Here is a 72089-nt window from a genome sequence, read left to right as displayed (position 1 = left end):
CAGCCATCCTCACTAGTTAAAATGACCAGGACTATGTATACTGATATACTTATATATATACTTATATATATATAATTCTGACTAGTTGTGTATCCACAGATACTTTTTGCTAGTAGAAACTGTAGAAATTCCAGATATCTAAGGGTAAGTAAATGTACACAGTATCAAAACCTTACATTTTCATACCCTGGTATACCCAACAACGATATACCGCTCCAACCCTAATCACTGGTGTCATTTTAGGCTAAAACGGCTGACCGTATTATGAGTGCTGTCTTGTAAAAACAGGAAAGAACTTTTTGAGATGTATGAGAATGAATAAACATTTTAATATTGAAGGAAAACTAATCAATAAAGGTTCTTCAGGTGGTTCTATCAGCGATGCCTTGGAAGAACCATCTGAAGATTTATTTGGAGAGAGAGTGTAGAGCAGTACTGACCGGTCCTGATCAGCTACACATGGTTTGTTAAGGGCACTTTGGGATCCAAACATAAGGACTTCACCACAGACCCTCTGCAGATGCCTCCACAGCAAGCAGCTCTGTTGGTGCATGTTTTGGAGTAGGTAGGGTGTCCAGCCAGGTGTTCGAAGTCAGCACAGCCCTGTATAGCCTCTTCTGTAGCCTTTGGCCTGTTTTGACCCTGGGGAACCCCTGTGTGTGCGTGTGTGTGCGTGTGTGTGCGTGTGTGTGCGTGTGTGTGTTGCAGTCATGGAGGATCCTGCTCTTCGGGGTGCTAAACGTGATTTGTACAGCCTGCCTGCTGATGTGGTGCAACTCCACGAACAGTATGGGTGAGTACGCAAGAACCGTACACAACGTTTAGTGTGAGTTACACAGATATTAAGAGTATTGTGTATCAGTTTGTGTTTTTTATGACATCAGTTAATCAATAAATCTTTATTTTTTAATCAGAAATACATTGAGGCTGATGCTCATCAGATTTATTTAGTAGAGATACGCAATATTTGGGGAGGGGTGATGTTGCAATATTTTTATATATAATATATAATATACAATATAATATATATATTGCAATATTTTTGAATACAGATTTCGCCAGATGTCAATAATTCGATATTTTATGATGTTAATAATGTCAATCTGTCAATCAGTCATGGAAAACGAGAACAGTGAGGGTTTTTCTTTTGTATCCAGCAGCAAAAAGTTGTCGAATGACTGGTTTGTTTTAATTTAAATGTCTTTGCAGTGACATTACTTGTCCTGCGACGTGAGAATTGTGCACCCGCACAATGCAAAGGCGATGCTCAAACGATATACTGTGTGTAAATTAATTTGTCAGTAATTAAAAATATAAATCATAATAAAATATCATAAAAAAAATGAAAGAGTAAAATTATAAAAAGTGAATTAAAAAAACGTAAGAAATGGCGGTACTCAAATGATACACTGTGCAGCCCTATTAATTTGTCAGTAAATAAAAATAAAAATCATAATAAAATATCATAAAAAAATGAGAGTTTAGAAATTAAAAGCTAAAATTATAAAAAAGTGAATTAAAAAAGTAAGAAAATTAAATCAATTAAATTATTAAATAGAAAGTAAGATTTAATAAAATAAAGAATTTAATTGACAAAAAATAATTTAAGATTAATCGTAATGAAATAACTAAAACAACTGAAATAATTGTATAAACATAGTAAAAACAATGAGACTGAATATGACTGCTTTTTTATTATTATTATTTTTTTTTATTGCATCAGAATTTTATGAAGAATGGACCGACAATAATTCTCCCATTATAACATTTAACTATTATACGTTGACTTCCATTGGAAGTTAGGAAGATGTGAGGATATGAGGTTTTGGGGTGGCGCTGACGATGTGTTAAAGTAAGGGTAAGTGTACAGTGTCATTAATGAGCTTTGTAAGCAGGCCTCTATTGCAGTTAAGCTGCAGGTACTCTGTAAGCAGTGGAAGTGAGAAGTGAGTATTTCTGTATGTCGCAAACGTCTCCAATTACTGTCCCAAATGAAGCGTGAGCGTTCTGCTGCGGAGGCGGGACTCGTAACCCCATCTTTGGTAGATTCCGTCTCTCTGTTTAGTCTCGCTTGATTGTTTAGAGTGATGATTGTGGGGGGATTCAGTAGTAAATCCATTCGGGTTAAATCTTCCTGCCTAACAGCTGTCAGAGAAAGGTGTGTGTGTGTTTTCTCGTGTGTGTGTGTGTGTGTGTGTGTGTGTGTGCGTGTGCAAGTAAATGCGTAAAATAAAGAGACTGCAGAAACCGCCACCGGTGTGTCATAGACAGGAAATGGAGGATGCTCATGTATCGAGCTGTCCGGCGAAAGGCGATCTCAATGTCAATACTTACAAGCCACGCTCCTTCCTGCAGACAGAGGACAAAAGATCCAGAGGACAGGAAAGTGTTGGTACACTTCCCATATGGTGTTTATCCACATCGAAATGAATCGCTAATATTTATGGCTTTGAGGGAAAGATACTCTTTCCCTCGTCCCGGACCCCGGCGCAGCAACAGGGCAGACAGACGCGACGTGTGGCTTTTACACCTGCTGCAGCTTTCCAGGGATGACCTCACGTTTCCAGCAGTGCACCTACATCCATCTGAGCTGTCCGTTAATTAACAGAGCATCTCAGGTGCACATTTTTTTGAGCATAATTATCTAACCCCATCATTTCCAACGTCATGAAGTTCTTATCAATATTCTTGTTTTTATTCAGACGTGGGAGAACCATAGTCCCAATAGGAACATAACGGGGTGGTAGGTTTCATCCTAAAATGATGTACAGTACCGAACTTCTCAGCACTAATCAGTCAATTTTAGGTAATTTTCTTCGCAGCAATAGTGTAAAATAAATATTAATTATTAATTCATTAATTTCATTAAAGTTGTGCGGCATGATGGCTCGGTTGACTCTGGGAGCTTGTCGAAAAATAGAAAAAGCAAACAAATTAGCAATGTAAACCATGTCAGAGCTTGCCTTTTTGATCTTTTCAGTTTCTGGCTACTCCTAAAGGCTCACATTGTCTTTTCCTTTCTTTTTGATGTCATTTAAAGCGACAGTACAGTATTTATAGACAAAACAATACAGAAAAAAAAGTTAATGTGACGGGGTGGTAACTGTTGTTTTCCCCCCTAAACTGAGGGAAAATGGTGTGTTACGCTTTAGGAGGTGGTGTTTTCTCGTGTGTAATGTTAAGAACAACACTTAAATGAATAGATTGACTCATTGGAAACACTTTGGCACATGTTATTTATTTATTTACATTTTTTTAACTTATTGTGTCTTATCGAATGACATGTTCCCATTTCGTAGAATGACTCTCCCACTAACTAGTGCTTATTAGATATTTATGTCAGGTAAGTGCAGAGATCACAGCACGGGTACTGCCACGACTGTTGCTTTTTTGAATGTCGTCGAATGCAGTGCAAGTAGGCAGAGTACCAGAACCGTGTGTTTCAGTCTGGGAGTTCTGGTGCTTGTGGGGCTGCGTGTGCCTTCAGTGTGGTTCTAGCACAGCCGTGGCATTACTAGTGCGCCTGTGTGGCAGCCGGGCAAATTAGATCTCTTCCACGTCTCTGGAGGTTTTCCAGGCATTGCATAAAAGGCCCCGATGCTCTACACTGCTGCACATTGAAGTTCTGCCTCATTTGGCCCTATGCTGCCTCGCCTGCACCAATCCACAGCTCACACACACATACACACACACACACACACACACACACCCATAACCAGTCCAAACAAAGATCACAAAACAGCTTAGTGGCCCAGGTGTGAATCATGTGTGTTTTGTAATGCCGTACATTTGCAGTCCAACTTAGAGCTGGGCGATATAATGATACTTTACCGTATCGTGATACATGTTGTTATTGCGTAAGTCGAGTAGCCACTCCCATCTCATTACGTTTATCGTGAATGGCCCAAGGTTTCAAGTGGTAAACCCTCAAATCCATCGGCCTGTAGCCTACTTACATAGATATGCACAGCTCATTTTTTCAGCCTAGAATTTCATGATGACTAGATCGATAGATTTACTATATTAATAGATTTATGCCGAGATTTCTTATCCCATTCAAATCGATCATACATTTTACAGACGTCCCATAGTAGAATGGCATTACCGCACCACCTCCCATGGTGGCACCACCTATCCCGTAGGAATAGGCCGATAGACGTGGTGGTGCACTGTTCTACTGATCTGAATGCAAAACCCATTAGAATAAGGCCTTACTAGTGAAAAATCTAGAATTTTCTGTAAATATTATTATTATTATTATTTTATTTTAAAGAAACGAGTGCTTTGCATTGATGAAGAGTGGGAATCTTGACTCCAGGGCTTCTACAGCAGGACAGTACCTCCATATTCACCAGAAGCTATTTCAAGAAAAGCAAGAAAGGGCCTTGTTGAATGATCCAGTATAATTAAAAATGATCATTTATCATTAAAAAGTAATAGTTCAGTAGCGTGGGGTTTTCTATGGGTGGTGGGGGGGGGGGTTTACTTTTTTTTACTACAGAAATCATCAAAATGTGTCTGTTAGAATCCATAAACGTCTGTACATCAGATTTGATCTTATTTATTTCCAGCACGGCCTGGCAGTAGGTGCTTAAAACCTTGGGTTTTAGCTTAATTCATGTTAATTTTACCCATTAATGATCATTACAATCATTACAATTCAGTAATATCATGACCTGTATGGACATTTTTGGTATACTGAGTATAATCCGAGTGCTGCCCAGCACTAGCCCTAATTCACCCCCTGTTCCACCTACAGAAGCCCAGTGAAGGGCACTGGCGATGCTCACAGTCATGCATATATGCATGCTGAATTGCTTCCCGTAGCATTATAGTGTCATCGTTTTTGGTGTGTGTAACTTCATGTAGTGTTAGAGGAAAGGCAGTTGACCTGGCACTCAACCGTAAAGGTCAGTTTAAGGCCGCCTGGACGCGCACAATGATCATTAGCAGAATTCCCCATCAGGGGAAAAAAAATCCAGCCCTGCCTCCGTTTCCTCTCCTCTCCTCCCCTCTCCTCTCCTTAAACCTGTTTTAGGGATTTAGGTATTAGCACTCCACTTTTTAGTGATAGCTCTCCACTATGGGATGCCCCGGCGTGCCGCTCTGTGCCCGTGTGTGTGTTTGTGAGTTTAGTAAGCGATCCCCAAGGCCCTTGGAAGACTGTAAAATGTAAAACAGATGAGTCTACAGGACGCTGCTTGCTTCAGTCAGCTCGCTCAGATCAAATTCTGCATCGGAAGACAGTATTAGGTTACAAGCTGTTGAAAATGTACGCACTTTAATCCGATATGCGCATTCTTCTTTTGTCAACACTTCTTTTAGCCAGATCGATGTGGCACAACAGGCCAGACGAAAGGGGCTGGATACTATAGGTCCTTGAAAGCGCAGAACTGCTACAGAACCCCCCCCCCCCCCCCCCCAGCTTTCCTTGAGGACAGTCTGTGCTGTGATGTACAGGCACCTCATTAAGACCCTATAATACCATAGACCCCTTTTGTCTGGTCCTTGATAGGGATGTACCGATCCGATATTAGGATTGGATATCGGCCCCGATGTTGACAAAATTAGCTGGATCGGGATCCATGGAACTGATCCTTTCGCTTTAATTTATTGGTGTGAGACTAAACTAAATGTGCGAATAGATAAATGACAAATGGCAGTTTAGTACATTTATATCTGTGTTAATTTATTATGTTATATAAAGTAATGTTTAAGTCAATCCTGATGCCTTAAGTCTCTCCCACATGCTGAGGTATACGGTTTATTAATTCAGTTCAACTCCGTGGTATCGGACTGGTATCGGGTATCGACCGATATGCAAAGTTTAAGTATCGGTATCTGTATCGGAGCTGAAAAAGCCAGATCAGTGCATCCCCAGTCCTTGAATGGCCGAAGGGTCTGATTTATTCCCATCGTTATCCCAGAAAATGAGGGCCGACAGCCCAAAGTCTGCATCGAGTGAAGGATGATGGAATCTACGGGCCGTCCCTATCTCTCAGTGCTACCAGTGCTGGGAGGTTGAAGGCTAGCATGTCCACTTCCACCCATGAAGTCCCATGAAGTCCCACTGCTTCTTTATAGAACTTAGTGGAGAGTTATTAGACAGCTGTACTGGTTTGGAGGACTGTCCAGTTCTGTTACAGCAACTAACAGACGACCACGCTGGCTAGGATTGTGAGCGTTTACCAACCCAGTGAGAGAGCAAAGCCAGGTAATGCTTTCTAGGATGTTTTCCAGGCGTGGGCGGCTGTGGCTTTATTGGAAATCGTCCTGGGTCCGTCTTTCAGTTGGACTCCACGTCAATAAACTTGCAACTGCGTTTTTTTTTTGTTTTGTTTTTGTTTTATATATATAAAAATATCTCACCTCAACAATTGGGTGAGCTCCCACAGCGCCCCCACCTGGTGGCTCTCTTAAATGCACATGGGGGATGAGCTTATTTGGCTGTGAATTAGATAGACATGCTGACAAATCTGACACATTGGGCTTATGAAATACCGTCAACGTTTTTTAAACACAGTGGTTTACGATCTTACCGCTCTATCGCCCACGCCTAGGGTCAAGACTTGGATGAGGCATTTTTACGGGGCTAGAAATTCAACTAAGGACAGACTTCTTGGCCAAATATGACAATAACATCTTGATTTCAGGTGGAGAACTTAAAAAGTACACTGATGTTGTGCACCTCTAAATGTTCATCATTGTTGTTGTTGAGCTTGGCAACCTTATACAGTCCTGTTTTAGGTTTTAGGCCCCTAATCACATTATTCTAAGTCATGTCTCTCAGCAGTGAGGGGGTTCTACTGTAGAAGCTCCAGATCTCATCAGAACAGATAAAGCAGGTGAACATAAATAAAAAAAAAAGTAGTGAGATCTTGTCTCACGGTGAGCTAGTCTGAAGAACAGAGCTCGGTTCCTCCAGGTTTCTCCTGGACGCCCCCCAGTCCAGCCAGCACAGCGTGGAGGATATGATCAACTTCATCAGCTCCATCAGCAGCAGCAGCAGCTCACCTGATTCACCATCATTAAGCCCTGATTTACCACCAAACCAGGTGTTGATCTGAGGAGAACTCTAAACAATACTAGACTCCATGAGGAGAACTTTGAGAGGAGATGTTCTAATGATGAACACAGTGATGGAGAACCACCACCACGTTCTGTAGGAGTGTTATAGTGTATCAATACTATCTGCCCAGTTTCTGAGGGGTTCTTGGTTTTAAGTGATGGTCATGGTGCCCCTCCATCTGAATTCTCTGCATTCCCCATGCCATGAATCTTTAAACAGCAGTTAGAGTAAGTGTTGCAGGCAGTGTGAGTGAATGTGGAGTAGGAGAGTAGGGCTCCCGGCACGTTGGCCCGTGTATCTGCTGTCTTTGTTTTTTTAGTAGAAAGCAGTGGCTGCCCCCAAAAGGCACTGGCCTAAAGAAGACGTGCGCTACAGCGTCGGGGAAGCCAAGCGAAAGGAGGTCAAGTGCCTGGTTTGAAGGCACCACAACACTCCTCTACTCCGCGTGCTGCTGCTGCTGCTGAGGGTGGTGTTCTTCTTTTCGGGGTGTGTGTTTAGATAGGCAGATGCCAGATTTCTCTTCCCAGCCATAGCATACCTTTCTTCAAACCCTCCACCAGTACGCCCAGTTTAATGTACTTTAACAGAAGCAGATAGGATGATAAAGCAGTGATGACCCCGGGCTTCGTTAAGGAGAGTTTTGGGAGTGGTTAAGAAGTATGACTGTTTGGCTTTGTTCATTACTGCCTACCTTCTGCTAGCAGATTCATGCTTACTGCTCAGATCCACAGACATACGAGGTCAAAATCCAGCCTGACCTGCCCCATTAACTGTCATTATGAGCCCGAGCCCGATTTAAACCCTTAAAACTGACCTTTTTGACCTTTTTAACTACAATTCCGATTTGTTTGAATGAGCGAAATCTGCTCAGACTGATGTTATTGAACAGTTATTTCAGATTGATGTTATTTTATTTATTTATTATTTTTTTTTATTTACGATCACAGTGAGATTAGTTACTTTGCCGTATTGTCATTATCTCGCCACAACTTTTTATAAAATAAAAAGTATCATAAAAAAATGTAGTGGTGGGAAATCTCGGCCTGGGTTCGGGTTGGGCATCGGCCTTGGGCTCGGGCAGAAAATCGAAGCTCTAATGCGAGGTGCCTATGTTATTTTCTTCCTCGTTGTTATGCAATGTTGGCGTTAACGAGAAACTGCTTTGGCTGCTTGGTCGGTCGGTCAGGGCTCTCGGGCTGTTCACATGAGTAATCTGACAGTATGTGGGGGTTAATTTAGAGCAGATTGAGCAGTGTGGGAACTTTGATGATTGACTGCGATCAAGGACAGGAAAATCGGTCATCGTTATGTGTGGGGTCTCATGATGTCAACGTCGGTTAGGATTTTAAAAGTCCTGAAGTGTGCTTGCAGTGATGCCCAAGTTTGGGTTGGGCATCGCCTTGGCCTCGGGCTTCGGGTGGAGAATCTCTAATATGCTCTAGTATGAGCTGCCCACGCTGTTTTTTTCCTCGTTGTTGTGCGATGTTGCCGTTCACGAGAAACTCCTGCAATGGTAGCCGTCGGTCGGTCAGGGCTCTCGGGCTGTTCACGTGAATAATCTGACAGTATGTGGGGTTGAATTTAGGGCAGATTGAGCAGTGTGGGGACTTTGATGATTGACCGCGATCAAAGACAGGAAAATCGGTAATCGTCCTGAAGTGTGGCCCGGCCTTCAGCCATAATCGTTCCAGCGCTCTTCCTGACCCTGTAGTTCCTGTATATACAGAGGTGTAGGTAGACTAGTCCAGTGATGGACACTTATGTCCATTAATTCTCTACTTATTTTCTTTAGGCTCATTTTATAAAACCGATCCTGGGTCTGATTTTTCAGCTCTCATGTTGGTGCCTGTTCTCTTTTCTTGGGACACCTCCGAGTTTTATTGTCTGGATTGAAACAGGGTGATGAATAAGTGGCTGTATTCTTGTGGAAGTGAGCTCTTGAGGGCGCAGGACATTGATATGAGCTCCTATGAGACTTGTCTGCTCTCCTCTATTCATTACTGACAACCTACTTAAAGTGTAGTGTTACGAGCTCCATCTGTGGCTTCGCATTACTCAAACCTATTAATTATTGTTTCAAACCAACCTCTTAAGCTCCTACCATTTCAGGGAAGTCTTCACCCTCCCCATTTATCAAGCGCCGCCATGCTTTGCTCACAGCGATGGCCTGCTGTGGTCACTTTCGCTGGTGATGGGAGAACTTGATGTTTGGGTTTTACAGGAAAACTGGAGACTGTTTATTTGGGCGGTGAGCTGGCGAGGGCCGGGCAGTTGTGATGGCTAGATGACTGGATCAGAACATCTCAAACATCAGGCAGGTCCTGTGGGGTGTTCCAGGTATGCAGTGGTCAGTACCTACCAAACGTGCTCCAGGGAAGCTCATCGATGCTCATGGAGGCCAACATCTTGCCGGCAGAGACCACGGGACGCCTTCAGCACAGGTGTGTTTTGGTGGTACCCAAGGCCCAAAGACCTATACAATATTGGGCCGAATCAAAGGTCAAACACCCCACAAGACCAGCTTGGTGTTTCGGAGATGTTCTGACCCAGTAGTCTAGGCACCAGAGCTTAGAATCCTCACATTCGTCAGCTTTCAAGCCATCCAACACCTCGCCTGACTGTTGTCCACCAGTTGACCGGTGCCATTGGAACCAGATCATCAATTTTATCCAACCCATATTTCAGATTATGTCTAATTAATGCAATTTGCTGATAATGATGCTAAATTACGTTGCTCTCTGTTGTAGATCTCTCATGCAGCATTGTGCTGCGGCATGCTTTCGTCCATTTGGCTCTTATCCCTCGCTCCAACAGCAGCAACAGCAGCATCTGCACCCAGCCGAGTCTCACTTTACCCCCTGAGCAGCTCGTGTCAGCAGGCACGGCCGGTCCCTTTCCACCCCACCCCCCTCTCCCTCCGGCTTCCTTCCACATTCTCCCATTTCCCTCGCCAGGTGTTGCCGTGTAGTCGGTCAATACGGCTTTTGGTTTACATATGGGCCGATCTATTGTTATTTTAATATGCCGCGTCGACAGACACCTGAGCTGCCCTCCGCTCGATACCGTGTTGCAGAACTCAATGACAGCTGAGTGCTGTAGTTTGCAAATCCTCCCTTACCGAAAGTACCCGGCCTGCTGCCCGCCGTGCGGTTTGAGAGACCGCTCAGTCCTCGGCCGAGAGAGGGGGCTGAAAGCGATACCCGCCCTGGGCCAGCGCTACTGACGGCTGGGTCCAGGCCTCCTTAACTTTATGCTTATGCTTTGAATAACCACGCAGCACTTAATGCCTTTTAATGGAGCTCCAGTCCTGTGGGGACGGAAGGGAGAGGGGCGCGAGGGCAGAGAGCAGGGCTGATTAGACGTGTTTTGGTGCTCGGGCCTGCAGACGTCTATTAAATATTCAGCTCCAGGGCCCGGCTTCGTTTACCACCGCTGCGCCTTCTCCTTTTATCTCCATTGATCAGGTCTGTAAACATACACAAGTGACCTTAATCTGCTCACAATATGCTACAAGGATTTGGTTCTCCTCCGGTGGGATTTGGCTCTCTGGCTATGACTGTTCGATGACTCTTAGCCCCCCCTAGCCCCCTCCCTCCCCATTATATGAGCGGAATAGTTGACTGTAACTGGAAAGTGTCTGTTTTTGGGATATCTGAGAAAGACGGATGGGATGTCTAATGGGGATGTGGCAGTCATTTCTTTTTTTAGTCAATAGTATTATTTATTTAGCATATACAGTGCTGTGCAAAAATCATAGCCCCCTGTAAAAACACTGGTATTAGAATAAACACTAATAATAACATTCCTACAGACAGTGGTGGAGGTTCTCCATCACACCAAAGTTCTCCTCTCTCATGGAGTCTAGTATTATTTAGAGTTCTCCTCAGATCAACACCTGGTTTGGTGGTAAATCAGGGCTTAATGATGGTGAATCAGGTGAGCTGCTGCTGCTGCTGCTGCTGCTGCTGCTGATGGAGGTGAACACATCCTCCACGCTGTGCTGGCTGGACTGGGGGGCGTCCAGGAGAAACCTGGAGGAACCAAGCTGTTCTTCAGACTAGCTCACCGACAAGATCTCACTACTTTCTTTCTTCAGAATGAGAAGCTCTTGTTTCTCCTTTTTACTGGATTCATGTTCAGCTGCTTTATCTGTTCTGATGAGATCTGGAGCTTCTACTGTAGAACCTCTCTCACTGCTGAGACATCACTTAGAATAATGTGATTAGGGGCCTGAACCGTCAACACAGTACTGTAAGTATTCAGTAAATACTATTGCAGTATGTTATTTTGCTCTGTTGGACCCCTGGCCATGGATGGCTGTGGCATCACAGAAAATCGTTACTCTGTTAACAGTTAAACTACAAGCTTTCCATGGTCTCCATTGGTTCCGGTCAGGGGTCAGTAGGCCTCTGACCTCTGTGGAGTAGGGTATCTGCCGTTGCCTTTTGGGGCCGTTCTACCATGCTGAGTAATGCGGAGCACGGCGGCCGGAGCTGCCAGCTCTAGGATTACATTTAGGGCATTTAGCTGGATTAAGTAATCACTGTTACTCCAGAAGACCCTCAGCTAGTTTCAATAGACTAAAAATTCAAAGATCCTCTAATCTTACATTCTACTAAACACAAGCCAATATGGAGACCATAGTACTCTTCTCTTCGCCTGAGTACTCTAAGGCGCGACTTACAGAAGAGCTTTACTGTCACTCAGAAAATACCCTTAGCTAGTTTGCATCGGCTAAAGTCCAAAAGACCCCTCTAATCTTAGACTAAACACTCAATATGTCAATATGGAGACCATAATACTCTACTCTCAGAAGAGGAGGGTCTTCAGTCTGGGTTTGAGGACAGTGAGCGTTGGACTCTGCTGTTCGGACACCCAGGGGAAGTTCGTTCCACCACTTCGGTGCAGGACAGAAAAAAGTCTGGACGCTCGTCTTCCGTGGATCTTAAAGGATGGCGGGTCGAGCCGAGCCGTACTTGAAGCTGGAAGGGCTCTCGGTGGCTTTGTAGGCCAGAGTCAGGGGTTTGAATCTGATGACATGCTGAACATGGCTGAACCTAAAAATGTTAAAGACACAATTAACTGCAGGGGTCAGATCTCATCTCATCTTATCTAATATATTCTCCATCTTATCTGGTTGCAGAGAGACCCTCAGCGTAGGTGTGGGCGATATGGCATTATAAAATCACAAAAGATATTTGTTGCAGCAAAGTTAGTCATTTAGATGAACCGACTAATTAATAAATTAGATAGATTAATTGATTAAAGAATGAGTTAAGTGGCAGCCCTAGTCACTTTTCATGATGACCCTTATGATCACATGATGCCAGAGGTGTCAAGTAATGAAGTACAGATACTTTGTTACTTTACTTAAGTAGAAATGTTGGTTATCTAAACTTTACTGGAGTAATTATTTATTCTTCAGACTTTTTAACTTCTACTTCTTACATTTTCACCCAATTATCTGAAGTTTCTACTTTTTCTTGTTACGCCTATTTCATAAAAAAAAAACCCTGTCCAGATAAATCTCTCCATCCGGAAAGTGTGAGTCTAATCGTGATTGGATGAGAAGTATAAACAGACACCATTCTGACTCCCTATTGGTTTATAAGCGATCCATCACACCTGCACACGTCCCGTCACTCTCCAGCAGCTCACAGCAGACTGTGTCTGTAGTCTAGTATGAAGACTGTGTCCGTGGCAGAGACTCAAGAGACCTGCAGTGAAACGTCCCGACTGAGCCCCACATTTACACTCCAATAAAGCTTATTGATCACACGCCTCTGAAGTCTGACTTTCTGCAGCTTTACAGAACTTCTAGACAACGACTCCTCATATTTTCCTCCATGAAGCTCATGTTGATGCTCAGTAGAGCACAGAGACGCTCCTTTAATAGAGCTGATATTACTGAAATGCTTCATTTTCAATGGGCAGATCTGCAGCTGAAACAGGAGCCTAGTGCAGCCCAACATTTTTAACATCAACATTTTAATAGATCATTCTCCTCATTATGACTTTTAGAGAAATGGGGTTTTTGGGGGGGTGCACTATAGACCCCTGTGGCGCGGCCTAAGCTTTCAGCCTTATTTCTCCTTCCATTACTTTTACTTTTCTACTTGAAGTCGTTCTGAAACCAGTACTTTTACACTTTTACTGGAGTAAAAAGCTTCAGTTGATACTTCAGCAGTCTGTTAAACCCTCGTATCTCCACTCACTTCATACTGGTCAGTTAGTCGTCAGGAAGAGCATCAGTACAGCTCTGTGTGAATGAATGATTGATTCTTGTTGTTTCTGTTTCAGCTTTAACAGCTTACACATACCTCACCATCTTCGACCTCTTCAGGTAATTGTGTTTAACTTCTCCACTCTGTTTATCCTGGTCTTTTGGGACTGATTTCTCACTTCTGTTCAAAGCCGTGTTCTGACAAGTTCCTCCTCCGTCTCCTACAGTTTGATCACCTGCCTGTTAAGCTCCTGGGTGACCATGAAGAAACCGAGTCAAGCCTTTTCCTTTGGGTAAGTAAAGGTTGACTTTCCAGGCCCTGCTTGATTTTTGGCTCAGGAGGATGGCCCTTATGGAGATCAACCTGTATCACTAGTTTTCTGTTTCATTTCATCTGTCTGGGTAAGTTGTGTGTGACACAGTGGATTCAGCAGGTCTTAGGTTCTGTGGGATGGCAGGATGGTTAATGAGGTTCTTTTGGGCTCTGGGATGTTTGAACGAGGCAGTGTAAAGACCACTGACTGAAGTAGTGTAGCCATGATATAAACACTTGACTGTGTGTAATTAAAAATAAATAAATAAATAAAAAGAATGTAAACAATAAAAAAAAAAATTATATAATAATATATATTAATATTATAATAATAATATATATATATGTATGTGTATGTATGTGTGTGTGTGTGTGTATGTGTATATATATATATATATATATATATATATATATATATATATATATATAGACTGTCTAATCAGTCTGATGCCAATATTCATTATCTGCCAATACCAATACATCTGTCATCCATTCATTTTTAAAATAATAATTAAAATATATTATATATTATATATATATTTTTTTTTATTGAACATATTGGCATCAGACTGATTAGACAGATATTTGAATCAAGTATTCTGTATTTCTAATAAATTGTCTTTGTTCACTGGTACACTCAGAATGTAGTTATCTGGTACTGCATTTGTCAGTAAAAGTACTGTATTTTTTAAAGGCTAATGAATCAGTTCGCCCCTCCTGGACAGCTGTACACGTGCATTTGTTGACCAGCTGAGGGTAGAGAAGCATGTGGACTGAGGCGGTAGAGTAACACTCCAGGACTTTACCCCAATATTACTCTATGGGTGACGCAGTGTTACACAGCCTGACAGTTCTGGAGAGAGGTTCTCCTAAAGCCCCCCCAATCATTGAGCTGTGGAGCAGTGATAGATCTGTGTTCTCGGGAACGATGGATGGTGGAGCTCCATCCAGTACTTTTGGATGGGATGAGTTGGGGAGCTGGGGATGAGGAGGTGTTGGGGTGGTGATAAATCATCCAACATCCTAAACCTCTCTAACGCTGCTGTTGTTGCTGAATGCAATCAAATCATCGTCCAAAATCTAGCAGAAAGCCTTCCAGCTAGTCTGTCCCAATACTTTTGTCCATATAGTGTTTATAGAGTCTGTTGTTATTATTGTGACGGGTCGGGTGGTGTCCGTGACACAGGTTTATGAGTATGGGCGTGGACGCGATCGGGTGTTGACCCCGTTCTGGCACAGTGGGCCGGCTTTGTTGACATGCGCCGAGGCCGGTGTTGACGGCGTAGCTTTGTACGAGACGCTGCGCTGCTCTCTGTTCAGCGGCCTCCTCTGACCTAAGGGTGTCGCAGCATGCTGATTGCATAGAAAGCTGCTTTTCAGCTTCATTTGGCCTTAATGTGCTCAGCAGGCCGGCACAACGGGTCAGCCAGGCCTCGCTCTTCTCCACACGCTTATCTCTTCTCCACTAGCGCGGGTGAGCGGGAGTCTCGCTTGCCGTCACAGGCCTTCTCCTCCTCTGCTGATCTCGTCCTGCTCTCTCACTTTACTCAGTCTCTCAGTTTACGCTCACGAGCCAGATACCCACGATTCAACCCCGCATTGGGCATTGGGCGTGCCAACTCAGGCGGGTTGTGTTCCTAAGCCTTTGTTTTGGCCAGGCACCGCCGCGGGGGGCTCTCTCCGCACACTGCTGGTAAACACATGCTGACCCTGCAGACTGCTCAGCGCGACAGCCTGACCACCCGGCATCACTCTTGTTGTCCAAACAAACCGTTTGGCTTTTTATCCCAAACGGCTGTCGAGTGGCCCAACGGGAACTGGGCGCTTCAGGAGAATGGGCGGGACCCCCGGCCGCGGCCTCGTTTTGTCATTGATTGTGTCTCCAGCCGGGGCGGCCAGACTGACACGCACTGCCCGCTAGGCCGGAATAGTGTTTCCATTTTAGCCGCTTCCATTTGTTGGTTGCCTGCGCTCCGAGCAGGGGAGCCGGGCTGTAGATGCTTTCACAGCAGGAATGGATGTCGGCAGCCTGTGGATACGACATGAACCTGGTCACCCCTACAGTGGGAACGTGGGCTGATTTACATACAGCCTAATTAAAGTTACTGCACTGTCCATTTTAATGAATCAAAAGTTTGTGGACACCTCTTCTAATGAATGCATTGCTGACACAGTACTGCCAGTAGAATGGGACTCTCTGGAGCAGATAGACCTGACCGTTGGGGCACTATGCTTCCTAATGGCAGGCCAGGCATGAGCTAGAGGGGTGTAAAGCCCCCCCCCAGCTATGTTCTCTGGAATGATGAATGGTGGAGCTCCATCCAGTACTTTTGGCTTGAGTTGGGGAGTCTGTGTCAATAGTTTGGTCTTTAGGTTGGCCTCTGTTGATTGGTCAGTGTCTCGGTAGGTCTCTGTTGATGGCTGTTGGTTGGTTGATCTCTCGCAGGTTGGTTGATCACTCTTGGCCTGTTGGTCATTTGGTCTATTAGTTAGCCGGTCAGCGTCTCTGTCTCTGTTTGTCAGTGGATCTCTCAGTCTGCGTCTCAGTCTTTCTCTGTCTGGTTGGTCAGTTGGTCTCTGTCCGGTGGTCTGCGCCTCTGTTGGTCGGCCTTTGGTGTCTTTGTTGACCGGTCGGGTCTTTTGGTTGGTCGATTGATCTCTCTGTCAGTGTCTTAGTCTGTCTCTTGGCCCGTTGGTCTTTCAGTTGGTCGGTCTCTCAGTTAGCGTCTCGGTCAGTCTGTCTCTGTTGGTTGGTCTCAGTCAGAAAGGCAGAATCTCAATCGTCTCTCTGTTGGTCGGTTGATCTCTTGACCAGTTTCTCGTCTGTCTCTTGGCCTGTTGCTTGGTTAGTCTCTTAGTTGACCGGTCGGGTCTTTTGGTTGGTCAGCCGGTCTTTCTGTTGGTTGGTTGATCTCTCTTTCAGTGTCATAGTCTGTCTCTTGGCCTATCGGTCTCTCTGTTGGTTGATCTAGCTCTTCAGTCCGTCTCTGTTTGTTGGTCTTTTGGTTGGTCTTGGCCGGTCTCTCTGTTGATCTCTTGGCCTGTTTGTAGGTTAACCTCTCAGTTGGCTGGTCTGGTCTAACGGTTGGTTTGGCTGGTCTCTGTCGGTCTGTAGTTTGGCCTCTGTCAGTTGGTTGGTGCCTTGACTGGTGTCCGGGGGGGGGGGGGGGACAGCTGCACTCATTGTAAGCATGTTTTAGCTCAGAGCTAACATCTTATGCTTGTTATCTAATGCAGTACTTTGATAAGTTAAGATAAAATTATAAAAGTGAATTCTGAATTAGTGAGTAATTACAGCCCTAATGTGTGTGTGTGTGTGTGTGTGTGTGTGTGTGCTCTCTCTCTCTGTACTTTCCCCCCTCAGCTTCGAGCGGTTCGAGGTGCTGGCGGTGTTCGCCTCCACGGTGCTGATTCAGCTGGGCGCTCTGTTTATTCTCAAGGAGAGGTGAGCTCCTCCATCTCTGCTCCTCTCAGATCTGCCTGTGCAGAATGGCACTCATGAATATTTCAGAGCTGTGGGAATGCTGATCAGAGCTCGGGTCCAGGCCGCCCAGAGCGAGGTTTACCTGCCGGTCACTACCCATTCACAGGCGGGGGAGGACCACCGCACGCTGCTTAGGGCAGGAATGCAGCGTTGAGTGTTGGGGAGAGAATGAGTGAGGGTAGCTTTAATCGGATAACTGCAGGCCCGTACGTTTATGGAAGTTGACGGTTTCACCCTGAAGCTCGGATATTTAGCCTAATTTTCACTTCCAAAGCTGTGCTGAAAAGGTAAGGGTTCAGGCTACTGACCATCTGTCCATCTGTTTCTCTGCAAACAGTGTTATCAGCCTCCTTTCACCCTAATCTTCGATGCTCAGGACCCCACAGGAGCAGGTGGCATTATTTGGGTGGTGCTGAGAATGACCCTCCACCTAAATACTAGCTGCTCTGTGGTGGTCAGTCCTGTGGGGTCCTGACCATTGAAGAAGAGGCTGAAACAAAGTCTGCAGAGAAGCAGATGGATACAGTCTGGACTTATGGACCTACATAGTGCCCCTGTATGGTCAGTGGAGCTGATATGGTGATGGACAAGGAGTGGAAGATCTGTTTATACAAGTTATAATTATGCAAATTTGACACAAGGGCTTATTACACCTGTTATTACACCCACTTAAATTTCTCAGGGTGTAATTGCTGGGTTATTGATTGCAGGGTTCTGGGTTGGGACCCAGGTCTTGGCCTCAGAGCAATGCCCTTAACCCTTTCTGTCCAGGGGTGCTGTAGCATGAATGGCCATGTGCTCTGACCCCGGCTTTCTAAACTGGGATATTTAAATAATGCTATTATTATTATTATATGGTTTTATAGGTCATACTGTATTGACTGTAGCATGATGCTCATGGCCATCATCTCTGTCTTGCAGTGTGGAACGCTTCATGGAGCAGCCGGAGGTGCACACGTAAGAATACATGACTTTACGTTGAGTTCCCGCACTTACACACATGACATGCATGCCCCAATTCTGACTGAGCAAACTCAATCTGGGCACCCCAGGGGACCTGGGCACGTTCACACACGGGCGGCACCTGCTCCAGCAGAACAGCCAGAGGACGACGGCAGCCTTAATGTTTCAGAGGAGTCCAGCTGGGCTCGTGTCCGTCTCCAGTGCTTAGCCTGGCCACCCCCAAAATGGGATTTCCAGCTAATCATGCACCGCATTCCACCAAATCAAAACATAGATTAATACTCCCATCAGCCAAGATGGACTTAGAGCCCACCCCCCATACCCTCCCCCATCCTCTACCCCACACCTTCTGTCTGATTACTTTTCTTACCCCGACATCGCGTACCTCCAGTCTGGACTGAAATTCCTCCACTAATGCATTTGTGCTAAGACCTGCGGTAATCATGTCATACATTCAGATGATGCCGCAGTGTTGCGGACCACCTACAATCTCTAATCCGTTGGACGTAATTCTCTCCCAAGCTGACCTTAAGTTCTCTGTGTGGTGAAGGGTGGTGGTGGTGCTGATGATGATGATAGGATAGTTTTGAGTGGATTAAATGTGTGGTGATATTTGCTGTGGGCTTATTTCAATCTTTTCTGTTGTGTTTGTTGTTGTCCTGCAGGGGGCGCCTTTTAGTCGGGACCTTTGTGGCTCTGTTTTTTAACCTGTTGACTCTGCTCTCGGTGAAGAACAAGCCGTTTGTCTACGTATCTGAAGGTACGTCGAACCGTCCGTTGGTTATTATGTTGTCATTCTGAGGTAAAAAAAAAGTGGACCGGACAGTTTATTAGGTACAGGTTGGTTAGTATGCTCGGTGGTTAAGAGCGATTGCTGATCCAAGATCAGCCAGGGCTGTGGGTTCAATATCCAGGTCTGCTAAGCTGCTATGCTGCTGGCTCTTGAGCCAGGGACATAACCCTCTCTGCTCCAGGAGTGCCTGGATCTTGGCTTTCTGAGCTGGGAGGGGATAAATTAGGGACACCTACACTCATTGGCTATTTTATCAAGGGCACCCACCATATAGGTGGTCTTTGAAGGGTTGCAAATACCGACTGTAGCTCATCTGTTGGAAAGTGAACACTATAGGACCAACACTGACTGTTAGTATCTGATTGGTGGGCAGGCTAGGACAGGTATCATCATTTCCAGGCCTGGAGGGTCCAGCAGGGTTTGGTGATGTTCGGATTAAGTGCACCTCGTTCAGTTGAGTTAATTACCAGACTCCAGCCCTCCAGAGCCAGATTTGAAGACCACCAACGGCCAGACATTATTTGCATGGTGGGCCTTTCTGACCACATGGTCATGGCTTGGTAGTAGAGGTACCACTTTTTTTAGCTTTGTGAGCAAGTGAAGGTTCTTCACACTCATATGGAACCTAAAGTGGTTCTTCTGTGGTGTCACTCAAAGTTTTAAGAGCATAGAAGGTGTTTAGGACATCTAGCCTGACCTCTCCTGCCATGCCACTACCATGTGGTATGAATGGTCCACCATAATGCAAATAATGTCTGCTCATCGGTGGTCCAGCGGTGGTCCCTTTGTCGGACAGAGGAGATGGAGAGCCACGGTATGTGATTGTAAACCTACACTGTCCATTTTTTTAGTAATGGGTAATGGTCATTCCCCTATTTATCCAGCAGAGGGCTGAAGGCACCAGTTCCCAGATGAATGCTATTGAGGGCTGATCCAGAATCCAGGTTAGATGGACGTAGATGGGCATTGAGAACTGATCCTAGATCAGCCCTCGTATTATAGAGTTCACAGTTTTTCACATATAGACTCTGACCTCACCCCACAGCCCGTCCTTCGTTTGGTGCCAGTGTTGTGTGTAAATCCGGCCTGCTGTAAGAGGGGCTCAGGCCTAATTGTCTGCCATAGACATCTAAATCCTTGTCTGCATCTGATGAGCCGCTGATTTCCTCTCCAATTATGCCAGTGCCCCCAGCGACAGCGGTGTCGGGATGTCGCCCCAGGATTTGTAATGGTGTTCCAGACTCGGTGGGAGTAGATTTTGGAGTCTGTCACTTGGCAGTAATGTATTTATTGCAGTATATCTGTAGTCTAACCTCAAGCTTATCCAGCCTTAATGATCCTACACACCACAAAATCACACACTGCTCATTCGGTGCGGTGTTAGTGACGATTACTCCCACCCCCCAACCCCCTTTTTATGCAGTCTTAGCTGGTCTGTGAGTGTGTGTCAGCATCAGCCAGTAGATAAAGTGGGTTGCTCTACTCTTGTCAGCTGTAGAACAGAGGTCAGAGGTGAAGGATTGGCGAAGGGGGTTAGCGCAGTGTGCCAGATTTGCCCTATTCATGCCTCTTTACACTGTAAACAGAGCTCTAGCGAGGAAGCAAACATTTGTAAATGTTTACATGGTGAACCTTTGCGAAGGCTGCACCCTGCTCTGAAGCCAAGCCTCACGTTGGACCGGTCCAGATGGGGCCGTTTGGCCCACAGCAGGTCTAAGAGGCACTAATTGGCTTTTGCCTCTTGTGCGATTAAGCTGTTTAGGAGAACTGTGGCCAGGTTACAACTTCCTTACTGTAGCATTACTTCTACAGCCTTTTTCTAGAGCTGCTTCCAATTCCAGTTACAAAAAAAAAGTATTTGGACACCTGCTTATTCACAGATATTGAAAAGTGCAACTGCTTTTGTTGGAGTAACTGTCTCTACTGTCCAGGGAATTTGGACTTTCTACTAGATTTTGAAGCGTTGAGCACTGATGTGAGGATTTGATTGCTTTGAGAGACAAGAGCAGCGTTAGTGAGGTCAGGATGCTGGAAGATGATGATCCTCACCTAAAGTACTGGATGGAGCACCACAATCCATCATTCCAGAGAACACAGTTCTTCCACTGCTCCACAGCTCAATGCAGGGGGGCTTTATACCCCTCTAGCCCACGCCTGGCCTGTCATTAGGAAGCATAGTGCCCAAAGGGTCATGTTTACTATCTGCTCCAGAGAGTTCTAGACAAGCTGTGTCAGCAATGGATACATTGTGAAGTAGCTAAATGCATGCCTTTTGAAGGGGTGTCCACAAACATTTGGACACCTAGTGTATTGTCCAACCATCCTCTTCACCGCAAAACCAAAAGGGAATGGACACTCCTCATAAACACGCATTAGCTTGTTCTTAGAGTCTTATTGTAAGCAAGTGGGCTAGTGGCAATCATCGGGGTCCAAGCACTTTGTGCCAGGAGAGCCCAAATAATCATGTCACTCTGTGTCACTCTGGGCTTTGAATGCCTCGTGTTCGACCCCAGACTGATCACATGGCAGAGCGGCTACTTTTATCTCAGTCAGTCTCTGTGACAGACCTGCTGGGGGCATCTGTTAGGTTCAGAAGATGGGGCTGATGGTGGCAGTTTTCTGAAAATGTTCCCCTTATCTCTTCTCTCCAACAGCTGCCAGCACCAGTTGGCTCCAGGAGCATGTAGCAGACCTGAGTCGAAGGTAAGATCCCCTTTCACTGACTCATCCTTCCCAATTGATCTTTATCTGTCAGGTCTGGATGGATGCCTGCAGCTTTTTGACTTGTCCGTTAGGGGATGGGAACATCTGGCAGTGGTGAAGGGGGAGGGGGGAGGGGGGAGGGGGGGGGGGGGGGGGGGGGGCAACGGTCCAAGACAGAAAAGACGCAAATAGCCTGGAGATGCAAATAAACACGACATAAGAAACATAGAGAGGCTGTCTGACGTATCGTCTGGAGAACGTAACGGATATATGAGTCAAGTCAGATTTATTTATATAGCTTTTACAACTGTTGTTGTCACAAAGCAGCTTTACATAATTAGTAATTAATAAAAGACAGAAAAAAAGAAGAAATATTATAAGACATGAAGGATCCAAGACCCCCAGTGAGCCCCTACAGCGACAGTGGCAAGGAGAACCTCCCTCAGAGCTGGAGGAAGAAACCTTGGGAGGAACCAAGACTCACAAGGGGGACCCGACCCGTCCTCCTCTGATCAGAACTATTTATTAATTATTGATAAAAAGGACCAAACCAGATACAGCAGATAGTTTATAGTGCTGATATTAATAGTATTTAGGTTTGAACATGGTCATTAAACAGGTAGCAGTGGTAGGAGGTTGTGCCGCTGGTCTGGTATGGGTGGTGGTGGGTGGGTGGTGGGTGGTGGGCGTGGGTCTGATGGTCGGATTGGTAGGTGGCAGCTGGTCTCACGCAGGTAGAGGGGACCTCAGTCCTGTGTGTTTATCAATATCAGCAGAATCTCACAGATTAGACGCAAATAGTTTATAACTAGTTTATAAGCAGTTTATTAAATGAAGCTCAAATTAAAATGTAACTTTATTTAAAAACCTTGTTAATTTGTCATCAGAACGTCTCAGTTTTGCTTGGAAATGTGTTGCGAGATAACAGAAAGAATTGGGCCTCATTTATCAAAATCTAAATATTCTCATAAATGTTATTGAAAAATCCTAACGAGGTCTACGTCAGATTCATGATGTGGGGCTTTGTGGGGTTTTTGACTTTGTTTTTATTTATTTATTTATTTATTTATTTATTTAAGACAATAATTATTTACATCTCTGCTCTTGCAACGATAGTTACTAGTCCTAGTAACTGATCAAATCAAATCTTACAAATATTAAAAGTGGAGGGTCTTCTAAAACTGCGTAGGTAGATTTTAAGAAGAAATTTGAATAAGGCCCATTGACTTTAGTAGTTTACAGTTCAAAAATGACATGTAGCCCATATATATCGCATGTATATCATCCTAAATCTAATTTGCATATTTAATATTTCACATTTTGAGATAATTGAGTAATGAGTAATGATTGAAACAAGAAAATACACCCATAAAATAACTTTAATTAGTTAGATGAAATGAGTTTTAGTGTTAAATAAAGACACGTCAATTTAATGTACATTTTTAAATATACTTACTAGAGTTTTTAGTATTGGACTTTTGGAGTTTTACATTAAATTATATGTGTTTTTGCAGGGTAATAATCTTTTGGGATTATTTAGAGGTTGGTAACCAGTTGCTCACCTCCAGGAAAGGTTGAACTAGCAAATTCGTGGCCAAATTCAGTGGTGTGGTTCACTTCCTAGCTTTACTTTAGACAAAAGTCATAATGAAGAATACAACCATATAATAATAATAATAATAATAATAATAATAATAATAATAATAATAATCGAGTATAAAACCTCTGGATTTTAGCTCTGTAAACGCTGGTGGCTTTGTTGGCTCCCGCGACGCATTGTCGACCTACAGGTGACACAGTTCACAGGTACAGCTCCAGTAAAGCCGTGTCTGTGATGGCCCAGCTGGTTGACCTTTGTGTGGTGTGTATCAGGTGGCCCATCTCGCCCTGAGGTGAGCTTTCCTGTCCTCTCCAGCAGCTTTAGAGGGAAACCGGTCCTGCGGCCACTCCAGAAGGCTATAGTGTGTGGACTCGCTCCCATTGGCGAGTCTGAATAATGAATGGGGAGGCATTGTGTTTTAGGCCAAAGTGTGAAGATCTCTTCATTTCAAATCCAGCAGCTGTTCGCATTCTCCACCACATACACACACACACACACACACACACACACACACACTAACGCATCTTCCCTTTCAGATCTTAGCAGAACGTTTGCGTCATGATTTGGAACGTTTCATAGCTCTGGTGATGAAAAGACTATGTAGACTATGTGTGGTTCTTCACTATGTTGTGGGGGCTGTTATTGGACTACTGTTGCTGAGTGTAATCAGACCCTTAAAGGTCTAAAGGACCATAATTTCATGTAAAAGTTCTTCACATCTGCACATCTGTTAAAAACAAGGTTCTTTATGGAACCAAAATTGGTTCTATGGTAACACTCTAAGAACCTTTTGAAGCCCCCTTTAAAAAACAAAACAAAACAAAAAAAACATGTAAATTCTTCTCCAAACCCGGTGCAGGTTCTGCTGAATGTGAACATCTGGCTTCTTTCAGAAAAGGATTATTTGGGTTCCTTCCACTCTTAAATATTAAGGTGCTACAAAGGGGTTATTTGTGTTCTGCAATAGAAGAACCATTTTGCTTCCATAAAGAACCTAAAGCTTTAAAGAAATTGGATGTAAAGGTTCTTCAAGCTCACATCTTTTACAAATATGGTTCTCCATGGATCCAAAAATGGTTCTTCAATGATTTTGGTCTTCAAATCTGGACCTTCAGTCCAAGTTTCTGGATGGATTTTGTTCTTGTTTGAGGTTAAGGGAACCTAACTGATTGACCTTATAGTGTCACCAAGCCCACCAATGATAACAGAATTCCAGAACTGGTCTGGACTGGATTCAGGGTCCAGATTTGAAGACCCTTGCTCTATGGCATTGCGCAAGGAATCCTTTGTAGAACCTCCAACAGGGTCAAATAAGGTCTTCCCCATTCACTGGCTCCTACAGTCTGTCCAGGAAAGCTTGGATTGAGATCCCACTGTAATGAAATGGTGATCTGATTGCTTGGCCTCCATCAAGGACAGGATGTACTCTCTTCTCATCTCTCCACGTTTGAAAAAGCTAAAATAATGATGTCATGCATGTGTCTCCACTTCATCGCCCACCTCATCTGGGGGCAAACACACATTATATAAACCGGGTGTGTGCTGCTGCTGCCGCCGCCGCCACCGCCGCTGCTGCCACTGCTGCCTGTGCTGGCTGGAGTGGATTGGGGTTTAGCGCCGGGCGAATAATATCCAGTATTTGTTTATCTTTGCCATAATCCTGCGTTTTCCATTCCAAACGCTCCAGGATTAAAACACAGTGGATGAGGCCCTGAAAACAAGAGGAAGCCCCACCCCACCCCCTTCCTCAAATACCCAGCCCCACCTGTCTGTGTTGACAAGCTCCAAAGGAATCACACTGCTCCGTTCATACTCAAATTATATCAGTGTACCAAGGAGATTATCAGATATTTGGGATTACCGAATCTGCCCACATCACAGCCCCGACTCTCCCCAAAATGTCTGTTTTCAAATTAGAATGGTGGAGTGAAATGAGGCATTTTGGAGGTATTGGGATTATGGAAAGTTTGTGGTGCATGTGCTTCTTGCTGGTCAGTGGGGTTTTTTTGATTACGTTATGAATGTGTGTTTAATCCCTAATCTCGTTTCACAAAGCTCTTACAGGCATTGCTTGTTGAGGTAATTCTGCGCTGTGCAGTGTGCTTTACTTGGAGGGGTTTAAGATGGGTTTAAGACTCGCACCTTTGGCCAGATTTTCGGACCTTCTGTCCCTTTAATCACCGTCCTTATTATTGTCCACCCAGCTTACAGATTAAATAGTACAATATTTATGGGCCTGGCGCTGCCACTATGGCCCAGGGGTCGAGAACTGCAGATCCCGAGCCATCAGCACTGAATGAGCACAGTCGGCGGGGTTGTTTTTGGGTGGGTAGATGGCTACCTCACTCTTAAAGTGATGCTGATCGGCACAGGTGTGGTGGAGCTGGGGACCCGGCGCTTTTCTCTGAGCGTGTCGGCTGCCACGTGATGCCATAGTGGTGGCAGTTAGCTAGTGACGGGAGCATTGCTAGTGCTAGTGGAGCTATGAGCGAGCTATGAATTTCATATATATAAATATATATATATTTAAATAGACCAAATTTACATTGAGGGTGTGTTTTCTCAGTCTTAAAGCAGCAGTATGTAGCCTTTTTTACATTAAAATACCTGCTTCAGGATGATTTGAAGCCCCACTGACACAGTAATCAGGAGACTAGCACATCTACCTTGCTACTCCGAGCTCAGAATGCTGCTAGCCGTGCTACTTAACTGGTGACGCTGGCAGGACCATCCTCGCACTGTGTAACCTTGGTCATATTAGTGTAAAATCCTGTAGTATTACTCTACCGCCTCAGCCCACATGCTTCTCCATCTTCAGCTGCTGCTTCTGGATCTCAGCTTGTTCCTTAGCCTAGCACAAATTCTTCTTCCTAACTGTAGGGGGAGCCCAGGAGCAAGAAATGCCTGTTCTCGCATAATGCTGCTTTAAAACCAGAGCCCACTAATGGCAGTAAACACAAACACACTGGGGGTGAAATCATGCACCCAGAGCGGAGAAATCTGGGGTAAGGTCCCCCTTATTCCACGAATGCCATTCCTGATGATCAAACAGTGACCCTTTAGTCCCAAACCCATTTCCCTAACATTTAGGCCCCCTACAGAGACTGCTGTGGCGCGGGGGCTTGTTAAGGTAGTCATGTTTACAGCAGACGTAGACATCATTATTTAGCCGTTAGCACACAATCTGTGACTAATGGATCCATCAACAGGCATCCCTAGTTCAAATAACAGTCCAGAGAAAGTCTGTTGGGCAGCACAGGGTGACCAGGGTGTGATTTCAGTGAGTATATGTAATACGTAGTGGTCTCTCGGGAAAGTCATTCAGCTGAAAGCACCCGTGGAGGAGAAGGTAACTTATGGTCAGTGGGGATAATCCGGAATGCAGAGAGCAGACAGAGCAATACAGCTATTGAACCTTTCAGGCCATTTTATCATTATTAGTGTCCATCGCTGGAGTGTTGGTGCAGCGAGCAGGTTTGTGTGATCACTACTGTGTGTGTGTTTGTGTTTGCAGTCTGTGTGGGATCATCCCAGCACTGAGCAGCTTTCTGTTGCCTCGAATGAATCCCTTTGTCCTCATCAACCTGGCTGGAGCGTTCGCTCTTGGAATCACTTACATGCTTATCGAGATCAAGTAAGAGCAGCTTCTTTCATATATATATATATATATATATATATATATATATATATATATATAATAAATACACACACACTATATGGACGAAAGTATTGGGACGCACTTCTTAATCAATCCACACATCAGTGAAAGAACGGGAGGTTCTGAAGAGCTCACTGAACTCCAGCGTGGTTCTGTATGTAATAGGAGACACCGCTGCACCAACAGCAACAAGTCAGCTGGTGAAATTTAGACCTTCCCTCCTAGATCTTCCTCCATCAGCTGTGAGTGGTGTTATTACTGAACAGTGGAAGAGTTCAGGAGGAACAGCTCACAGAGAGCAGCTCAGCCACCGAGTGTCTGTCAGACCACGTAAAGTTACAGAGCGGGGTCAGGGCCGAGTGCTGAGCTCAGAGCAGAGTGCAGAAAAGCCTCCAACTGACTCAGTAACTGCAGCAGAGCTCCAGACCTGCTGCTGCTGGTAGAGCTGAGAGCAAAGGAGGACCAGCTCCAGATTAATGCCTGTGAGTTTAGAATGGGGGGTCAGAAAAGCTCCTGTAGGTGGAATGTGTAGGTGTCCCGAAAATTTTGGCCGTGTAGTGCACTAAATTACATTTCTGTTCATTTATAGAATACCATAATCTCACATATTGATATAATATGTCCCGTGTGTTTTGCAGTAACTACAATGCAGTGGACACCGCCTCAGCAGTGGCGATCGCCCTGATGACCTTCGGTACCATGTACCCTATGAGTGTCTACAGCGGCAAGGTCCTTCTCCAGGTGCACATCAGTCTTTAGAGTCTTTAGAAGGTCTTGCTCCACCCTCTGAAAAATAAAGGTTCCTGTTTATTGTGCTGTTGGTTCTAGGAAGGAACCCTCAACTGGTACAGAACCGTTCTTTACACTTATCACGTCTACAAAGCTGGTTCTTCCACCGAAGCGGTTCTTTAGGGGGACAAAAGTTATCGTATGATTATCGTAGGACAATTGTTTTCATTGACTTAATCTTCTGTGCCCTGTAGACCACACCTTCCCATGTCATCGGTCAGCTGGACAAGCTCCTCCGAGAGGTACATTTCACAGTTGTTGAGAGAGGTTCTACAGTTTTGCAGTTCAGATGTGATTAATGATGAGTTTCCATTTAAACATGGATGTGTTGTGGCTCTTCTTTCAGGTCTCCACACTGGATGGAGTTTTAGAAGTGCGGAATGAACACTTCTGGACCATTGGCTTCGGCTCTTTGGTGTGTTTTCTTATTTGCCATTCGTCTATCCTCTTCTTTTATGATCTCCCACACATATTTAGCCTGGAAATCCACAATTCATTACTACTACATTCATTGACAAAAAAAGGTATGGTCTGATTAGACACTGGGTCTTCCCCCACTGCCCTATAAAAAAGGCTCTAAGAGGCCACTGGACGGAGCCAAACCATGGATCCAGCATCTAGAGCATTCCAGGACAGACCACGCGTCTCGGCTGAAGAGCGAGGCTCTTGGTGAGGGATCATTGGCTGCTAGACATCCCTCTACGATGCACTCGAAGACATTGGCACATTGTTGGACCGAGTGAAGCCGGATGGTTGTTTCGCCAAACTGCTCGCCACCTACGCCGCTCTGACCAAGCCCACCTGTCGCCTTCGCCTGCAGTGGTGCCGTGAACAAGAAAACTGGGCCGCTATTGAACTGTATTGTCTTAAGCCACGAATCCAGGTTCTGTTTGGGATGCGGCAACTGCCAAGTTCTAGGAGGAAGACCTCGTGGTGAGTGCATCATTCTTGCCTTTGCTGTGGAGCAACACACTGCCCCAACTGCTGGTGTGATGATCTGGGGAGCCCCTAGCGGTGATAAGAGGGACATGTTGCCTCTCACGGCAGGGCTTCAGCAGGATAATGCTCTCCAGCATACAGCAATGTCTCTCCGCCAGATTGCTACACTTCCTTGCCAATCAAGCATCTGTGAGACCAGCTGAGACGCTAGGTTCGGCAACCTTAGGTTTGCAGGATCTGCAGGCCCAGCTGCGGCATCTGTGGGCGAAGGTGCCTCCGCAGGATGCCTTACGGAACCTATAGGCAACCCCAACCGTGCCCAACAGTATCTCATCTTGCAGCCAAGCTAGAGACGGCCCAATAGGGTTCTAGAGCCTCCGTTTAATTGTACGGTTTCCCCCAGTGGACTTCTCATTGTTCTTAATTTCATTCATTTGATTTTTCACAGTTCTGTAGAGACTCTGGAGAGAAATCTAGCCTGTAGTGTAATCTTACAGGGTCTCCAAATGTTCTTGCTTTGTGGGGTTCCACCACAACACCCTAAGCTTTGGTTTACTGGATTAATAAAAAAGGAACTATCCCGTTGTCACTGAGCTTGCCCCAGTTTCAGCCGAGACGTGGGGTCTGTCCTGGAATGCTCTGGATGCTGGATCCATTGTTTGCTGGTCTCAAGGTGTGCGATTAAGCTGCTCTGCCTTCTAAACAGCCAAACCAGTGTATAACAGGGTGGAATGGGGACAACGCTGTGGTCCTGCTATCACCAGTTTAACCCTAAAATTAAAATGAAGTGGAACCAGCGAAGGCAAGAACCATTTGGCTGTTTGAAATAGTTGGCATATTTGGCACAGAACTGCAGATTTTGTTGACCTGAGGGGAATAGAGGGAGGCAGGCGCTTACTAACCGAACTCATTAACCCCCTGTCTCGTAAACCGTTTTTGTCTGCAGGCTGGCTCTGTCCATGTCCGCATTCGCCGGGACGCCAACGAGCAGATGGTCCTGGCCCACGTGACCAACCGACTCCACACGCTGGTCTCCACGCTGACCGTCCAGATCTTCAAAGACGATTGGACCCGGCCGGCCCTGGCGACTGGCCCTTTGCCAGCCGGCTCCATCAGTCTGTCGGATTACGGCGTCTCGTCTGGCTTCCTCCCCCCGTCCCTGTCCAAGCAAGCCGAAGAGCTGGACCCCCTCACCTCCACGCCGACCAAGCCGAGCAGCCCTCCGCCAGAGTTCTCCTTTAACACCCCCGGGAGGAACATCCAGCCTGTGGTGTTGCCAAGCGCCCATCAGCAGCACAGGCCCTACAGCTTGGGCGTCGGACCCTACGGAGCTTCGCCCTACGCCGGCATGCTCAACCAGGGCTTTGCCCAGCCGGCCACCAGCCTAGGGGTCGGGGTGGGGGTCGGCTTGGGGGTGGGAGCGAGACTGCCCTCAATGCAAGGCTACAGGACTTCATTCGGTGCGGCTCCACATAGATACGGAAGCAATCTGATGCCTTCACAGATGAACCAGTACAGACCTTGATTTCAGCACCAGAGCCATCGCCCTGTAATGCTGGGCTAGAAACAAGCTGACCTACAAGATGAGGACTAGTGTGACTGTAATGGAAATATATATATTTATTTAACAGGACCAAGGCCACACGTCTTATCCTTAATGGGTTTTCTAATTGTATGCTCCCTTTTTGTACTATTAAGCAGATCGCAGATATATTGGGTCGATACGGAACGTGGTGTTTTCCGCCGCCACTGTGCTGTAAGAGGGTTGCTATGAGGCCCGTAGTCTTTGTATTGTAACTTTTGACCTCCTTCTGAAAGTTAATCTACATTTGCGGCAGTAAGACGTGGACGTAGTCTAATCTGAACGTGGGGTCAGATGTTTGAACTCGTCGTCTGCCCTTAGCGTGCGAGACCCCATGTCAAAATCTCTTTTATTGTCAATGTAAAAACTCCATCCTTAACTAACTGATTCACTCAGTGGTGAATTGAAAGCATTGAATACACTCAGATTCTCCTGCATTAAAATAATGATGGGTAACCTAACTATGGCCTGGTGTAAGAGGATTATATCATTTCAGGAGCCACAGAAATCAGGATCTCGGCTACTCGAGCCATCATGGATGTTGCGGTGGCAGACCCACACTACTCCCACCTTTCTTCTCCCTGACTTTACTATTAGGATAGGACCAGAGCCAGGTTATGGACAGCCTGGTCACTTGCTCTTTACCTCAACTTTCATTTTAGAAGGTAGAATGATGTATTTCAGTCAATCAGACGGTTGGTGCTAGAGCTATGGCCAGTTACGATGCAGCTGCTTTGTTTGGCGGTAACTATAGCCAGAGGTTCACTGGCCAGCTAGCGCTATGCTAGTGTTTAATACGGCTTCCTTTGCAGTGTTAAACATGTCCATTATTATTATTGTTTATTCTAATAAAAAAAATAAAGCTTTATCACTTTTTTTCTGTGCCGGCTGCTGTAGAGCCGTTCATGCTCACAGACGTCTTCACTACAAGTGAGGCACATTTACTAAGCCTTATAACTGAAGCTGAAAAGCTTTAAAAGTCTCTCTGTTCTTGAGGAATTGAGGCTTTTTTGGTCTGGAAACCCATTCATTTTGATTTTGATGAATAACCCATTCATTTTAGATTCACTCTGTAGCGCCCTCTAGTGTTTGACCAACCTGGAAGACATACTCAAGTGGTAATTCTCCTCTATCAAGTTCTCTAAAGGAAGACTGGGCTGGGTATCAAGTCTGGAGTTCCAGTATTTTGCTGCTGTCCAATGTAAAACCTCTGTTTAGTTTTCTTCTTGGAGTTTGAACCCTGTAGCCGTTTCTGTCCACTGTGTGAATAGTTCTGGATGGATGGACTAATAGAAATGCTCTAAATTACCCAAATAATAAACTCCTACAAATGATTATTGGACCTGGACTTGCCACCACTGCCCAAGTCCTTTCCAACGAGACGTGTTTTCCTTACGTTCCTTGAGCGCTGATTTACCAATGGCCCTGAGCCTGTTTACTGCTGTAATACTTAGTGTGAATGCAGGCAGCTCATAGCGGGGTGTTAAAAGGGGCACAGCTGGTGTGAACACCAGCTCCAGCCACGCTAGTCCTGCAACCAGCAGGGCTGTCACATCGCATGAGCTGAGAAGAACCCGGCAAAGAACATTAAGGACTCTGCCTGGAGTGCGGGTGTGCAGCAAGCCAACCCATTTGCTCTCTGCTTAAAGTGTTTCATGTTTAAGCATCTCCAATTTCAAACGTCGCCTAGTTCTTCCCACCCAGACTTCAGAGGGTGGGGGTGAACTTCAGTGAAGCATTGAAATTAGATTATGAAAAGCAGTGCAGTCGGTAATTTATTGAACAGGCTTGTTTGTGACTCTGTGAGCCAACCCATGTCACGCCTCACCCTGAATGCCGCTGATCAGCCGAGATAGTGTGTGCTTCTCTAGTTTTGTGCCGGAGCTGTGAGCTGCTAGACCCTCAAACACTGCATTCTCTTATTCTGCCCTTAATTCACTGATTCCTCCAAGAAGCTCTTTGGTAGAAATTGTAGATGCAGGTCTTCTTGGATACGTCTCCACGAGCTCTACAAGCTTGGATATGTGTCTGTAAACTTTACAAACTTGACACACCTGGATTCTTCATGGAAGATCAATTCGAGCTCAATAAGACAGAATGACCAGTTACCCAATCCCTAATCCTGTGAACTCCCCAACACTAGAATGACCTGTTACCCAATCCCCAATCATGACCAGTTACCCATACCCCAATCATGTGAACTCCCCCAACACTAGAATGACCAGTTACCCAATCCCCAATCATGACCAGTTACCCAATCCCCAATCATGTGAACTCCCCAACACTAGAATGACCAGTTACCCAATCCCTAATCCTGTGAACTCCCCAACACTAGAATGACCAGTTACCCATACCCCAATCATGTGAACTCCCCCAACACTAGAATGACCAGTTACCAAGTCCCCAATCATGTGAACTCCCCCAACACTAGAATGACCAGTTACCCAGTCCCCAATCATGACCAGTTACCCAATCCCCAATCATGTGAACTCCCCCAACACTAGAATGACCAGTTACCCAATCCCCAATCATGAACTCTCCCAACACTAGAATGACCAGTTACCCAATCCCCAATCATGTGAACTCCCCCAAAACTAGAATGACCAGTTACCCATACCCTAATCCTGTGAACTCCCCAACACTAGAATGACCAGTTACCCATACCCCAATCATGTGAACTCCCCCAACACTAGAATGACCAGTTACCCAGTCCCCAATCATGAACTCCCCCAACACTAGAATGACCAGTTACCAAGTCCCCAATCATGTGAACTCCCCCAACACTAGAATGACCAGTTACCCATACCCCAATCATGTGAACTACCCCAACACTAGAATGACCTGTTACCCAATCCCCAATCATGTGAACTCCCCCAACACTAGAATGACCAGTTACCCATACCCCAATCATGTGAACTACCCCAACACTAGAATGACCAGTTACCCAATCCCCAATCATGTGAACTTCCCCAACACTAGAATGACCAGTTACCAAGTCCCCAATCATGTGAACTACCCCAACACTAGAATGACCAGTTACCCAGTCCCCAATCATGACCAGTTACCCAATCCCCAATCATGTGAACTCCCCCAACACTAGAATGACCAGTTACCCAATCCCCAATCATGAACTCCCCCAACACTAGAATGACCAGTTACTAAACCCCCAATCATGAACTACCCCAACACTAGAATGACCAGTTACCCAGTCCCCAATCATGTGAACTACCCCAACACTAGAATGACCAGTTACCCAGTCCCCAATCATGACCAGTTACCCAATCCCCAATCATGTGAACTCCCCCAACACTAGAATGACCAGTTACTAAACCCCCAATCATAAACTACCCCAACACTAGAATGACCAGTTACCCAGTCCCCAATCATGACCAGTTACCCAATCCCCAATCATGTGACCAGTTACTAAACCCCCAATCATGAACTCCCCCAACACTAGAATGACCAGTTACCCAGTCCCCAATCATGACCAGTTACCCAATCCCCAATCATGAACTCCCCCAACACTAGAATGACCAGTTACCCAATCCCCAATCATGTGAACTACCCCAACACTAGAATGACCAGTTACCCAGTCCCCAATCATGACCAGTTACCCAATCCCCAATCATGTGAACTCCCCAACACTAGAATGACCAGTTACCCAGTCCCCAATCATGTGAACTCCCCCAACACTAGAATGACCAGTTACCCAGTCCCCAATCATGTGAACTACCCCAACACTAGAATGACCAGTTACCCAGTCCCCAATCATGTGAACTACCCCAACACTAGAATGACCAGTTACCCAGTCCCCAATCATGACCAGTTACCCAGTCCCCAATCATGTGAACTACCCCAACACTAGAATGACCAGTTACCCAGTCCCCAATCATGACCAGTTACCCAATCCCCAATCATGTGAACTCCCCCAACACTAGAATGACCAGTTACCCAATCCCCAATCATGAACTCCCCCAACACTAGAATGACCAGTTACCCAGTCCCCAATCATGTGAACTCCCCAACACTAGAATGACCAGTTACCCAGTCCCCAATCATGTGAACTACCCCAACACTAGAATGACCAGTTACCCAGTCCCCAATCATGACCAGTTACCCAATCCCCAATCATGTGAACTCCCCCAACACTAGAATGACCAGTTACCCAATCCCCAATCATGAACTCCCCCAACACTAGAATGACCAGTTACCCAGTCCCCAATCATGTGACTTCCCCCATCACTAGCAATGTCCCAATGCTAGGAGGACGAAGACTAGCACATGTCTCATCCGACACTTTTGAAGCCAGCCACCCCCTCTTTGAGAATAATGGTGGCAGCGCCTTAGTCCACTGGACCACTCGGAAGCTGGTTCAGTGGTTTTTGACTTGACTTTGACTGGGTCACTCGAAGACGTCCAGAGATCTGCCCCAAAGTCACTCCAGTGTTGGTTTGGTTGTATACCGTTGTCAGGATCATGGTTATGGTTTTAAAAGGTGAACGGTCACCCCAGTCTGAGTTTGCGTGCTCTGTGAAAGGTTTCCTTCAAGGATGCTGCTAAGAAGTTCTCTGCACAGAACAGCTGGAGCTCTTTTTGGATCTCCTTGACCAAGGGCCTTCTTGCCCGCATGCTTATTTGGCAGAATGGCCAACCTTAGGAACTTCAGGGTTGTGCCAATCCTCCATGCCATGGGACCCCTCAAAGGCTTAGATCTGTTCTATATCATTGACCTGATTTCTGCCTGATTGAGAAGATCCACCGCTGATTCTTTGGACTTCATGGCTTGGTTGTCCTGACGATGCACTGTAAATTTTGCAAACCGTGGCCTCTGCCAGACCCAGGTGCCTTCATAAACTCAGTCCAGTCAATTCAGTTTGCTACAGATGGTCTCCAACTGGGTTCTAGACACGTCTCAAAGATAATTAAAGCATCTGCCGTAGTGTTAAGTTTCAGTTTGCAAATAACAGACTGAGGCCTGTCACAAGATGCAAATGAGCCCTCCAGCCAATCGCAGCGTGTTGTCAGCATCTCACAGTTCCAGATAAGTGGCCCTGTGACGCCCTGACGCGAACAGTTCCTCTGTAAAAATGATCGTTAAGGATGAGTACGAGTCAAAAGGACTTTTGACATGTTTGTTCTTCCTCTGTTCTCAAGAAGGGGCTGGCGTATGGGTGGAGTGTTTTCCGCGGAAGCTGGTGGTGCGTTTCCATGAGTCATATCCATGTGAAGGGGTTCGAGCCGTCAACCTGAACAAGTACAGGGCACTAAAAGCCCTCAGCGCACTGAAGAATGTGCTTCTGGGGGTGCAAAACACACTCTGAGAAACAGTGCTTCTCTTTTCATATTTCCTTCATAGGCCTCGGAGAACAGTATCGGTTACCTGCTGTCACTACAGATCCGGCCTCGTTTTGATTGGCGGCATATGCTCGCTGAAGCAGAAGGAGCCGTGGGTCAAGTTTTTATGGAATTTATAGGAAGTCCTCAACCAGATTTCTTGTGAAACCTGTGGAAACCTGCTTTTTTTAGACTGCCGTTGGACTTGAAGTATGTGTTGAGCGTTAACCTGTGCTGAGTTTTCCTGGCCGATTCCAATTTCCGATTTTCTTACTTTCTAGGAATTACAAATGACCGCATACAGAACCGTTGTTTACCTCTTCATTCGTACGATTTATTAAATGATATATATCTCCGGTGCCTGGAAGTGTCACTAGACGAAAATCACAGTTGCTTGGTGGTTGCGATGGTTTCCCAGGTGGTTGCTCAAGTGTATCTAACACATGGTGATTGCTGGGGTATTGTTAAGCAGTTTTATGGAATTCTGGGTTGTTGCTAGGGTTTTACTACGGTTGTTAGGATTGTATTTTTACTATAGGTGGTAGCTCGGATGTTGCTCGATGTTTGTATGGTAGGTCAGGTGGCTGCTAGGGTGTTGCTAGCTGGTTATTAGTGGGTATCACACTGACAGAAGAGGGGTGCATATACCATTGCCCCCAGAATTCTGCTATTCATTCTTATGGGAAAGCAATGCTTGCTATTGTGAAACTGCACACCCAATCAAAACGCTGTATTCAGTCGCACCGTTCCCAAACAGGTTAGAAGGCAGGCCTTCAGCAGTTTGAACCAATGGTTGATGTTGATGCAGTTACATGTAGTCTAATAGTGGCAGGGAGAAGGCGGGGCTTCAGCAGTTTGACCAATGGTTGATGCTGATACAGCTACATGTAGTCTAATAGTGGCAGGGAGAAGGCGGGGCTTCAGCAGTTTGACCAATGGCTGATGTAGATGCAGGTACATGTAGACTAATAGTGGCAGGTCAGGTGGCTGCTAGGGTGGTGCTAGCTGGTTATTGGAGGGTTGAACATGCTGGCGTCAGTTCGGTCCATCTTGAAGACTCTGGGATGAGTTAATGGACAAAACTCGGTCATAAAAACGACATAAGCTGAATATAAACATAACTCACAGCACAATAATCCACACTGATCCATATGAACGTGGGTTTTCTTTATTTATCAGTAACTTTTTCGATCATTCTACTGCAGGAACTGTTAAACAGCATCCAAACCCCCCGAGGGCTGACCGTTACTCCAGTAGTGTACATGTCGAATCTGTGCTGAGAACAGGCCGCTTCAGCCTCAACTGACCCGCTTTTCCCTTCAAGCTGCAAATGTTACGTAACGAGGATAACCCCGGCTGCCGTGCTATAAATATAACTCTCCACATCGCCAGCCGGCGTGAGCGGCCATCTGAGCTGTGCTGATCCTCAGGTGTTCTGTGTTTAACTGTATAAGCATAGGCCTGAAAATCCCACCATACTCCATGATATTCGGTTTAAACTGAGCTGTTTTTGTGACATCACAACAATCTGGCTATTATTTAGCCTGCAGCTATTACTCAGCCCCGCCCATTTACACTGAAGCTCAGACAGGGCAGCCAATCAGAGCAGAGGTTATTTACATATATCAGCCTTAAATGTCCTGTTTTGAACACAGTGTGTTTTTATGACGTCACACCAATCAACATGTTTACATATATGGGGCTATTATTTAGTTTACAGTAGTTTAGCCCCACCCATGCACACTAAAGCTCAGACTGGGCGGCCAATCAGAGCAGAGGTTATTAACATATATCCTGATTTGAAGGCGCAGTCACAAAAACGGTCTGAGGCTATGATTTAGTCTACAAAGGTTTAGCCCCACCCATTTACACTGATGCTCAGAAAGCCAATCACAGCAGAGGTTATTTGCATATATCAGTCTTAAAGGCACAGTCAAAAAAAAAACAAGGCAGTATGAGGCTATTATTATGAGGCTATTAGCATATAACAGTTTAGCCCCACCCATGCACACTAAAGCTCAGACAGGGTGGCCAATCAGAGCAAAGGCTACTTACATATATCAGTGTTAAAGGCCCAGTCACCAAAAATGGTCTGAGGCTATTATCATGAGGCTATTATTTAGCCTACAACAGCTTAGCCCCACCCTTTCACACTGATGCTCAGACAGCCAATCATAGCAGAGGTTATTTACATATATTCTATTTAAAGGCGCAGTCACAAAAACGGTCTGAGACTATTATTATGAGGCTATTCTTATGCCTACAGCAGTATAGCCCCACCCATTCACACTGAAGGTATAAGAGGTGCTTCTACTCTGACAATGCCCAATCAGAGCAGACCTTATTTACATATGAGTTATTTACATATGAGTCATGAATCACTTTGTGTTTATGACATCACAACAAACAACACGTAAATATATATATATATAGACTATTATTTTGCCTACACCAGTTTAGTCCCACCCTTTCACACTCAGACAGCCAATCATAGCAAAGATTATTTACATATGTCCTGATTTAAAGGCACAGTCAAAAAAACGGTCTGAGGCTATTCTTATGAGGCTATTATTTAGTCTCCAGTAGTTTAGCCCCACCCATTCACACTGAAGCACAGATCAGGAAGAGCAGCCAATCAGAGATCAGAGGTCACAGAGATCATTTACATATTTTAAAGGCACAGTCACACAAATAAGTAATAAGTAATAAGGGAGAAGGGTTTGGGGATCATGTGGAGGTTCTTTAAATACAGTAAAATGTGAGATACGGGTTCTTTAATGAGGGCTGATGGCCGTACTGTGGTCTCTAACTGAGAGCGTTGGGAGAGGCCTGCGTGTCGTCCTCGAGCGTCGGCTCGGCTGAGTCACGGGGGAGAGCGCTGTGGCGCCTCCTCTCTCAGGACTGCGACTCAGCACCGCTGCCCCGTGTTCCTCCTCCTTCCACTCGAGTGGCTGAATTAGCCTGATGCTCTGCGACAGAGTGAAGCCTGTAGGCCATTAGGTCATTCAGTGGGAAAAGCTCTCTCTCTCTCTCTCTCTCTCTCTCGCTCGCTCGCTCTCTCTCTCTGTACAGTAGTACACTCCCACACTCTCTCAGCCTCTGCCATGTCATGTGGTTTTACTGTACATTTCTGGATTGGCCGGCGTTTGTTTTCACCCTTCCCAGAAGCCCTTGCAGCCTGAATGAGCAGTGCCCCAACAGGACGAACCAATGAGGAGGGCCTGTAGTGACCTGGGATAGGCTACTGCTCTGCAAGTGACAGAGCAGGGCTGAGGGGACGGGAGGTGTGTGTGTGTGGGGGGGGTGGGGGACATGACGCCTGGTTGTCTGTATTGGAGGGGATTATCCCTTACTGTAGCCATGGAGACGGAGCGGGTTCACGTTTGATTTTAAACCAGTATGAATTTCCAGGGGTGTAAATGATTTGATTCTTTAAGAAATGATTCACTGCGTCATTAAATCTCAAGTTGTACTATAATTTGATTCTTTAGGAAATGATTCACTCTGTCATGTAGTATTAAATATTATCACAATTAGATTTTTTAGAAAATTATTCACTATAGCATAAAAACTTAATAATTATCACAATTCAATTCTTTACTAAATGATTCACTGTCTTGAACTCTTACATTTCATCACAATTTGATTCTTTAGCAAATGATTCACTCTATCATGTAGTATTAAATATTATAATTATAATTAGATTCTTTAGAAAATGATTCATTATATCATAAAGACTTAATAATCATCACAATTCAATTCTTAATGAAATTATTCACTGTACCATGAAATCTTCAATTCCCTCCAATTCAAAGCCTTAAGCAATAATTCACTGCATTCATTTTTCTGCAAAGTATATTAAGTATATAAATATATAAAGTATATAAAAAGTATATAAAGTATATAAAGTATATAAATATTTAGGAAATGATTCACTGCATAATAAAATCTCATATTGCACTGTGATTTGATTCTGTAGGAACTGATTCACTCTGTCATGTAGTATTAAATATTATCACAATTTGATTCTTTAGAAAATGATTCACTATATCAAAGTTTTACTAATCATCACAATTCAATTCTTTAGTAAATGAATCACTGTATCACGCACAAAGACTTTACTTATTTTTAATTTCAGAATGATTCAAATCTGTAGGAAACAATTCACTGTATGATGAAATGTCAAATTTTACTAAACATTGAATCTTTAGGAATGTCTGGAAACAATTCACAGCTGCATTAAGCATCAAGTTAGATTAAACGATTCACTGAATCACAATTCTAGTCTTACTGTGGACTCTGGCTCAGATTGGCTCTGTGGGCTCTGCAGCAGGCCGGGATTAGGCCTCAGTTAGAGATGGAGACTCGGTGAGTCATATTTCAGAGGCTTTGTGCTTGTTTGTTTGTTTTCTGCGAGTCACATGGGGACACAAAGGCTTTTCATTAGCCCGGGGCAAAAGGACGTGCTGATCGACCCAGCAAGCTTAAAGGACCTGGAGGTGTGAGCTGATCCGAGCTTCACTAGAGCTCAGCTCCCCTCCTGAAGCTCCTCCAGCGCGGTCAAGGCCATGGACAATTCTGCACACTCAGAGGACTGGGGAAAAGCAGGTTCTAGTTATTTGTCATTATTTTTATTATTGTTTTTAATCCTTTGAAAAAAATCTTTCAAATAATTTATTACCGACTCGACACTCTTGGAACCAATGGGTTCTTTACACAATGCCACAGAACCATGTTTGCTTCCCTAAGAAACCTTCCCATGGATAGATCTTCATATCCACGTTTAAATAATGGAAGGTATTGGAGGTTTGTTGGAGCTGTGTCACAGAAGAACCATCAAACAGATGTTTTTTAGGAGAACCTCCTCCATGTGTGAGATGTTTGAGTGGGAAGAACCTTTCTAATGCATCTATATCCTTAAAATATAGAACCTTGGTTCTATAAAATAAGCATACGATATGTGAGTATGAAGAACCTCTTGAAAGTGCACTCACTCTTAAAAATGAAGGTTCCTAAAAGGGTTCTTATCATTCCTTTGAAGATGGTTATAGATGGTTCTTCCATATACGAACGTAAGGAACCTTTTTTTAATCTCTTTTATGGAACCACTTTTGTATATCAGATATGCGAGTGGGAAGAACCGTTCTAATGACTCTATATCCTTAAACTATAAACATACCCAAAAAGGGTTCTTTGGAGGGTTCTTTGTCATAGATGGAGCACTATTGGTTCCTTACAGAACCTTGGTTCTATAAAATAAGCATATGATATGTGAGTATGAAGAACCTCTTGAAAGTGCACTCACTCTTAAAAACAAAGGTGCCTGAAAGGGTTCTTGTCATAAAAGAACCAATATTGGTTCCTTTGAATAGATGGTTCTTCTATATACGAATGTAAGGAACCTTTTTAAAGTATGTACATGCCTTGAAAATAGAGGTGCCAAAAAGGGTTCCATGATCTCCATGACAAACAATGAATATTCATGAGGTTCCCTGAAGAACCTTTAAATAGATATCTCTTTTATAGAACCACTGTTGTATATCAGATATGCGAGTGGGAAGAACCTTTCTAATGCATCTATATCCTTAAAATATAAACATACCTAAAAAGGGTTCTTTGGAGGGTTATTTGTCATAGATGGGCCACTATTGGTTCCTTAGAGAACCTTGGTTCTATAAAAATAAGCATTTTTGTATATAAGATATGATGTAAGATATGAAGAACCTCTTGAAAGCACGTTCACTCTTAAAAATGAAGGTTTCTGAAAGGTTCTGAAAATAAAAGAAGCAATTTTACAAGAACCAATTTTGGTCCCTTTGAATAGATGGTTCTTCCGTATATATGAACATAAGGAACCTTTTAAAGTATGCACACACCTTAAAAAAATAGAGGTGCCAAAAAGGGTTCCATGATCTCCTTGACGAACAATGAATCTTTATGAGGTTCCCTGAAGAACCTAGTTCTTAGATAGATAGTGACAGAACCACAACAACACAAAAAACAAAGATCCTAGAAGATCCATGTTGGTTCCTTAAAAGACGTTTAACAGAGGGTGTGCTAATGAGATGTGAGTGTCTAGAACATTTGTAAGAAAGAAAGAACCTGAATATACTGTCAGTTTTCTCGGAAAACCCTCAATCTGTGAGTTCCTGAATCTCCAAAATCTTCTGGAACCTTCCTTTGTTCCGTGGTTCTTCGTGGTTCTCGACATAATTCTTCAGGAGTTAAAGTTTTTTCTTTCTTTCCTGCCGTGGTCCAAAAAACCCTGTTTTTTTAAACAGTGTAATATAAAGGTTCTATTTTTTCTAGACTCCATACATCCAAGTCAGGAACCACTGAGGAACCTAGTGCTGGTTTTATTCACGCTGTCGTTCAAAAGTTTGGAACCAACTGTGATATTAATATTAATTTGTTTATATTCTGTAATAATTTGTGTGATGCTGATTTCATATTAAACTACAGACAAACCCGAAGGTATCTGAGATGTTTTTACACAACGTTTGAAGTATTTTAGGAACAACAAGATGTTCTGCAGTGGAAAACAGTATGATGTCATTTTCCATAAATTTTCCGTTGTGAGTTTCATACTAGATTAGACCTAATAATAATAATAATAATAATAATAATAATAATAAATAATTTGTTTAATAGAAGGTCATTGTTGACATTCTTCAGGGTTCTCTGACATTTCAGAATTATCTAGAGCTCTGCTCACCATCCTGAACATCTACACATCTACACTCAGATGCTCAGTTTGAAACCTGGGAATGCATCCAGAACCACTGCCACTCAAAAACCTTGTATCTTCATTGTTGACGTTTTTCACTTTTCTCCATAAACTGAATCTGGCTGCGGTTCTTTAGATTGTATCCAAATTTCATGATTAATGGACCAATAGAAAAGCTCCAAAAGGACCTGGAATCTAGTACTTTTACATTGACTTCCATTGAAAGCGAAAAGGGTTTTTCGTGTCTTCTGTAAAGTTGCTGATTTGGAGATACAAGCAGTAATATGGATTTATTAGTTTATTAGTAATTATATTGAAGGATTCCAGGATTCCAAACTTTTGAACGCTAGTGTGTGTATTCATAGTCATACTTACTGGTCAGCACGTATCAGTCGTCCCTCTCAGGCTTTGCTGTGGAGCCGGAGCTGCAGTGGTAAGTCCTTCTCCAGCAGACCTGAACAGATGGGGTCATCGGGACTTTAGTGTCGGCAGGTCAGTAGGGGGCACCATTCTCATTGGCCAGAGCAGGTCCAGGTGCAGAGGCAGGCCATGATCAGTGTACTCCTATTGGAGTGAGTTGAAAATCAGACCGACTGCCTTCAGATTTGCGCCAATTTTTATTGACGTTTTCCAACATTTAATATTCACTCAATCCAGCAGGGGATCTGAGGCCTGGTCTGTCCTCTCAGTGAAGAGGGTGGAGGAGTGAGATATCTGTGTGGTTATAAAAACCAGGGGTTCTGGATTTATACCCCGTCTCCCAGCCTCTCTTCATCCCTCACAAACAAACAGGCTGATCCTCAGAGCCGTGGATGCAGCCATGGAAGGCCTGTACTGCAGCCTGTCCCTGCAGGTGACTCCACCGGCCAGTCTTTAAAGACCTCCGATCATCTGAAAAACCTTCATTTGCAGCAGAACTGTCTCATTTAGTTCTGGGTATTCATTCATTTATCAACTATGATGTCACTTGGTGATGTCACTTTATCACTATGATGATAACTACTCTGACTGACATTTGATAGATGTTAACTACTCTGGCTGAGGTAAGCTAGATGTTAACTACTCTATCTGATGTTAGCTAGATGTTAGCTACTGTGGCTGATGAAAGCTAGATGTTAACTACTCTGGCTGATGTAAGCTAGATGTTAACTACTCTGGCTGATGTAAGCTAGATGTTAACTACTCTGGCTGATGTAAGCTAGATGTTAGGTACTCTGGCTGATGTTTGATAGATGTTAACTACTCCGACTGATGTAAGATAGATGTTAACTACTCTGGCTGACGTTTGATAGATGTTAACTACTCCGAATGATGTAAGCTAGATGTTAACTACTCTGGCTGATGTTTGATAGATGTTAACTACTCCGAATGATGTAAGCTAGATGTTAACTACTCTGGCTGATGTTTGATAGATGTTAACTACTCTGATGTTAGCTAGATGTTAACTACTCTGGCTGATGTAAGGTAGATGTTAACTACTCTGGCTGACGTTTGATAGATGTTGACTACTCCGAATGATGTAAGCTAGATGTTAACTACTCTGGCTGATGTTTGATAGATGTTAACTACTCTGATGTTAGCTAGATGTTAACTACTCTGGCTGATGTAAGGTAGATGTTAACTACTCTGGCTGATGTTTGATAGATGTTAACTACTCTGAATGATGTAAGCTAGATGTTAACTACTCTGGCTGACGTTTGATAGATGTTAACTACTCCGAATGATGTAAGCTAGATGTTAACTACTCTGGCTGATGTTTGATAGATGTTAACTACTCTGATGTTAGCTAGATGTTAACTACTCTGGCTGATGTAAGGTAGATGTTAACTACTCTGACTGACGTTTGATAGATGTTAAGTACTCTAATGTTAGCTAGATGTTAACTACTCTGATGTTAGATAGACGTTAGCTACTCTAGCTGATGTTAGTTAGACGTTAACATACTCTAGCTGATGTTAGTTAGATGTTAATTTCTCTAGCTAATAGATGTGAACTACTCCAGTTGATGTGAGTTAGACACAAACTTTTCTAGCAGCAGTTAGCTAAACGTTAACTACTCATGCTGAAGTTAGGTAGATGTTAGCTACCCTGGCTACTGTTAATTGGATGTTAACCCACTTTAGCTGAAGTTAGATATTAACTACTCTGGTTGAGATTAGCTAGACGTAAACTACTCTGGAGAATCTGCAGAAATCTGACAGAGAGAGAATTTCAGAGAATTCTTATGAAGATCTTTGTGGATTAGGTCTAATATTTCCACACTGGTCACAGACGAGCACTCTGAGGAAACTCTGAGATCCCACTGTGAGGAGAGAATGCAGTGGGAAGCAGATATCTGAAGCTGTTGAGTAATTTCTAACCATGCATCATTACGAACAGGTTGTTGGGCACTTACTGCAGCTTGTCTTATTAAACGTCAGGCCTGGTGGGAGTCACACAAAGGCTGTGGAAATTCTTGGCAAAGGCTCTGTCACAACAGTCATAGTGCTCATTATTGCACCCTGGGTTTGTGCATGGGGTGCATGGCAGCTAGCCTGGTCGGCTGGGCCTAGCACAGCTGCACCGTCGCTGTTAATTACATGGCTTTGTGACCAAACAAGAAGCAGAATTTTTTTGGGATGTGAGCATTTTAACACGGCGAGTAGAGCCGGAGTCGGGCTTCTTTTATTTTTTTAATCTATCAGCGTTTGTTGCTTTCTTTCTTTTACAGCTTGGAAACTCGATTTGTCGACCTGTCTGACATTTCAGGCAGGAAGAGGAGCACCTGATCTAGTGGAGCGACGGCAGGTAATGCTGATAACCTGTAATCTGACCTTACTGTTGTCATATTGAGAGCAGGGCTGGCCTGTATATACCGTGGTACTGTATATATGGTATATTGTAAATACTTACATGGTTTCTATGCTGGTCTACTGGTTTTGGTGTTCCACTAGAAATGCCATGTCACTGTGTTTAGCAGTATTGACAGTGCTAATTGCAGTGAATATCAGCGTTCAGGCAGTGAGGTTGATTTTTAATGATTTTTAATTGTAATGATTTTCAGTGCTGCATTTATATGTAGTTAATTATAATAATACAATGCACAACCAGGACATACCTGGTTAAATTACATGTATAGGTAATATTGCAAGTATAAGGTATACATAAGTATGCATAAGCATAAGTTCTCATCTTCTATAAATTAGGACATATACATATTTTTACTTAACTAATTTATCATAATGGAGGGGGGTAGCATGTTTAAAAGTAAATAATTAAGTAAAAAATTAAGTAAATTTTTTATCAATACTTAAAAATCTAGAAAAGAAATAGTAATTGTGTCTACATTTACATTTATGGCATTTAGCAGATGCTCTTATCCAGAGTGACTTACAAAGTGCTTTGCTATTTACCCAGGAAAACCTCAGCTAGTTAGAACAGCTTGTCTAGAATGTCTAAAATTGTGTCTAGGTGATTTTTAAAATTTATTTACACTAAAAAATTAACAAAATAAAAAAATTACAATTTGACAAGGGGGTGTCCAAACTGTATGTCAGCCTCTGTTTAAAGATTTAAAGAATTAGACAATTTCAGTCTGAACAAACTCAATCAGGTTCCTACACTGACACTAATACTAGTATATGTGCTAAACATCACAGAAGAACCACTTTTGGATCCCTAAAGTTCTTCAGACCAATTTCTATGGGTTGAAGAACTTTTTAAAGTATGAAGAACCTCCACATAGTGTGGGGAACAGTTCAAGAGCAACTTAAGAACCTTAAAGACATTCTTTGAGCATGGGGTCATTAACTTTATTAATTAAAACTATAATCTGGTATGGTTATGAGGTGACTTATTGGGGGGGGGGTAATACATTGATTAAATATATATATATATATATATATATATATATATATATATATATATATATATATATATATATATATACCAGACCTGTTTTAGTATGTAGTATTTATTTATTATATATATATATATATAAATTTTTAGTTTATATATATATATATATATATATATATATATACTATTTACAGGTTTCAAGTTTCCAGGTTTCAAGTGTGTGTGTGTGTGTGTGTGTGTGTGTGTGTGTGTGTGTGTGTGTGTGTGTGTGTGTGCCTGCTCCAGACTGGTGGAAGGAAGTGGATGTGCTTCCTGATGTCCTGCAATCAGTGATGTGATTGAAGTCGTTTAACTGACTGATTGTCATGGCTTACAGATGTGGAAGACAGTGACTGCAGATCTGATTGCAGGAGGACCTGCTGAACATCACTGCAGGTGGTTAAACTCCTGCAAAGCTACGTTTAACCACCTACGTTTTTTATTAGTAAGTGCTTTAGTAACATTCGCTAGCTAATTCAATGTAGAAATCTGATCAACTGACCAGAAAGTCTTTATATTCATGTGAGGTTTGTTTATTTTTTTTAAACGTTTAAAACTCAGAATTCACCCCTATTCTTAAGCTGTTTTACTATTTAGAATAGAATATGTGTGTAATCACAACATTTGCTGTGGAAATAATCACAATACTATTAAAATGCCCATGTAGTTAAGATTAATCTGTAGAGTTTACACCAGATGTTGTTAAAACAAGTAAAAAATAAATAAATAAATAAATAAGTCAGGCTAACGCTAAGGGCTAATGGTTCATTTCATTTTATTTATTTATTTATTTATTTATTTATTTATGTTCAAAACTGTTTAGTTTAGTAATATTAAAAGAATTCCTACACGCTAACTTTTATACTTTTTAAAAAGACTTCTGAACTGCCACTGTGTTTATTAGCACCATTAGCTTGTTAACTGTATTAATAGATGTATTGTAGCTTAAGCTAACAGCTAACAGCAGTTATCCCTTTACCAGGGTAACTGTAGCAATAACTGCAGGTGAAATCTGGTTCGGAAAAAAGTGTGATTTTGATTCTCGTTAATTTTTTCGTACAATTTACGTAACAGGAGCACTGTGTAATTAGTAAATTAGCATACACAGATAAAGATTACAATGAATTAGCATGAAACATAGTGTCAGATATCAGTTAAATCAGTAATTCTGTGTCCTAATTTGCAGCAAATATCTCGGAAAGTCCGACGATGCTTGCATCATGATTACATGAAAAATTAGGCCCCAAAAAGGCCTAATCCTACATGGCCAATGCTGTGGAAAGCACTGAGAATATGAGCGTGGTTGGATGTGAGGCAGATTTTGAAGGTCGATGTTTATTGTGGGGTCATTATCAGGCGCTGAGGTGCCTTCGAGGTTTATGTGAGCGAGTGTATGGCTTTAGATAAAGGCATAAGCCGAGGGATTTACTGTGCAGCTGAAGCTGGGGTCAGCCTGTGTGAGTCTGCAGGATCGTGGCTGTAGCCCTCCTGCAGGCTTCTCGCGTAAAGATGGTGGCAGAGTGCTGCCAATGTGCTCAAGGGACAATTTGGAGACCTTCAGCGTGAACTATGAGTTAATTACAGTCAAATCAACGTCACGTCGGCATCAGATTTTGCTGGATCTGGTGCATATTTGAGCAGTTTGCTACTTAGCGTGATTTTCACACAGCTGAATTACACATAGCTGTTGCTAATCTGTTCAAACGATAGTCAAGAAAAAGTCTGATCAATTGGAGACGTTTAGCTTCTTCTTTTTTCCCCCAAACAAATGCAATATATTATGTTAGCATTAGCATGTGTTTTAGCGGTTTGCTAGCTACTAGCATCATTTTATGGAGACTGGTATCAAGGCTGCCGCTAATCTGTTCAGAAGTCTTTCTGAATGAACAACCACTGTCATTTATTTCCCAGTCTGATCAAATCCAATAATGTTGATTCCAGTGCATACGTTACGAGTGTCAAAGTATAGCTAATAGTTAGCAGGATGTTTATAAGCTAAATCACACATAACCTTTGCTACCATTTAGCAGGGTAACTGTAGCAGTAACTGCAGGTTACACACCTGGCTAATATTAGCGTCATTTTATAAAGCTGAATTAGCTGTAGATAATCTGTTTAAATTATAGAAATGTTTTGATTAATTACTCATATACATTTTGGCGCATTTCTATTGGTCCATTCTTAATTAAATTCTAAAACAATGTAAAGAAGAGAAAATGGAATGCAAAAATGGAAATACAAGGTTTTTGCACAACAGTAATGAAATCTACTATATTAAGTAATTTGTAATTAGTTTGGAGAGTCATTTGTAATTAGGAGTTATTTGTAATTAGGAGTTATTTGTAAATAGTAGAGGAGTTATTTGTAACTAGCAGAAGAGTACTTTGTAATTAGAAGTTATTTGTAAATAGTAGGGTGTAATTTGTAATTAGTATGAGAATAGTTTGTAATTAGAAGTTATTTGTAATTGGTATAAGAGTAATTTGGAAAAAAAGTCTGATTTTGACTTTAGTTAATTTTTCGGACAATTTACGTAACAGGAGCACTGCGTAATTAGTGAATTAGCATACACAGATAAAGATTACAGTGAATTAGCATAAAACATAGTGTCAGATATCAGTTAAATCAGTAATTCTGTGTCTGAATTTGCAGCTAATATCTCAGCAAGGCTGCCGCTAATCTGTTCAGAAGTCTTTGTGAATGAACAACCACTATCATTTATTTCCCAGTCTGATCAAATCCAATAATGTTGATTCCAGTGCATTATCAGTGTTAATTATCAATGTAATCAGTGTCAAAGTATAGCTAATAGTTAGCAGGATGTTTATAAACTAAATCACACATAGCCTTCGCTAATCTGCTTGAATTCTAGAGAAGGTTTGACATATTGGAGACTTTCTGAATAACTATAATGAATTTTCCTCAATACGATAAAATCCAATATTTTGTTGGTTCTAGTGTGATCGAAATTTTACCAGTTAGCTAATTCACATCTGGCTAATATTAGCGTCATTTTATAAAACTGAATTAGCTGTAGATAATCTGTTTAAATTATAGAAAGGTTTTGACACATTGTAGAACTCCTAATATCTGTGTTCCAGTGTGTATTTTAGCCGTTTGCTACTTAGCATGATTTTGGTACATCTTAATTACACAGTTGTTGCTAATCTGTTTGAGCAAAAGAACAGAACAGAAACTGATAACTGATAACTGATAACTGATAAATTAATATGTTCCCAATAAATCCAATATATTATTGGTGTTAATGCATATTTTAGAAGTCTGCTTCTGCATGGCAAACTAGTGTTAGCATGATTTTATAGAGATAAATTACATGTAGCTACCGCTAATCTGTTCATCTGACAGATTAAAAAAACCCTGAATGAAAAACTATAACTCATTTTTTTATCCAAATCAAAGTTGATATTTTGCTGCTGAACACTTGACATATCTTAGCCTGACTATTAGATCAGTTACATGTAGCAGGGGCTAATATTAGCTAATAATAGTAAAGATTTGACAGATTGGATGATCAACCATTATGTTTTATATGAAATCGGGTCAAATTCAATATATTGATAATTTGAATGTATACATTAATCAGTTTGATAGTGCTGTCTGGCTAATCTTAGCATTATGTTTACAGAGATATTAAATGTAACTGTTGCTAATCTGTTAAAATGACAGACTGAAGACTAATTGAATGATCAATGATCATTTTATTCAACCCAATCAAATCCAACGTTACTGGTTCTAGTATGTTTGCTAACACATGTTTAGCTAATGTTAGCATGATTACATGGAGCTAAAAACATGAGGTAGTGGTCGCTAATCTGTTTAAACCATAGGAAAGAAGAGATTTCACCAACTGGAGAACTCAAAATTGAAAAATGAATCCTTAGCTATATAAACTGAAAAATCAAACCATTAGTGAAGTTTCAAACATACACATTTTTTTATACAAAACACAATAAAACTGAAAATACATACTATTGTATTTTATCACAATAAAATAGCGTTTTCATAACAGTAATGATACCGATATTTCAGTAAAATATCATCAGTAGATATTATATTAATTCGATTTTATGTATATATTATTAGTATTATTATTATTATAGATATCATCATTATATATAATTTCCATTAGATAGCATGTATATATTATTTATATTATAGATATTATATTCATTGGATAGCATGTATATATTATAATTATAGATATCATTATATATAATATTCATTAGACAGCATGTATATATTATTATTATATATATCATCATTTGATATGATATTCATTAGACAGTGTGTATATTATTATTATTATTATTATTATAGATATCATCATTAGATATTGCATGAAATTTCACTCATGTGGAAACATTAATGGCAAGTACTGTTTGTTTTCTCCATCTGTTCTCCATCCATTGTTTACTCCATCTGTTATGCAGTCGCCTAATTCCTCCCATATGCATTAATGACGGCCGCAGGGCGAATCTCACGGTTGCATGGTTGTTTATGACTGATGTAAACAGTGGATTCTAGTCTCAGAAAGTTCTGCTGCAGAACACTGTCGTTTCGGCCTGTCTCACGGCGCCCCAGTGAGGATCTGTATCTATTCAAGTCAAGTCAAACTTCTAGAAACTTCAACCAAATGGAAAGAAACTGGACTGAAAGTTACAGGAACAGTGCTGTGAGTTCAGGGAGATTTTGGAGTTTGGTTGAGGCGGCGAGGATTTCATAGTTTCACAGCCAGTCTTTCAGCAGAGCTCAGTGTCATTCTTTAACTTGGCATGGATAGACTGTCAAGTGTGCAGAGTCAGGATTAAGAAGTGGAAATGTTGGACTTCTACTTTTGGTTCTTTTGGCTTTTTATTGTTGTTGATTGACCTGGATTTAATTTGTTAAGGATTTTGTTCTTAAGGGCTGAAAACTGTAACTTTTAACATAATTAAACAATAGTATCAAATCTCACATTTCAGAAAAAATAAGATTTTTTTAAAAGAAAATGCTTTAATCTCTAAACCAAATTTAATCCACATTTAATGTTATGAATAAGCCATATTTTGGCTTTCTGAAATTATTGGAGTAAATAGAAGTAAAAATATTCCCATCTAGGTTCAGATAAATGCAGGAGAAAGAAAATACATTTACATAATATATTTCAGTGGAATCAGTGTAAAAAGAGTTACTCATATACATTTTGGAGCATTTCTATTGGTCCATTCTTAATTAAATTCTAAAACAATGTAAAGAACAACTGCCAGATTCAGATTTCGGAGAAAAGAGAAAAATGGAAATACAAGGTTTTTGCACAACAGTAATGAAATCTAGTATATTAAGTAAATTGTAATTAGTTTGGAGAGTCATTTGTAATTAGGAGTTATTTGTAATTAGTAGGGGGTCATTTATAAATAGTAGAGGAGTTATTTGTAACTAGCAGAAGAGTACTTTGTAATTAGAAGTCATTTGTAATTAGTAGGGGGTAATTTGTAATTAGTATGAGAATAGTTTGTAATTAGAAGTTATTTGTAATTGGCATAAGAGTAATTTGTAAATAGTAGGTTAATAGAAAGTTATTTGTAATTAGTAGAGGGTTATTTGTAATTAGTAGGGAGAGTTATTTGTAATTAGTAGGAGAGTCATTTGGAATTACAAGTAATTTGTAATTAGTGGGGTAATTTGTAATTAGTCGGAGAATAGTTGTCATTAAGAGTTATTTGTAATTAGTAGGTGGTAATTTGTAAATAGAAGAGAAGTAATTAGCAATCACCAGTTATTTGTAATTAGTATGAGAGTAATTTGTAATTAGGGGAGTAATTTGTGTGATGATAATAAGCATAATTACATTAACCAACATCAAATCATCTTTCTTTCTTTTTTAGTAACATTAAAAACAGCTCCAGATATATTTAGTGTACTTTATTATTGTATCCGTGTTTATCCTCATATCCGTCAAACCAAGCTTGTACTCTTCAACCGGGCACATGTTTTGACTGGGCTATCATGTAGGCGAGGTCCGAGCAGGTTCTTACGTAAAGTCGTGATCTGATGCACGCTGGCAGTTTGGCGTTGAGGCCGGTCGGACCTGGCAGATGGAAAAGGTTAGGGAAATGATAATGGGAGATCCTCCAGCTCTCCGACAGCCTCCACTTTTCCACTTTACATATTAAAGCAGTAGAGGTTTATCTTTCCCCAGCAGACCATCAAAGAACAGAGGAGAACCAGAAACAGCGATATGGCGAGATGGGGAACGACCCGCTGGCCTGATTGCGATGGTCTGAAGCTACTGATGACAAATTGAAGACTTTCGATGAAAACATATGGCCATTAGGCAGGAAGAGCCGACCGAAGCACCGCAGTAAATCAGTGATGATTGGAGGTCGGGCATGTGCACGTAATCTTATCTCGTGGTGTTTTACACTGCAGGTCTTCAGCAGTTTAGCATTAGTGCAGCTTTAAGCATTAGGGCCAGGCCCATCTTGCCCTGCTTGGATTCCTACAGCCTGGTCTTTTATAGATGCTTGTTTGGTTCAGGCTTTGACCTGCGAGTAATCCTGCAAGTGTTTTTTCAGCAGAACTGGCATCTAACACTTCTCTCTACACTTGCTGTACTACTGTCCGGTCTGGTCTTAGAAACATTCGGCCTAGGGTTTGTTTTGGGTGTAAAATGAACTGTGTAGACCAAGATGAGGACCAGAGCGGTCTAGGAAAGGCCATGTGTTAGGAGGATGATAATCTGCATTCAGTGTTGTAATCCTTATCTTGTGCCAAAAGGACGGTGAAAATGCATGCTTTAATCTGGAGCTGATGATTCAACTGCATTGATTTTAGAATGGCAGAATAGAGGTGGGCAATTCAGCGTAAATATAATATTACGAAATCTCAAAATCTCAAAATGTTGATATAAGTCGGACTGAACAAAACAGAATCAGCATTTTATAAAAAAAAAAAAAACTAAAATCTATAAACACAAAATCACCCTTTTACACACTAGCTTTAACCCATAATAATATGATTTAAATATTACTCAAAATTCCTGAATCACTTCAGTTAACTGAGCAGCTCTTTAGTGGTTTTCTTTAGTGTGAAAGAAGGTTATATGACTTCTTCTGTAATTATTTTAAGGTTAAAATCCAGATAATAAGTAATAATTTCAGAACTTTGGTTCTAGAACTGGGACTAGTCTGAACTGGTTAGGTTTAATAAATGAGATTTTATTATCATTTATGAAAGAGTTTGAATGGTTAAATGTGTTGAAACTGAGCTTTAGGAACAAAATAAATGTGCTGTGACGCATCCAGGATATTCAGTAATGTTAAAAGTAGAAGATCCTCAAGGTACTTGAGGTAGGTAGGTAGGGGTTCTTCAGTTTGAATCCGTGGAGGAACCGTATATGGTTGCTTTAACAGCTAAATCAAGAAAAACATATCACACACAAGGTGTATTACTCAGTAACTACACGGACGTTTGTACAAACTGGTGGGGCTATTCTCTAGTAATAGATGTGTGTAGTAACACCTTCGGCCCGCTGGCAGGACTTAAGCTTTCTAATGGGTTAAGGGACCTTCAAGGATCCTTTTTCTTCTAAAACCCTTAAAGCACCTTAAGAGGTTCTTCCAAAGTGCTGTAAGGAACTTTCCACATCTTGTAAAGTGTCTGAGGCACATTACCAAGGGCACGTTCACCTGTAATTAACTCTATATAACATTAGAATAAACCCAAATAAACATAAAGTCAGTGGTCAGTAAGAGTGTCTATCTGTAATTAACTCTATATAACATTAGAATAAACCCAAATAAACATAAAGTCAGTGATCAGTGAGTGTCTACCTGTAATTAACTCTATATAACATTAGAATAAACCCAAATAAACATAAAGTCAGTGATCAGTGAGTGTCTATCTGTAATTAACTCTATATAACATTAGAATAAACCCAAATAAACATAAAGTCAGTGATCAGTGAGTGTCTATCTGTAATTAACTCTATATAACATTAGAATAAACCCAAATAAACATAAAGTCAGTGGTCAGTAAGAGTGTCTATCTGTAATTAACTCTATATAACATTAGAATAAACCCAAATAAACACAAAGTCTGTGGTCAGTGAGAGTGTCTACCTGTAAAATTCTATATAACATTAGAATAAACCCAAATAAACATAAAGTCAGAGGTCAGTAAGAGTGTCTACTGTCGGCTCTTTTTCTCTATAAATTCCCCCAATCAGCTAATAAGCATTTAGAAATGGTGCACAAAAGAATCCAGCTCCGTAGTCAATAGAAAGGCAGAGTGCAACCTTTATTTCTGTATAAAGTGTACAAAATAGGTGAAGACTAAGGCACTACATGTAATGCGTTAGCCTGAGACAGCCAGCACTCTCCCAAAGCAGTCTAAAAAAGTGTGGCTCCTCTTGGGCCTTATATACTGTCCTTGTCTAGCTGTGGCTACCCCCACGCATATTTTTTTTATCATAATATCTCACGATTGGGTCCGCTTATATTACTATGGGAAGCCCCTTACCCCTTAACCCTGTCACTTTTGTATTCGCTTATGTCCTTCGTTCTTACGACTTTGTTTTTTAAAAGAGTGCTAACACCTGCAAGGCCATTTGTGCTGACGATCACACTACTGCAGAATTTTGGGTTTTTTCCAATCAGTTTACCTCTGATTCACCCCAAGTGGGCTCTGCCTAGCCCCCCAAGGGCATTACACTAATCTTGAGTACAGAAATGCTGACTGTCTCAGGCATGGTCATTATAGCAGAATACACATATAAACATGTTTATGAGGACATAATGTATTCTTACACACAAATAATCCATAACTACCTGTAAATAACTCTATATAACATTAGAATAAACCCAAATAAACATAAAGTCAGTGGTCAGTGAGAGTGTCTACCTGCAATTAATTCTATATAACATTAGAATAAACCCAAATAAACATAAAGTCAGTGGTCAGTGAGAGTGTCTACCTGCAATTAATTCTATATAACATTAGAATGAACCCAAATAAACATAAAGTCAGTGGTCAGTGAGAGTGTCTACCTGTAATTAACTCTAGATAACATTAGAATAAACCCAAATAAACATAAAGTCAGTGGTCAGTAAGAGTGTCTATCTGTAATTAACTCTAGATAACATTAGAATAAACCCAAATAAACATAAAGTCAGTGGTCAGTGAGAGTGTCTACCTGTAATTAACTCTAGATAACATTAGAATTAACCCAAATAAACAAAAAGTGGTCAGTGAGAGTGTCTACCTGTAATTAATTCTATATAACATTAGAATAAACCCAAATAAACATAAAGTCAGTGGTCAGTGAGAGTGTCTACCTGCAATTAATTCTATATAACATTAGAATAAACCCAAATAAACATAAAGTCAGTGGTCAGTGAGAGTGTCTACCTGCAATTAATTCTATATAACATTAGAATGAACCCAAATAAACATAATGTCAGTGGTCAGTGAGAGTGTCTACCTGTAATTAACTCTATATAACATTAGAATAAACCCAAATAAACATAAAGTCAGTGGTCAGTGAGAGCATCTACCTGTAATTAACTCTATATAACATTAGAATAAACATTCTATGAGCAGTAAGTGCCACCCTAAACTTACAATATCCATTCAGGCCCATCCTGTGATTGTTGTTATCTCCAGATTACTGGATTATAATCAATAGTCGCAGCCCTAATTTAACGTTAAGCCCTAGATGAAGGTTCAGGGCATGCTTTTCAGAGCACAGCTGACATTAAAGCCATGAAGAAGAGGTCTTAATCCTTTCAATGAAGCAGGGTCAGGAGATGTTCTACAAGCAGGAAACTCTCATAGAGAGCTCTTTACCCCCTCAGATAATTGTGAATGGCTGTGAGACTCGAGAGGTCTCAAAGGCCACCTACGGATCTTCTTTTCTTAGCAGCCAGGGGACGCTTTAGAGGCATTTCCCCACCATTACATCCCGTCGCTGGGGCACTTTTATGTTCCTGTCAATCTCCAGGGGTGAATACTCTCCAGGGGGTCCCCTAGCAATCAGGCTGCCTTTCCACTGAAGAGAAAAGCGAAGGCGGTGGCTTTGTCACACACTTAACATGCTCAATAGTGAAGCTTAACTAAGACAAGCTGTTTTTGTTGCCGTGTGTTTGAGACATAAGGAAATGAGCAATGCTCTGATTGGCTGGCCTGTACTGAACCTCATTCACAAAGATGTCTTTTATCATTTCGGCTGAACTGCTCTTATAACTAGGGATAAATTACCATAGGCTGGGCCATATATATATATATATATATATACTGTATATATGTCCCAGCCTATGGTAATTTATCCCAAGTTATAAGATATATTATATCAATAATATAAATATATCAATACAATAAATAAATTATGGTAAAATTTATTTTTTACAATTTAAATAATAGAGTAGAATATTAATAAATAAGCCTTTAAAGATGATATCTATCAAATATCTCAGTTCTAGCCATAGTTCTTGTTCTAACAGGCCTTATTTACTTGCTTTTGTCGAGCTCCAGATACAGATATCATCTTTTTCAGGTTTTAGCTTCAAGCCAAAAGCTCTAATCATGTGACCATTTACACCACTGATATTTTTATATGAAATATGAGAATCAAAACATATAATTAGATGAAATTATACAGATTAATTCATGTACTGTGCTGTAAACGGTACAGCCTCAAACTCTTTTCAATATATAGACCCTTTATCAATAAACATGACTGTCAGATAAAATCCTAGGCCCAGCCCTAGGCCTCATTAGATATCCCAGTCAGGGCTACGCTAACACTCCGCTTCCTTAGATAAACAGTTCCTTCTCAGTCACCGCAAATTGCCCGTGGCCGCACTGTGACTTTAAGCGCTTTACGGTGAAGGGCAGCGCCGGCTTCGGCCCGCCACTGAATGCACCGTCAGAATGGCAGGATTACTGTCACAGTCCACGGCTGTTTGCTTAACCTCTTCACCTGCCCTCCAGCAGGGGTCATCGTCGCAGATACGCCCCTGTCGTTACCCCGATTAGTTCACAAGTCATCAGGCACACCCAGAGCACAGGGTCATTCAGCCCACCGTAACGGCTCTGCAGTGGCACCCGGGGTCCAGGGCCTGACTGTAGGCTGCAGGTACAGTCAAATGGTTTAGTTTTGGGGGAAACCGCCGCTTCCCCTTTTCTCGTGCTCTGACATTAGCATTCAAATAAACATTCATATTTACTAGAATCAGCTGTCATAACCGCTGTGTGTGTGTGTGTGTGTCAGTGTGCCATTTCACCACTCATATGAACCATTATATATAAATTTAGAGAGGTATACATGAATAGAGCACTGGAGTAATGACCGGCTTCTGCAAGCACGACAGACAGAGAGAAAAAATTAAAATAATAAAATCAAACGACAATGACAAAAATAACAATTTGTTCAAAATAAATAAATAAGTTTAAAATTTAGGGGTAGCAGTAAATATGTAATATAATTTATGGATGGGTTTAGCCTCACTCTATTTTATAGCTTTTCTATGAAAACTAAAAAATGTTTTTTTATTCACAGTTATTTATCTGAGACCCGCAGTACTGAGGAGTACTGAAGAGTACTGAGTAGTACTGAGGAGTATTGAGGAGTAATGAGGAGTATTGAGGAGTACTGAGGAGTACTGAGGAGTATTGAGGAGTACTAAGGAGTGGTAAAGAGTAGTGAGTAGTACTGAGGAGTATTGAGGAGTACTAAGGAGTGGTAAAGAGTAGTGAGTAGTACTGAGGAGTATTGAGGAGTATTGAGGAGTACTAAGGAGTGGTAAAGAGTAGTGAGGAGTACTGAGGAGTATTGAGGAGTACTAAGGAGTGGTAAAGAGTAGTGAGGAGTATTGAAGAGTACTGAGGAGTATTGAGGAGTACTAAGGAGTGGTAAAGAGTAGTGAGGAGTATTGAGGAGTACTGAGGAGTATTGAGGAGTACTAAGGAGTGGTAAAGAGTAGTGAGTAGTACTGAGGAGTACTGAGGAGTATTGAGGAGTACTAAGGAGTGGTAAAGAGTAGTGAGGAGTACTGAGGAGTATTGAGGAGTACTAAGGAGTGGTAAAGAGTAGTGAGGAGTACTGAGGAGTATTGAGGAGTACTGAGGAGTACCGAGGAGTGGTAAAGAGTAGTGAGTAGTACTGAGGAGTACTGAGGAGTATTGAGGAGTAATGAGGAGTAATGAGGAGTACTGAGGAGTATTGAGGAGTAGTGAGTAGTACTGAGTGTACTGAGTGTGCTGGTTTTGTGAATATATTTGCTAAATTGTTTACATTAAACATTATTTCTTCAATTGTCAGTTTCCTATATTTATATACAGTTGCTGTGCAATGAAAAGCAAGTATCTCCAAAATTGTGATTTTATAGGAAAGGGCAAAAATGTGCTTAACTGAATGGAAGTCAATGTAAAATTTAACAATTAAAATTGGGCCAAATAAATAAATAAATAAAATACTTTATAATATATATATATATATATATATATATATATATATATATATATATATATATATATATATATATATAATGTATTCAATATGAAAATATGTAACATGCCACTAACACTAACTTACAGAATAACACCAATGTAACAACACAATAGTAATAATAATAAAAAAACCTCAAAATTAATAACTGTTGGGTGGTTGGTGCTAATGCATGTGTATAATGTGTGTGTGTGTGTGTGTGTGATTGTAAGAGTGCAGTGTGAGACAATGAACAGAAAGGCAGACAGGTAGACAGACACACACTACAGACAGTTAGAGGAGTCAGAGTTCAGTTTAACAAAGTAAGAAAAACTCTTCTAACTACTTCTACAGTAAGAGCAGCCAGACCAGCCAGTGTGTGTGTGTGTGTGTGTGTGTGTGTGTGTGTAGTCAGTTGTTATATCTTATAGATTAATTTCACAATAAAACGCTGCTCCTTCTCAAATACAGTTGCTTTCGGTCAGAAATGCACTGGATAAATAAATGATCGTATTTTAAGGGATTCAATTTTCCTGTTATGACACATCTGATCTTTCACTGTTTTCATTTTCTCGCGTCTAGAACCCGTCTACTGCGACCACCATGTCAGCAGACGCAGGTTTAGTGAAGAAATGTGCAGTGCTGAATTTGCCTGCGGTTCTGACTGCAGACTAGACTGGAGGTCTAGTCTGCTGGATGAACTGCTGGTCTGGTGGAAGGTGCTCGGTGTCTCATGTTTGTTGCTCTTTGTGATCCAGGCCGAAGCTTTCGGTGCGACTCATCTGCATTCCCCGCGTCGCCCCCTTCACCCCCTTCCGTAAGACTGGCAGTCTGATTGGGTAAGTAGGTGATTCGCACATATTTGTGTCTGTTTGTTTGTTTATTTGTTTGTTTTTGACGTGGGGTAAAGGGGAACTCTGCACGACTGGTTTCTTGGTTGAAGAACATGGGACAGCTTGGTGTTGGTGTCGGGAGCCGTGCTCAGCGACTCCCAACTTTATGGGACTGGTCAGCGGTGGACGTATTTGGATGTATTTATCGCTGTATGTATTTCTGTAATTGGTAATCGCATCATCACGACAACAGCTAAGCGCAGAAAGGGTCAGCCTACCTTCAGCTCTGGGCTCGAGCAGCAGCTCGAGCAACTGACTGCTTCTGAAACTTCACGCAGGCCAGAGGTAAACATGGCTAAGAGCAGCTGGCGTGCAAAAGGTAGGATGAAATCATGGGTGCATAATAAGTAGTGAAATGAATGGGACGAGCGGAACGGTACCACGAGTGTCTGTTCCTTTAAAGCAGCTGAGCAGCCGGACTGGCAGGCCGCGGGGGAGGCGGGGCCTCGGCCTTGTCGGCATCTCCGACATCCATTCAGATGGGCCCTCTGAAAATAGAGCGTGCAAGAGCCTGAGATAACCATAATTAGAACTGACTCTTCGTGCCAGTGATCCATGCAGACTATTAGAGTTGTCACGAAACGCTGCAGATGCTACTGAGCATGCGCACTGCCTCCCGTTAGCATCCTCGCGTGCGGAAAGGAAGGTCAGCTCCTTTAGCTTTCGCTAAGCCAATGCACCTGGCCCAGTGCAACACCATCACGGGGCCAGGGATTCGTCATGAGGTCGAGAGGTCTGAAGTAGGCGATGGGGGTTGGGGGTTGGTTCTGGTGGTGTTTGCGGCTCGGCGTCGGTGTTTTACGAAGAACAGCAGAATAAAAACATAATAACAACCCAGCGGAGTGGGCTGGGGCGAGGGCGGCCTTTACGGTTGCACCAACATGAAGGCCCCTGGTTCAAAATGTCGGCCACTGACCCTAAGCCGAAGTGCTCAGGATTATGGCGAAATGGCGGACAGCTTTTTGCAATCCGCCGTTTCCTAACATTTACGCGTATCGTTTTTTACGTTTAAGGATCCGTATCAGTACATTTGACTTTATTTGTTATAACTTAAAGTAAAATTTTTATTTTTATTACAGAAATAATAACGTCTTAAAACTCTTGCTGTGATTGGATCATTTTTTGGATAGTTGCCTTATGTTTGCTACATCAGATTAAAAAAATTTGGATTCAATATTTTGCCGATTTACTTTCTTTCAATTATACTTTCTTTTCGACGTAAGCTTTTTTTTTCAGTGCCGATTCTGAAGCCATGTTTATAAACAATTCTAATGCTAGATGTTTGCATTGATATAATAATTAGCTGTATTTTTTTTTTGCTGTATTTTTAATATACAAAATGTACCATGCAACCCTTTTTGCACCCCTGTTAAAATGACAATTTGTTGATTTCATACGTGTACATTTTAAACCTTTAAAAAAATATTAATTGAAAAAAAAAAGGTAAATTTAAATTGAAATTCTACAAAGTAATATGTAACCTTTGTATATGCCACAATTAATTTTTTCAAGTAAACATTAGATTATTTATTGCACAATAAAATAAGTGTGAAAATTCATTTTTATTGAAATTTGAGTTTTATGGTTTAATTATGTATATATTTATGGTGTATTTTAAATAGAGAGAGCATATTATGGTTTCATGGGACAGGAGAGTGTTACAACAGTGCAGACAGTAAAAAAACAAAAAAAAAAACAAATATTAAATAAACATTTTAGATATTTTATTCCACATTTTTTAGATCCTAAAAAGAGAACAATATGGCCACCTTGTTTTGATAATGTGGTGTGCTAGGTTTATTACTGATGAAATATTTTTGCATAAATTAAATGAAGCCATTAATGATGTTTATAATGATGTTTATTTACGTTTATTCCGTTTCTCTGAAACTGATATTATTATATTGGTATTTATTAACTTGCTCATTTTGGCTATTTTGTGTTTATGCGTTTCTGAGCTTCTCAAACACACCGACTGCTCTCAGCTGTTTATTTAACGCTGTTACAACAAAATCTAAAAAAGTAACTCAAAAACCTTCTTAAATTATAATGGAGGTCAATGTAACTTTACAAAGCATTTCAACAAAATTAAACAAAAAGGTAAAAAAAATGGCAAACTGGAGATACAGAGATTTTGGGTGGGAGTGATGTTTTATAAATGTGTAATAGAATTAAAGGATATAAATAAAAGCCCTTATAGATGTGTTTTTGTTTCTTTAAGGTCAAGGAGGTCTAATCACGAGCCAATAAAAAGGAGGCAGAAGGGCTTGGTGAGCGCACCCCTGTAGATCATATCATACACAGATCACAGTATTCAGGCCCACTCCGCTCATATAAGGGGCCCGGACCGCTTTCAGCAGTGTGTGCTGTGTAGAAACGTACCGTAGGAGATACAGTCGGCATTCGGAGAGGGAGATCAAACATCAGGAGACTTTCAGAAGGAGGACTCTATTAGTGAAATAGGTGAAATATGTGAAATATGTGAAATATGAAATAAAACACCAGCGTTTACAACAAACCCCTCCTTCCTTGGCCTGCTGCTCTCAGTCTCACAACCCTTAAACCAACAGGCCCCAAATTCCACTGTTATCTCAGACAGATGGAGAGACTAAAACCACTGAAACCACTAAAACCACTAAAGTCAAGTCTAGTATTACTTACAGTTAATTATAATTATAGTAATTATCCAACACCTGGTTTGGTGGTAAATCAGGGCTTAATGATGGTAAATCAGGTGAGCTGCTGCTGCTGCTGCTGCTGATGGAGTTGATTGAACACATCCTCCACGCTGTGCTGGCTGGACTGGGAGGAGGGCGTCCAGGAGAACCCTGGAGGAACCGAGCTCTGTTCTTCAGACTAGCTCACCGACAAGATCTCACTACTTTCTTTCTTCAGAATGAGAAGCTCTTGTTTCTCCTTTATACTGGATTCATGTTCACCTGCTTTATCTGTTCTGATGAGATCTGGAGCTTCTACTGTAGAAACCCCCTCACTGCTGAGAGACGGGGGGTAGAGTGATGTGAATAGGGGCCTAAAACCTCTGAAAAAATGTAGAGACCACCCTACATGATCAGTTTCTCCGGTTTTCCTATTTATAAGCACTGTGTTTAAGGAAATTAACATTAGTGTTGTATTTCATAAACCACGGACAATAATTTCCCTAAACTCCACATAAAAATATTATTATTTAGAGAATTTATTTATTTATTTATTTATTTATTTATTTGCAGAAATGACAACTGCTCAAATAATGCAGAGAAATGATGATAATAATTATAATGTAAAGAAGTTATTATTCAGATTTAATCACAGTACTAATATCTGAACTCTGAGAGCATTCAGAATCACTATGCTGAAATAATAACCCTGACGGCCAATCACAGCTCTCATGTCTCGGCCGGCTCTCCACTAGTCTTTCACTGTATTGCTGTTGGGACTTTATACCATTCATAGTCTGTAAATTCATCTCACTCAGCTCTGTTTGATGAAACGTCTGGAATAAAACAGCTGCCAGCTGTATATAACAATAAAACCATATGTATACTGTATATATATATATATATATGTGTGTAGTAAACTAATTGTGATTTCTCTGATTTCTGAAGCACGGATCGAGCTCCTGATATTCTCCGGAGTGCTTTTCCAGAGCTTAGCAGCACCAAGAGAAAAGGAGGAGCTCTTCCACTAGCTGGGCTGTAGGTGATCCTGGGGGGTTGCTGTAAGCCTGCCTCAGCTGTACTGCCTTTACTCCACGAGAAGCACGAAACACACATTTCATCAAACTGTGCATCCATTCAAACAGTCGTGTGCAAAGGTTTGTGCAAATGACATTTCTGTTGATTTTCTGAGTTAGCAAATCCTCAGCTGTTGAATTGTACAGCACAGTGGCGTCCACTTACTTATTTGCTGAGGTTTTAATGTACTGGACGCAAATAAAATGCCTTAATTTCAGCTTGTACTTTTTCAGTCGTAATTTTGCTCAGATTTGTTAAATGAAGCACATGGGCAGTAACTGTGAGTTCAGACGTGCAGGCGTGACTCTGTGGAGGATCTGTTCACTTTATTTGACTGTTCGTATTAATTTGATCGGGGTTCCCGAACAATTGCATTGCGAATTTATTACAAACCTACAATAAACATTCAAAACCGAAACTAATATTCCTGATCTTATAGTATAGTTTGAATATTGTTTCAAAAGACATTCATTATTTTGACAGAAATAAAATTGTAGTTTATTTTCACGTCTGTTTTGGAATCACGCAACAGATTTATATTTATTAATATAATATATTCACATTAAGCAGCTCTGAACGATTGTGTCCACACCGTAATCTTTTAATTATGCAGAAATTCTAAAAAGAATCAGTTAAATTTGCTTGAAAATGACTGCATATGAACATTTATCAGCAGTGGAAAGGCAGTTTTTCTATTGAAATGCTGTTATGTCAAATTTACACACTAGAAATAATGGGTTACCAGCTTGGAGTGATGTTTTTTATTTTTATTTTTTGGTTAAAACATGGAAAAACGGTTCCTTAACATAAATATATAGCTTTTAGATCATTACACACACATCCCTTCTATACCTGCCTGATTGTTTGATGGTTGTAACTATAGGCAACTTTTAATATTTGTGCATTTTAATTTGTTTGTTTTTATTGTATCTCATTTATACATGTGTTGTGTGTAACTGTGTGTACTTTTATCCTGATGTAAAATCTTAATACAAATAATATTTAAAAAACAAATAAACAAACAAACAAAAAACGTCTCCTAGACCAGGTTTAAAATACACTTTAAAAAAAAATGGGAAAAGTTACACAAGTACACACGTTTACATACAAACATTTCACAGAAGTTGAATCTAATAGAGACATCTTATAAGATATTTAAAATCATTTTTTAAAAGAAATTGACGGTCAAAAATGTCTGACAATGTTTAATTTTGGATTGTATGATTATGCCTAAAGATGGGGATGTGTAGACATACATCACTGATACCCCTTTATCCACACTTAATTAAGCTTATATTTTACTACAACATTTTTTTTAAATGCTAATATTTTGCATTTTCTCTTTAATCAGCGTCACACAATTTTTACATTTTCATATATTCCAACTTGTGGTCACCCAAAAACCTTGTATCTATTTTTTTTAATTTCTCCAAAATGTGAATCTGACCGTTATTCTTTATACTGTATCAGGATGTCACGATGAATGGACCAACAGAAACGCTCCATGACTTTTTATAACTTTTGTTTGTCTGTAGTAATACGCTAACTTTATATTTGATTAAACAGACATTAATTAAGGCCGTAGTTTATGTGTATATGTGGATTGCCGTGCAGTGGAAATGGTACTTTCCCTTTGTGTTTGGGTTAAATACTATTAAAAAATAATAATAATAAAAAAGCATTAAATGAGATTTTAAACCTGTGGAACTCTTTTGTACACGTACACTGTCCAAACCCTTTTGCGGGGAAATGGTAAATCTTAGAATCAAATGATCAGCATATGTCAACATAATATGTCTTCACACTTCACACTGCACACTCTTCACACTAAAACACTAAAACCTGAAATGCTGTAAAAATATGGTTTACCAGCTTTAAGTGAGAAAAAATGTTTTTGATAAAATAAATAAATGGTTCCTTAATATTAACATAGATACTAGATCATTACACACACCTTTTACACCTGTCTGATTGTTTAATGGTTGTAACTATAGGCAAATTATAATACTAATATTAGTTCTCTTTTTTTTTATTACTGTTTTCCATTCACACTTTCTATTGATGCTTTTATTGTACTCTCATATGCTGTGTATATCTGTGTTTACTTTATAACAAATTATATATATATATATATATATATATATATATATATATATATATATATATATATAACCTACTTCTGGGAAAAATGGTAACTTTTAGGGACTGTAGGGGATGGTATTATGAAATTATCAGCATACGTGAAAAAATTTGTCATATTTATATATATATATATATATATATATATATATATAGTCATAAAAGATAATGTTCTAGAAGAAAAGTAATTCGATTATTAAAAGTAATTAGTAATTAGTGTTCATGACCAGTTTTAACACATTATTTAACATTTTAATTGACATACTGTTTCTGACACATCGCTTCAACCTCAAAATTCATTAAAAGCTCATTACTATTCATGTACATTTTACATTTTTCTCCACTGCCACTTACACTGTATATGGTGTTAATTACAGAAGAACTACATTTGGCTCCCTATAGAACCTTTCATTTTCACAAGATCTAATTTAGTACATGAGATGTGTTAGAATGGAAAACCTCAATTTTGAAACCTCACAGATTCCCCAGATTCTCAACCAGTTCAAAGCCTTTTTTTGAAGAACCGTACATTCACTGCTAATATGACTCAAATTGAAAGACCCTTGAGGAACGTTTGGAGCCTCGTCAATTTGAAACTGTGGAGGAACCTCTTATGATGTTTTGAGAAACCTTTCAGAAACGTTTTTTTTTTTTTTTTTGAAGAAAAATGTTCCTCGAAGGTTCCTCCACAGTTTCAAACCGAAGAACCCCAGAAGTCCCTCATGGAACAGTGTACAAACCTTTTAAGAACCTTTGTTTTTAGAGGAATGGTTGAACCATGAGCTCAGACTCGCACAGCTTTCCCCGCTCACCCACAGTGTAGTCAGGCGTAGACATGTTTGGTTAGCCTTATAGACCGGCTGATGATATTTTAGGGCTGATTATGCACCTATTATGAACTTTTTGGCAGCATATCTATTGCCAGGCATGGGCTAGAGGGGTATAAAGACCCCCAGCGTTGTAATGATGGTTGGTGCACCAGCCAGTACTTTGGGGCGAGTTGGGGATGATGAGGTGGGGTGATGAGCTTTCTTTAACATCCTGACCTAACTAACACCGTTCACTGTTAGTAAATGCAACCAAATCCTCACAGCAATGCTCATCCAAAATCTAGTAGAAAGCCTTCTTCCCTGAACAGTAGAGTTTACAGTTACTCCAACAAAAGCAAGATAGACTCTATATTTTAATATTTCAGAATTAACAATGGATGAGCAGGTGTCCCAATACTTTTGTCCATATAGTGTAGCTCATACATCATGGGTTTAAATATTAAAATAATACCCAAAAGCTAATAAATGCTAAAAAAAAAAAAATGCTAATTAATACTGTAATTATGTATTTGCATTTTTATGTGACCTCCCATGACCTTTGCTCTCCACTTTAGAAATGGAAACAGTATTACAATTTTAAAATCTTAATTTATTTATTTATTTTCTACAGACTTTATATTATTGAAATATTATTATTATTATTATTATTATTATTTTAAATATAATTATTATTATTATTATTATTATTATTATTTTACTATAGGCACTGAGGCCTAGATTTGAAGAGCCTAAAATTTTGACGTTATGCCGTTACAGTCTATAGCTCTACAGAGTGTATTCTAGCTCTATATTTTATTCCTTCTACTGCACATCTAACCTTCTACCAATAAAAGCTACCTTGGTCTGTCATGACATTCCGGGTAAAATCAGTCCCAATATCTTTTATCATTTTATACATGTGATTGCATCATACAAAAATCAGCCATAACATTAAAACCACCTGCCTAGTGTTGCTGGAGATTCACCAAAACAGGTGAATGTGAAGGTGTCATATGCCCTTAAACACTGCAGATCCTTGGAGGTGAGGCCTCCAAGGATTGGTCCCGACTGGGGAAGTTTGGAGGTCAAGGCCAAGTCGACACCTTGAATTCCTGAACTCTTGATTCTGGACAGGTTCTGCAGGTTCCTGGAGGAGGCCACTGCCATTAGCGCACCCTGGTCCCGTCGGTAGGTAGGCAGTCATCATGATGTAGAAGAACCAGGCCACCTTCTTTCACTGCTCCATGGTCCAGTTCTGATGCTCTCACGCCCACTGTATAGCCGTAGACAGGGGTTAGCATGGGCACTCTGACCACTCTGCAGCTATACAGCTCCATACACACCTTTGCGTCATAGCAGGTGTTCATTTTTAAGCAATTAAGTTCATTTTTGTGCTACAGCAGTTTTCATCTATGTGATCAGACCAGATGGACGAACTAGGTGCCCATGGTCCTGGCGCTGGTATTGACCACTGCCTACCGTAAAGGAACACCCCACAATACCTTCTTGCTGATGTTTTGGAGATGTTCTGACCCAGTCGTCTAGACCGTCTAGAACCACAGTCTGGTTCTTGTCAAAGTGTCTCAGATTCTTTCTCTTGCCCATTTTTCCTGCCTCAACACCTCCATCACCTTCAAGACCTGGCGTTTCTAGACCTGCTGCCTAATGTATCCACCCTCCTAACAAGACGATGCTACTTACTTCACCTGTCAGTGGTTTTAATGTTATGGCTGATGGGGGTATATATGTTGGATGTAAGTGCTCAAACCTTACTGCACTCCTCAACTCTCAGGCGGCCTTCGGGGAAAGTGGCCTCCTCATGTGAACTCGGGGTTATCAGTGGAGGTTGGTCCTTGGAGCTCTTGGTTGATGGTACTGGTGTGTAAATGGACTCTACTGTGGGCTGTTTGCTGCTTAAACCCCTTCCTCAGTTTACTGGTCCTACTTTTCGTCTTGGGTCAGTGTGTAAGTGCCCGGCGTTTAGCCATATACATTATTCAGCTCCACCTAGACTGAGCTGCAGCAGCCATTACAGCCCACAGCTTCCATTATAAACGTCCTATAAACTCCTACCATAAAAGTCCCTGTTTGAGAGATACCTATTATTATTATTATTATTATTATTATTATGCTTCTGAGATAATCTATTTAAGTAAACCTATTAAAATTACATATTTTTATTTTTGTATAGTTATTTCTTTACATTTAGCAATCAGCTAATACGCTCACATATATATATTTTTTAGCTTTAGTGTACTAATAATTTTTTTTATTAGCTTTGATCGAGTCTATACTATATTAGCATTTTTAATTAATATTTTTAATTTTACAATTATTGGTTCCCAAAACGTCTCGTTACGGTCCCTCAACGTCTCTGTATTATTAACCCTAAAATTATTAAAATCTATAAATAACCTATGTTGTTTATTTTTAGCTAGATTTGTAGTTTTTAAAAATATAACTTAAATTAGCCTAACCTTCAGAGAACCTTCACGTTATTTAAAGATAATTTAGAGAACCTATTTTTAATACAAAAAAAAAAACGCTAGCTTCGCAGTTATAAAAAATAGCAGAAAAATAAAACTATACCAATATCTAAAATAATATTATTTTTTGTTTAATTTTTAGAGAACCTTAGCGGGGTCCTAGCTAATTTTAAGTAAACGGAACCTTCAGAGACGGGAGAAATTAGCGAACGTTCCCAGGCGGTCATGAGACGAGTCCCTAAAGACCAGCCCAGCAGCGTTAGGGGGGCTTTCTGTTGTGTTGGGGGTATTTAATAATACTGTGAGAAATATTATTATAAATATTGTTTTAATAACTGAGAACCCTTATTTTCTCAGTTATTAAAACCCTTATTTTTGAGAGCCCTAATTTTATTAAAATTAGCTATATAACTATATAATTTCTGAAGCCTGATTTATTAACATTAATATAATTAATGATATTTTAAATATCTGTACACTGTACAGTGTTATAGTTTATATAGCAAATTATATATATATATAATGATATATATATATATATATATCCACGTAATTCTTAGTTTATTTTTGTATGGATGTTTATTTTTATTTATTGTCTGTCTGCTTGTTTCTTAAATGGATAATATCTACTGACTGAGACGCTTCAGGCTTTTTCTATATTTACTAAGCTGATATTACGTGTTTAAATGTAATTGTTATTATATGTTATTATATTATAATATATAACTAAATTAATGCTGCTGTTGAGCCAATTTGACCTTAAAGGTAAGTAAACCTGAATGTGTCCACATTATGATCTCAGAATCTCAAATAATAAGTAAATAATACAATAAGAATAATATATTGTTGTCTTTATATTTATCATCATATTTTTCCCTGTGTATTTATAAGTAATAATTATGAATATGCTTTAAATAAGAAATCAGGCTTATTTGTATTTATACTAGTATGCATTTTAGTTTTGCTATAATTTGAAATCGCACTGCTGCAAAATGAGACATTATTCATAATGCATTTTAAGCTGTAAAATATATAATTTCATACAGGCTACATACTTTTCTCACTGCTTACTAAATTTCATACCGGTTAAACTGCTCAGTTAATACGTTTTTGTTATATTAATGTGTCTCATATACAAATTAAATCGGATTGTTTGCTTGTTTACAAACGATTTCGGTTTTAATTAAGTGAAAAAAACACTGTCCTACTTTCTAGTAATCGTGGCCTTTGGGAAATTCGTGCATTTTACAACCCACCCGTTTTCCGAATAACCCCGCCCCTACTTTGCTCGGATTGGCCCGTGAGGACGAGCAATGTAGCCAATCACAGCTTGGGAGCGTTCATAAGCGTCCCAGAGCTGAAGGAGAGGCTTTCCTGAAAACGGGTGGAAAAACAACAACGCGCAGCGCTTTAACGCCAGTGGCTCCTCAGTCTGAGGATTAGGTCTAAGTGTTAGAATTAAATTAATGTAAAGCTCTGTGAGCCATCAAGGTGGAATAGGTCAGCTAGTGTTTTGTCCAACACACCTTCATTTAAAAATTATAGGGCAATATATATATATATATATATATATATTTGTATATTTGTATTTTTTTTTTTTGCTTATATTTCTATATTTTCATATTTTTATATTTTATTCTTTAACTTAAATGTAACTTATTCTATTTTTATTTTTATTTTATTTTCTTTTGCACTTTTGCACTTTACTTCATTAAGTTAAGGTTTCGTTAAGTTTAAATGTAGATTTTTATTGTATAGCTTGATGTGGGCAGACTGTCATAAAAGCATTTCACTGCAAGTTATACTGTGTATGACTATGTATGTGACAAATAAAATTTGATTTGATATATATATATATATATATATATATATATATAACCTAATATTTGCCCTATAATTTTTAAATGAAGGTGACACATGAAGGTAAACACATATTTACTATGTGGGATTTGTCATGAAGTACAGCATCAGACATTACACATAGTAGGTATTTAATATTTTGGACAAGTCCTAAAAAAAAATGTCCTGCAGCGAGACATTAAGCCTGGCCTAAAAGGCCTGGCCTGTAGTTTTTTATTTTTGATAACTGGTTAAAAATATAGGCTAGAAATTGCACATATTTAGGCCAATACTGGTCAAAAGATTAGATCTTCCATAATAAACATTGAATTTTAAGAACTGGTTTACACCAGACTGAAAATACAAGCTTGCTCAAATTTAGGCTATACAGGTCAATAGGTCACTATTCCACTATTCCAAACTTGCCGAGATGTGCGAATGAAGATGAAGGCCCATCCGTATATAACAGACTGAGCCCACAGGTGCTTGTACTAAATTATAGGTGGTGTCCAACCTGACCATTATCTTCACAAATGGGTTAAATAGAATAAAAACAAACCTAATGACAAAATTGAGCTCAAATGTAAATCTAAAAGCACCCAGAATGTATTCGCTAGTTTGCACAAACACTGGAAATACATGAAATCTAATCACGGTGTGATTAAACTGTCCCGTAAATGACAGTGATTAAAACAGCCTAAGCTTTCATGGACGCTAAACTGCACGAGACGTGGGCTTCTAGGCCTTTAGCCTGTTCTAAGACGCCTTAGGATCTTTTATAACCTAACATAACACGACCTTAAAACCTTTCAACTGTTAAAAAACCTCATCTCTTTGCCATAAGCGGACCCCAGTGTCCTAAAAGGGTTTTATCGTTTGCCATTTTTAAGCTAACGTTGCTTGAGGAGGTTGAGGAGGGCAGGCTGAAGCAGGCTGTTTCGGCCTTGGCCTGTTCCCACAAATACTTCACAAACAGGTCGTCTGCTATGTCTTACCGACAAATCAGAGACTTTAATATTTCATATCTCATTCTCTGAACAAGTTAGTCATTTTATAAAGTACAGGACAAATCCCAACAAAAACAAACACACTTGTACACAGGGTTAGCGAAACTAGCCTAAATGAAAGTGCAAAAACCCACTTGCATTTAAAAACGTCGACCTACACTCAAATTACAACAGTATGAAATAAATAAACAGCCATTCCTCACAAAAAACTAAACAAAAAAGAGGTAAATGAAGATTTGTGTGCTTTTGAAATCCTTTTTCGGGATTTTCGGAATAAGTGAGCGGACTGGGAGGGGGAAACATACAGCCGGGTTCAAGTTTAATGGAAAGGCCTGCCTTTATGATGTGTTTGCATGAATATTTCGGCCTTATTCGCATTTTTGCGTCGATTTTAACCTGCGATCGGCCTCCAGGATCAAGTAGGCTACTTTAAAATAACGTAAAAAACCACTAAATTAAAGTAAATTTGTTGTTGTTGTTGTTATGCTGTACTGAGACATGATGGTAGTACCTCTGCTTGGCATGCTAGCTAATATGAGGTCTACAGCCATGCATCCCTTGTATCCCTATCTAGGTTACAATACGGTCCAATGCAAAAGTGTGGGCACCCTGCTTCACATTGCTGTATCCTGTTTTACAGTTTTA

The 72089-nt window shown here is 41.1% G+C and overlaps 2 protein-coding genes and 1 long non-coding RNA gene across 3 annotated transcripts in view; 2 read left to right on the top strand and 1 right to left on the bottom strand.

Annotated features, from left to right (window-relative positions):
- slc30a6 (solute carrier family 30 member 6) overlaps positions 1 to 30577 on the top strand; it is a 38494-nt gene extending 7917 nt beyond the window's left edge. Inside the window, exons 4-15 of the mRNA XM_072670168.1 lie at positions 709 to 793; positions 13370 to 13412; positions 13520 to 13585; positions 16970 to 17050; positions 18011 to 18046; positions 18718 to 18812; positions 21500 to 21548; positions 26663 to 26782; positions 27445 to 27547; positions 27790 to 27837; positions 27942 to 28010; positions 29481 to 30577. Coding sequence (XP_072526269.1) covers positions 709 to 793; positions 13370 to 13412; positions 13520 to 13585; positions 16970 to 17050; positions 18011 to 18046; positions 18718 to 18812; positions 21500 to 21548; positions 26663 to 26782; positions 27445 to 27547; positions 27790 to 27837; positions 27942 to 28010; positions 29481 to 30059 — 1374 coding nt within the window. The 3' untranslated portion in view covers positions 30060 to 30577. The remainder of the gene's footprint in view (positions 1 to 708; positions 794 to 13369; positions 13413 to 13519; positions 13586 to 16969; positions 17051 to 18010; positions 18047 to 18717; positions 18813 to 21499; positions 21549 to 26662; positions 26783 to 27444; positions 27548 to 27789; positions 27838 to 27941; positions 28011 to 29480) is intronic.
- A 14306-nt stretch (positions 30578 to 44883) lies between these two features.
- LOC140546393 (uncharacterized) lies at positions 44884 to 59361 on the top strand. Its single transcript, XR_011978330.1, has 3 exons — positions 44884 to 44964; positions 46391 to 46498; positions 59296 to 59361. It is a non-coding gene; the product is annotated as an uncharacterized lncRNA (long non-coding RNA).
- Positions 59362 to 71467: 12106 nt separating this feature from the next.
- foxg1d (forkhead box G1d) overlaps positions 71468 to 72089 on the bottom strand; it is a 2716-nt gene continuing 2094 nt past the window's right edge. Inside the window, exon 1 of the mRNA XM_072670197.1 lies at positions 71468 to 72089. This exon is cut by the window's right edge and continues 2094 nt beyond it. The gene's annotated coding sequence lies outside the window, so the exon portion shown is untranslated.

This window comes from Salminus brasiliensis, chromosome 24 (genome assembly GCF_030463535.1).
Source record: "Salminus brasiliensis chromosome 24, fSalBra1.hap2, whole genome shotgun sequence".
In the NCBI taxonomy this organism is placed as follows: domain Eukaryota; kingdom Metazoa; phylum Chordata; class Actinopteri; order Characiformes; family Bryconidae; genus Salminus; species Salminus brasiliensis.
The sequence above is the reverse complement of the archived record's forward strand: the minus strand, read 5'-3'. Positions and strand labels throughout refer to the sequence as shown.